General features: G+C 35.0%; 2 protein-coding genes across 2 annotated transcripts; both read left to right on the top strand.

The window, feature by feature from the left end:
- The first annotated feature begins 28,618 nt into the window (after window positions 1-28,618).
- LOC113359048 (tigger transposable element-derived protein 1-like) lies at window positions 28,619-29,089 on the top strand. Its single transcript, XM_026602744.1, has one exon. The coding sequence runs from the start codon at window positions 28,619-28,621 to the stop codon at window positions 29,087-29,089; it is 471 nt and encodes a 156-aa protein (XP_026458529.1).
- Window positions 29,090-30,629: 1,540 nt separating this feature from the next.
- Window positions 30,630-35,600, top strand: LOC113359047. The gene is made up of 2 exons (XM_026602743.1): window positions 30,630-31,379; window positions 35,203-35,600. The coding sequence occupies exons 1-2, from the start codon at window positions 30,630-30,632 to the stop codon at window positions 35,245-35,247; spliced, it is 795 nt and encodes a 264-aa protein (XP_026458528.1). The 3' UTR covers window positions 35,248-35,600.
- Window positions 35,601-72,089: the final 36,489 nt, after the last annotated feature.

Below are 72,089 nucleotides of genomic sequence, written 5' to 3'. Positions count from 1 at the left end.
ACAAAGTTCGAAAACTTCGGTTCAAGGAATACATGGTTATATAATCTAAACTCTCATTCCAATCATTGAAACATTCTCAGAGGGCGATATTCAGTCGTGAAGAACAAAAAACCTTTCTCGTCAGAGCAATTTTCAAAGTGATTGAAACTTTCATGACTTTCTTCACTAGGTGAAGATAAACCTGATCAAAGCGAAACGCTTTACCAACACATGATTTTGAGTAAAAGATAAGCAATAAATACTCAGCTCGAAGTATCAAGTGTATATGATCTAGTCTATATAGCATACGACTTTTGTATCATAAGAAGTAGGAGAAGAATAGATAGACTTTCGAGTGATAGATAAGTTCAAGTCTTCACATACCTTTTTATTGATGAAGTTCCACGGTTCCTTGGTGTAGATCTTCGTCGTTGTCGTTGAATCACCATGAAGTCCTTGAGCTCAACTACACTTTTCCTATCCTAGTTCGAGAATTAGCTAATAGGATAGAAATCGAAACTTTATAGTTTTGATCACTAACATTGACAAACATGCTTGATATAGCAACGCATGCGAGGTTGACCGAGCTATGCTCTAACAATCTCCCCATTTGTCAATTTTAGTGACAAAACTATTAATATATATGGAATACAAAAAGATAAACTTTAGTGGCTCCTATTCCATAGTCTAATCTTCAACGTTCCTTGAAATCTTCGTCCTTCCAAGTACTCCAATGATCCCAAAGGTTGTAAGTTTAGCATCACCATTGTTGAAGATTCGTAGCTATAACAATGAGAGAAATCGAGATTCTCGATCATTATTATACAGTGCCATAGTATTATTATGAACATCAAAGTCCAATTGTATCACGACTTTAACAATAATACTATGGTGATATGTATCATTCCCCCTTAGTCAATACTCCATCTCGATCATGGAAACCACTCCCCCTTACACAATGATCCGAAAACCATATGTATTTGTAGTGTGACCTACAATATTTCTCCCCCTTTTTGTCAATAAAATTGGCAAAGGTACAAGAATGGGTTCATAATGAAATTTCCACAAGAGACATTTCATGACCAAAAGAAAGACAGCATATCATCTTGATTTAGATGCAATCTTATAGCCGAAGCTAACAGCATTCATCAAGGGGTTTTAAGACGCGAGATAACCCCTTTAAAATTCCACAGCCGCACTCCCCGCAAGATATTACCATTAAGCACAAGTTCAAAAGAAATCTCCCCCATTTTATGTCATTCCAAAGGAACAACAAGAGCGACCTTAATTTCGAAAGAAAAGAAGGATTTTTATTTGGACACCAAAAACCATGTGAATGATTTTTTATATCCAAAACTCAACCAAAATACTCACAAGTAAACCCATGAATATTCTAATTGGAATATGCAATTAAATCAAAACCACAAAAATGATCAATTTAATTGAAAGTGCTCAACATAAGTAAACTCACGGAGCAACATGCTATGACTAAGTTAATCATATAGAGGTGACTAACTTAACCGTTCAAGTACTCAACATAAGGAAAACCTTACAGAATACGTGACTACATTAACCAATAGAACATGATAGTGTAGACGTTCATCTACTCAACACAAGAGCTTGTGGAATATATGAAATCACACTAGATTAATTACAAGAGAGCCTATAATTAATCTAATCGAAAAGAAAACAACCAAACTAATCACCGAAGTAATCAATTTAATTATTTTGGTCTCAACATAAAAAGATTACGGAACCCCGACTAAGATTATCATGGAACATGACCATCTTAACCGTACATGTACTCAACATAAGAAGTAAAACTTATGGAGTACAAACTAAATAACCAAGGATGATTAATTTAGTTCATAATGCTCAACATATAGCATCTTACAGAACAACCAACAGAGACAAGGTTAATCGACTTAGTTGTAAGGTGCTCAACATAAGACACACAATGGAGCCCTCACGGTAAAACATGAAAATGGATCAATGAAGATCAATACCGTGGATAACATACAAGGATCTATTCTATTTTCCATCATAATAACATAATAGACTTTATCCTTGTCACACAAAAGATTTAATCCTATTTTCCATCAATTACATGATTGCATATGTACAACTTTTGTATATGTCAAAAATCCATTCGTCCTTTCATCAATATGAATACCAATTCATGGACGACTTTACTTTTGACCGCAATATGGGACCTTCAAGTTCACGGACTCAAACATTACATATCCGATAAAAATATTGTAATATAACAAACCAAGAAAATACTGCAATAATAATCATCCTCCAAATATTTTTAGAATTTAAAACATAAACCTAAAAAATAAACACAAGAAGATGAAACCAAGTGTGTAGTCACAATCATCGCTATTCAAAGCACTAGTTATTCTTCCAACTAATCCAAAACGAAGACATACTAGGCAACTAGAACCACAAACAGACGAAAAGCTAAATCATGTCTGCAACCAGGGTTTGAACAAGAACGAGTTCCTCAGATGCCTTCCTTAGTTCGTCTTTTAGGTAGTCTTGATTCCGTGTTGCGATACCAAGTTGTTCGTGTACGACCTTAAAGTCTTCAAGAAGATTTCCTACCAGTTGTGAAGAAATCTGAACTGGCAGTTTGTCTTCGTTTTCATGGTCAAGAGCATGAAAGCATGAGATATCAATAGGACACAGCTCAACATCATCAGACTTGTTGCTTCCCTCCATTGTGCACTAAAAAGGACTTTAGAAAATCTTTTTGCACTTCTAAAATACATTATAAATAAATATAAGGTATTCCATCAAACCCTTGACGTTCGTGTGTGTTGGTGCACGAACTAGAGAGTAGGGCCTATGAAAGACCAAGGAAGCCCAAAGAAAATAAAGAAAAGATGTTGAGGAGCAAACGGAAATAACATCGAATGCAGTACAATCCTGACAGCTTTCTCAAGATGAAAATCCTGAGAACAATGAGCATCCCTTTTGAACAAGACACAAATTAAAAAGAGATGCAACATGAGCATGTCAGGGTGTAATAAGATGAGCATCTTGATCATCATTATTCACTTCTTCTTTTTTTCTTTTCATCGGTAATTAACAACTTACCTAGTTTAGTTGAAGAAGCATTATCAAGAGAAGATTTAGAAGTACCTGTGTTAACAATATTCCATGTTTTCTTGATATCTCGTCTCAGTTTTTTATGTGAATCTTCAGATCAGAGACTCGATTGTTGAATGTAAGAAATCTGAATTGGAAATCTTGGATTTACAGTCCTTTTCAAGAGACTTAGAGGAACTTAACTTGCTTTTCTTTCTCCTATTCCTTTTTCTCCTTCCAGACTGATTTACAGCATCTAACACACTTTTGTTGTTTTTCCTCCCACTATTGTAGGCATTCTTCGGTTTGAAGACATAATTAGGAACCGTCTTATCACAGTATATCCCTTGAGGTCGAACAGGGTTGATTCTAATCTGTGATATAGGTTTAACAACTTCTTTAGACATCCAATTAAGAATGTTGTGAAGTTTTTCATTCCTTATTCGAAGACGACACCTTCACTCAGGGTGTTCTTTGTTTCCGCAGTAATAGCAGTTAAAGGACTTACAATCAGTAATTCTCTTTTGAGCAGATTTAGAGGAGGAAGAATCCTTATTTTTGTAAGCTGACACGGGTTCTTCACATGGATAAGAGATAACAGCTTTAACAAACTTAGCCTTACCACTGTTAGGAGTGACTATTCCTTTATATCCCAAACCACGTTTATCATGAGGTTCTTTACAAGCTCCCAGCATAGAAGACAGTTTTGTAGAGATAGAACCGAACCTATTTATATTCTCTTCCAGTGATTTTACCTTATTAAGAGCAGCAGTGAGTTTGGTTTCCAAGGATTTTTCTTTGGTAAGAAGACTGCGTTCTTTGTCATTGAAACACTTCCGTTGAGATTCACATTTTTCTTCACTTTCGGAAAGCCTCTCTTTTAATATACAGAGGTTACGCAGAAGATTATCATATTCAGATTTTTTTGAGCGGACCTCTTCTTCATGGTCTTTGACGATAGATTGTAACAGTTTGTATCTGCCGTCATAACCTTTGAAGAGTTTTCTCAACTTTCTATTTTCTTGACAGAGAGGACTCATATACTTTCTCAAGCAAGCAGTTGTCTTTGTTTCCTTCAGTTCATAATTAAACAACTTGATGTATTGAGAAACTTCCTCATCAAGACTTTTTCTTCTTCATAATCACTATCATCTGAGAGATCATCCAACTGTTCATCAAGATATTTTCTCCAGTTGGATTTAGATTCGGTTGAAGGAGACGAGAAGGATATTTTCCCAGTGGTTTCAGATTTTTGAAACTTATCTGAGTAGTCTAGTACTGATGTTGCGTTTTCAGAGATAGTACCCTTGTCCATAGAGTCAGATCGCTACAAACACAAACTTATTAGGTCTTAAACGTGTTTGCCTGCTCTGATACCAATTGAAAAAGCGTGGGTCTAACAACACCACCCAATATTTCGATTAGCAATCTGTATGGACTAACTCCGAAATACTTTGCTAGAGAATAAAGACAGTCAGACTCAATCTAAATAAAAAGTATCTCAAGGAGCTATTATCTAAATCTCTCGATTTGATCTTTACTCAAGCAAATAGAAATCTGCGAGTCTTTATCAAAGAGAGATAACTTGGACGGTACCAAAGACCAATGTCCAAGGATCAATAAATATCAATCAACGACCAAAGATTGGATTTCCAATTGAAGATCACGAACGCACAACCTGTATTATTTCAATTGTATAAAATATAATGCGGAAAAAAATAACACAGACACCAGAAATTTTGTTAACGAGGAAACCGCAAATGCAGAAAAAACCCGGGACCTAGTCCAGGTTGAACACACACTGTATTAAGCCGCTACAGACACTAGCCTACTGCAAACTAACTTCGGACTGATCTATAGTTTAACCCCTACCAATCTCCCACTGATACAAGGTACATTTGTACTCCTACGCCTCTGATCCCAGTAGGACATTGCGTACTTGATTCCCTTAGTTGATCTCACCCACAACTAAGAGTTGCTTCAACCCAAAATCACATACTTGATAATAAACGAATCTATCTCACACAGAAAAGTATATCAAAAGGATAAATCTGTCTCCCACAGATAAACCCTGGGTTTTGTTCCGTCTTTAGATATAAAATCAAGGTAACAGGAACCAATTGATAATACGGTATTATATTCCCGAAGAACAACCTAGATTAATCAATCACCTCTCTACAATCCTTCCTGACTACATAAGCGGATTGTCGAGGAATCACAAACAGTGAGACGAAGATGTTTGTGACTTCTTTATCTTGCCTATCGGAGAACTCTCACGATCTCAAGCCAATCAATCGATTGTACTCATACGATTGAAGATGCAAGATCATATCACACTACTACGATAAAAGTATTATCGGTCTGGCTTCACAATCCCAATGAAGTCTTTAAGTCGTTAACCCGATTTTAGAGAAGAAAATCAAGGGTTAATAGAGATCGACTCTAGCGAGCGCACTAGTATCATACAGACGTGTGGGGATTGAGTTTTTCTCTAGATAGATGTCTCTTATATATAGCCTTTCAAATCATGGTTTTGCCTTAGTTACAAAGCAAACTCTAACCACCGTTAGATGAAAACCTGATTTAGATTCAAGCCAATATCTCTCAACCGTTAGATCGAAAGACATATCTTGTCACACACACTTGGGTACACGTTTACTGGGTTTGAGAAAACCATTCCTAAACGAGTACACGTATGTTGGTTCAACATGATAACCCAAAAGGTCAACCATATGAGCATCTCATATTAATCATGTTCTTCTTCACCATAACTAGTTTAATTGACTCAAATGAACTAGTTAAGAGTTGTTCAATTGCTATGAGATCTTATGTAACTACACAAGACACAATTGAAACAAAGATGATTCGATTCGATTAGAATCGTCTCATGAACATTATAGCCACAGTTTGCATAAAGCATTCCTTAATAATTAATGTTTCATGTTCAGAGCACATCTATAGATCATAACCTCTTAAGCTCACAAACAAGTTCACGGACTTAAGTTAATCGGTTGAGTTTTCCAAACTCAGCAGAAATTCTCGGGTTGAGAACTTCCGCCAGTTCGCGGATTGAGTTCGCGGACTTAGCACACAAACGAGTTTTAGAAATCCCAGCAGAAATTCTCGGTCGAGAACTTCCGTCATTTCGCGGACTGAGTATGCGGACTTGGCAATCCAATTCCACAATCCTACCGATTTTTCTTGATCAACAAAGTTCAAAAACTTAGGTTCAAGGAATACATGGTTATATAATCTAAACTCTCATTACAATCATTGAAACATTCTCAGAGGGCGATATTCAGTCGTGAAGAACAACAGACCTTTCTCGCCATAGCAATTTCCAAAGTGATTGAAACTTTCATGAATTTCGTGACTAGGTGAAGATAAACCTAATCAAAGCGAAACGCTTTACCAACACATGATTTCGAGTAAAATATAAGCAATGAATACTCAGATGGAAATATCAAGTGTATATGATCTAGTGTATATAGCATACGACTTTTGTCTCATAAGAAGTAGGAGAAGAATAGATAGACTTTCGAGTGATAGATAAGTTCAAGTCTTCACATACCTTTTTTTTTGATGAATAACCACGGTTCCTTGGTGTAGATCTTCGTCATTGTCATTGAATCACCATGAAGTCCTTGATCTCAAGTACACTTTTCGTATCCTAGTCCGAGACTTAGCTAATATGCTAGAAATCAAGACTTTATAGTTTCAATCACAAACATTGATAAACATGCTTGTTATATCAACGCATGCGAGGTTGACCGAGCTATGCTCTAACAAGTCTAAAATCGGTTATTCATGAACAAATACATTTATAGAATAAAGAATGCAATCTTTGCAAACCGTGGCTATAATGTTCATGAATTGATTCGAGTGAATCAAAATCGATTTTGCTTCAATTGTGTCTTGTATAATTCTATGAGAATATAAACAATTGAACAACTCTATAACTAGTTTCATTTGAGTCATTTGAATTAGTTGTGATTAAGATGAACAAGGTTGATATGAAAGTTTTCATATGGCTAACTTTGGTTAACTATTGTTGAGCAGAGTACACGTTTAGGTACGGTTACCCATATATAAATATAGGTACATTTCATTTGTGTGTAATAAGCTAATGGTTGAAAGATATCATCTTGAATCTAATCAGGTTTTCATCTAACTGTGAATATTGAATGCTCTGTTACCAAGGTAACATTGATTGCAACCCCTGATTTGAAGACTATATAAGGGAGAACTCTAACAACTTGGAAACCTAATCCTCACACCTCCTGTGTGATACTAGTTGCTGTTAGAGCATAGCTCGGTCGACCTCGCATGCGTTGCTATCTCAAACATGTTTGTCAATGTTAGTGATCGAAACTATGACTCTTAATTTCTATCATGCATAGCTAAGTCTCGGACTAGGATATAAAAGTGTAGTTGAGCTCAAGGACTTCATGGCGATTCATCATACAACGACGAAGATATACTCAAGGAACTGTGGAACTTCATCAACAAAAATGTATGTGGAGACTTGAACTTATCTATCACTCGAAAGTCTATCTCTTCTATCTCCTACTTCTTACGAGACAAAAAGTCGTATGTTATATAGACTAGATCATACACATTTGATATTTCGAGCCGAGTATATCTCGCCTATCTATATCTCGAAATCATGTGTTGGTAAAGAGTTTCGCTTTGATCAAGTTTATCTTCACCTAGTGACGAAAGTCATGAAAAGTTTCAATTACTTTGACAATTGCTCTAACGTGAAACGGTCTGTGAATGACAGCTATATAACGTCCTTTGAGAATGTCTCAATGATTGGAATGAGAGTTTAGAATACATAACCATGTATTCCTTAATCCGAAGTTTTCGAACTTTGTTGATTGAGAGAAACCGGAGGAATTGGCTTTTCCAAGTCCGCGAACCCAGTCTGCGAACTGACGGTACCGAGAATTTCTGCTGGGTTTTTCTAAAAACTCGTTTGCGTGTTAGTCCGCGAACTGGCGAAAGTCTCTTTGCTGATATTTTCTGCTGAGTTTGGAAAACTCTACCGGTTGTCTTAAGTCTGCGAACTTGTTTGTGAGCTTAAATGGTTATGATCTAAAGATGTGCTCTGAACATGAAACTTAAATTACTAAGGAATGCTTTATGAAAACCGTGGCTATAAAGTTCATGAGCCGATTCAGTCGAATCAAATCATCTTTGTTTCAATTGTGTCTTGTGTAGTTACATAAGATCTCATAGCAATTGAACAAATATTTAACTAGTTCATTTGAGTCAATTGAACTATTTATGGTGAAGAAGAACAAGGTTAATATGAAATGCTCATATGGTGAACCTTTTGGGTTACTATGTTGAACCAACATATACGTACACGTTTGGGAATGGTTTTCGCAAACCCAGTAAACGTCTACCCAAGTGTGTGTGACAAGCTAAGTTTTCGATCTAACGGTTGAGAAATATTAGCTTGAATCTAAATCAGGTTTTCATCTAACGGTGAATATGCATTGCTTTTTAACTAAGGCAAAACCCTGATTTGAAGGCTATATAAAGGAGACATCTAACATTGTTCAAAACTAATCCCCACATGTCTGTGTGATACTAGTACGCTTGATAGAGTCGATTCTCCTTTAACCTTTGGTTTTCTTCTCTAAAACTAGGTTAATGACTTAAAGACTTCATTGGGATTGTGAAGCCAGACCGATACTACTTTTATCGTAGTTGTGTGATCTGATCTTGCATCTTCTATCGTACGAATACAATCTATTGATTGGCTTGAGATCGTGAGAATTCTCCGATAGGCAATATAAAGAAGTTACAAACATATTCGTCTCACTGTTTGTGATTCCTCGAAAAACCGCATGTGTAGTCAGGAAGGATTGTAGAGAGGTGATTGATTAATCTAGGCTGTTCTTCGGGAATATAAGACCGGATTATCAATTGGTTCCTGTTCACCTTGATTTCATATCTTAAGACGGAACAAAACCTAGGGTTTTTCTGTGGGAGACAGATTTATCCTTTGATAGACTTTTCTGTGTGAGACAAATTTGTTTATTATCAAGTATGCGATTTTGGTTTGCAGCAACTCTTGGTTGTGGGTGAGATCATCTAAGGGAATCAAGTGCGCAGTATCCTGCTGGGATTAGAGGCGTAGGAGTACAACTGTACCTTGGATCGGTGGGAGACTGATTGGGGATCAACTATAGTCCAGTCCGAAGTTAGCTTGGAGTAGGCTAGTGTCTGTAGCGGCTTAATACAATGTGTATTCAATCTGTACTAGGTCCCGGGGTTTTTCTGCATTTGCGGTTTCCTCGTTAACAAAACTTTTGGTGTTTGTGTTATTTCTTTTCCGCATTATATTTGTTATATAATTGAAATAATACAGGTTGTGCGTTCGTGATCATCAATTGGAAATCCAACCTTTGGTTGTTGATTGATATTGATTGATCCCTGGACATTGGTCTTTGGTACCGTCCAAGTTATTCCTTGTATTTGATAAAGACTCTCTATTGTTTTTATCTTGAGTAAAAATCAAATCAAGAGAGAGATATTAACTCCTTGAGATACTTTTATCTAAATTGAGTCTAATTGTCTAGTTGATTCTCTAGAAAAGTATTTCGGAGTTAGTCCATATAGATTGCTAAGCGAAATATTGGGTGGTGTTGTTAGACCCCCGCTTTTTCAGTTGCGACTAGAGTCGATTCTCCTTTAGCTTAGGTTTTTCTAAAACCATTATAGGTTAACGACTTAAAAACTTCATTGGGATTCTGAAGACATGCCCAACTATTTTCTCTATAGTTGTGTGTTCTGATCTTACTTTGTTCTATCGTATTGGGTACTATCTTCTCTAAGATTTGCTCGAGATTCAATCTCCGATAGGTAAGATTAAAAGTAATCACAAAGCTCTTCGTCTCATTCTTTGTGATTCCACAATATCTTGTTCCACTACCATACGGTTAAGATTATTGTGAGGTGATTGATATTATAGGTTGTTCTTCGGAAATATAAGTCCGTTGTATCAATTGGTTCCTGTTCACCTTGATTTATCAAAAGACGGAACAAAAACTCGTAGGTATTTCTGTTCGAGACAGAGTTATTTATTCAATAGACTTTTCTATGTCAGACAAATTTGTTTATCAAGTCTTCGACTTTGGGTCATAGCAACTCTTAGTTGTGGGTGAGATCAGCTAAGGGAATCAAGTGCGTAGAGTCCTGCTGGGGTTCAAAGGCATAAGGAACGCGACTTCACTTTGATCAGTGTGAGATTGGTTAGGGCTCAACAACATTCCAGTCTGAAGTTAACTTGTAGTAGGCTAGAGTCCGTAGCGGCTTAATACAGTGTGGTGTTTAAATCTGGACTAGGTCCTGAGGTTTTTCTGCATTTGCAGTTTCCTCGTTAACAAAATTTCTGGTGTATGTGTTATTTCTTTTCCGCATTATATATGTTTATATAATTGAAATATCACAGGTTGTGCGTAGTTCAATCAATTAGATAATCCAATCTTTGGTTGTTTATATAAATTGATTAACACTTGAACATTGGTCTTTGGTGCAGTTCAAGTTGTTTATCATAATATTCAGGCTTGCGGATTTCTATCTGTTTGATTTGCTGATCACATTGAGAAACAGAGATATAACTCTTGGATGTATTTTCCTTGATTGAGTATGACCCTCGCTTTTTCAAGGGTGTGGTTGGACGAAATATTGGTGTGGTTGTTAGACCCACGCTTTTTCAAGGGTCTTCTTAATGTTTTGAGGAGAAAATTTGTGATGGGAGCAAAATCTGATGAGGGCATGGGGGACTAATAGGAAATCGACATTTGTCTTTCTTTTTTATACCATTTTTAGCTAATTAAACTCTTTAATTTCTACACCCAATTTACCCTTCACCAAATCTTATAAACCGAATTAAATAAGGAACTTTCGCCCCCTCCACGACCACCACCACCGCTGGAACCTTTGGCACTTTGACCGAGTGATATATGGTTTTGCTGTATCGGTTATTAGGGTTTTCAAAGTGATGATTATCATCATAAGCTGAAACCATGGCTGTATATGTTGGGACGTTAATGTGAGAATTAGATTGAATATGAAGAGGATGAGTGAAGAAAAAATAAGTTTTGCAACAAATGGATTCATGTTTAATTAGTTATTATTGAGAAAATCAACCAGCAGTTACCAATCAAAATAGAAATTGATCGGGAGATGATTTAATATCCAGCTCTACTAATCTAGCACTTGATCGGGTGGACAATTGTTGTATGTATAATTATAAAGTTCGCAGTGTTTTTCTGCCAACGGAGTTTGAAATTTGGAAATCTGACTTTTTGAACTTTAAAAGTTGAGAATAAAATTCATTTGTGCATGGATTGCTTGATAAAATGAAACTAAAAGAAATAAGATGGTTATCTAACGATTGGTGATGGTCATGAAAGCGAGTCAACAGAATAAAAAGAAACAAAGAATTAAGCTTAATGGAATCAATGGATCAATGATGTTCATCATAAATAAATAAATAAGTTAGGGTTTTATTTTGAACGCGCAATTGGGGGATTAAAAAACTAATTGGGGATAGAGGAAAAAGACAAAAACTAGATTTAAATATCAAATCAGGGTCACCCCTTATTTAAGTACTTTATCTAATTCCTAATCTACCCTTTACTAATCATGTTTAGCGGTTAAATATAATTAGTTAAGTTAATAAATTAGTTTGATAATCATTAGAATAAATCATTATCATTGAATTTGTTGATGCAACAACATCAAATCAAGATATTTATGATCATGAAGGTTTAGGTGAAGAACCAACCCAGGAAAGTAAACTAGCTGAACATATAAGTGCTCAAATTACTCATATATATGTATTAATGTATTGAAATTTGATTTTTTTCATTGAATTCGCCATTGTTGCGCCTGAAAAACTCAGTGCCGGCATGGTAAAAGTATGAATACCATGCCGACAGTGACCAAATCGGCATGGTATTCATACTTTCACCATGCCGGTACACAGTATCCCCCAATTTTGAAAATTGGAAGTACACTACCAGCATAGAAAGTTCATTATCGAGCATTCGGTAGTAGTGCCGGCATGGTTGATTCCCAAGTGGACCGTGCCGGTTTGAGGACAAAAACATACAAAAATCTTGTCTGAAATAACAAGTATCGGCATGGTATTCATCTTAAAAAACCATGCCGGAACTAGTAACGGCATGGTATTCATCCTAAAAAACCATGCCGGTACTAGTACCGGCATGGTACTCATCCTAAAAACTACACCGCAACAAAAAAATAGTAGGGTATTCGTCATAAACACAAGCCGGGAGCGGATTGAAAGTTTATGATTCTAACCCAAACAAAGTTTTAAAACAACAACAACACTTTAAATATGATTAGGTATCATGTACCTTCTCAATAAAACCATTTGTTCTTCTTCTTCTTCTTCTTTTTTCTCAAGAACAATTCAATTTAACCTATCTTTAAGAACTTGTTAGGGTTTAATTTTGATTTAGCTTTTTAGTTTTAAATTTTAATTTAGATATTAAGGGTATTAGTATTTCCGCCCCAAAAAACACCCCTTAACGGATATTATTGGATGGGGTTAGTAATTCATAACCCCCAATTAGTTTTTTTATATCCTAATTGCGCGTTCTTTATTTTCTCATAATCTTTGATTAATAATTTTCATCAAAAAAATCTTTGTTGATTTATGAATCTAGAATTAGCTTACTTTCCAAAAGAGTAATAAGAACATTTTAGCTTTTTTTTTAGGTTAGGCCGTAATTAAGGTTAGTTAATACTATATTATACTGATTAATAAGATTTGATTAGATTTGGTGAACGACAATTTTGGTGTAGAAAGTCAAAATATTAATTAGCTAAAAACGGTAAGAAAAACAGGAACAAATGTCGGATTCTTATTCGCCCCCCATGCCCCCATCGGTATTTGCTCCGATCAAAAAATTTCTCATGTTTTGAGAGTCTTATTGTATATTATTGACAAAATTAAGTATTTTGAGTCCTTTCGTGACTGTGATTTCTCAATTTAGTGCTCAATTTCGCGTCTATAAAAGTATAAGAACTGGCTAGATCCATGCCTAACTTTCGTAACCATGTCGGATAAGTAAAAATTGTTCGAAACAGTCCTAAAATCCGCTAGTTTTTTCTTACGACCTAGCCATTTTCTTCATGGATATTTGCGTTTTTTTTTTCCTATTTGGATCGTAATTCTTTTGTTTTGTATCAGAATGACATCATTCTTTCTCCACTGAAATTGTATTTTCATCCTCTACAACATAAAACTAGATTTTTGGCTCATCAACTTAACCGCATATATTCCTAGGATTTTCTCAGTCTTTACTTTATAATCGTCCAAGTTCTTGGCATCTCAACTTATCAAATTTTCTTCATGTGCATTAAATCTCAAAATACGTTCATCTCATCTACGTTCTCCATTTGAAGCCTGATTATTTCCCGATCTTATCTTTTTCAACACCCTTTCTATTTTGATTTATGATTATTCACCTAAAGAAAATAAAAATACAATATAAAATAAGAATAATACAAAATAAAATATAAGAAATTTTATTAAAACAAGTATAAATTTGATTAGAATTGAAACAAATAGTATTAAATTGAGTATTTACCAGATGTTTCAGACTTGGTTTGGTGGTCCCATCGAGAATGTTGGCAGAGGATCAACTTCATATAATATATACTACGTTTTTTTGTTTTTTTTTGACTCGTATCTTTTCTGATTAACACCGTTTAGGTGTAAACTGCAATGCACTGGATAACAGATAGATTTTGGATATCCTATATTTTTCGTAGTATTAACAATGAACTCGAGTCTAAGGAAAACCTTTCTAATCAAAATTTGGGAAATTTACTTTATCCAGTATAATTTTTGTTGATTTGTATTATAAAATAATCATATCTTTAAATTTACCTCAAACAAAAAATGATATTCTTACTTTGTTATATGCAAACTATTTATCTAATTTTCTTTCCCCTTTACGAGATGAAGATCAACAAGCGCATACACAAGAGTTTTTGAATTTAAATATTGATTCTCATAATTATAGTTAGACACCTTTCAAACCCATTTAAATTTGCACACATCTTTTCGGTGCCATGACATTTCCAATTTTCACCACTAGTATTCTAATTTATTTATAATAAAAAATAAAAATAAAAATGTGAAAGTAAAATTGTGTTGTGTATATTTATTTTGATATACGTTTCTTCCTATCCTATATATTATGGGGTAAGATCCATTAAAAAACAAAACATAAAAAAGAGATGGTTAAAACCAAAAAGTGATAGTGATTCATTCACTCACTCATTCACTATCTTATTCTTTTTTCAGTAGTCAGCATCGTTTAATTTAAAAGAAAATGTCCAAAATAACCCTGTCGTACGATTAAAAGAAAAAAACTGTTCATCACTGTTTGCGCTCTCTCCATCATGAGAACCCACTTCTTAGGTTTCTTCGTACAATCAAATCACAGAAACTTATCAGAAGCTTCATATTATCAAAAACTTTCCTGAAAATCCACTTCTTAGCTTTGTTCATATACTGAAATAAAAAAAAAACAAAAAAAAAACATCAGAGCATCATCATTAAACCATGTTCCTGAACTTACTTCCTGGATTTGTTTATACATTTAATGCACAAAAAACTCATTAGAATCATGAAACCCTCTTACTGTAAATCCACTTCTTAGCTTTGCTCACACAATAAAATCACAAAAAACTTATTAAGATTCGTATCATCAAATACTCCTGAAAATCCACTTCCTTACTTTGTTCAAAATTTAAATTGTAAAAAACTTATCAGAAAAATCATATCACCAAAACCTCTTCATCACTCTCTAGCACCACCATCGAACCCTCTTCCGTTGTTCATACATTCACTCTTTATTAGCATTTTCCCAGATTCTGAATACCCATTAGTATATGTCGAATATTGTATTACATCTTGGTTGCAATTAGTGAAACACCATCAAATTCATCATGCAAAATTAAATGGTTCAATTCATGTAGTCCATGGTGATCACGGTGGAATGATGGATTTATCAAATGAAATTTGTTGGGAATATATATTTTAAAAACATTAATTGATTTCTAAATATTACTATCTCATTAAATTGTTTTAATGTGACAATTATTCTCTCTATCAAAGAATAAATTTATTTTATATTAATCTTGAAACTGTTTTTTGTTGAATGGGTTAATGATGCTAATCAACATTTTAGTAATATCTTTCATTTAATCCCATATTCACTTATTCGGCATAATTCAGTAATTGTTCCCACGAAATTTGTTGTTGTGATTCAAAGTTGGCATTTACAGATTACCAGTTGCCTCATTCAATTATCAATGAAAAAAGAGGTTATGTATGTCGGATATTCCCACCTCCAAAAGGTTATATTATCAAGGTTACCTATGATGCTGATGTAGTCACAAGAGAAAGGACAAGATTGAGTATTTCTGTAAGAAACGTTGATTTACTTCCTACAATGACTATTTCAGGTGGATTGGATGATGACTACAAATCGAGAAATGATGATGAGAAATCTGTTTGGTTTCATGAATTACTGGCATTATATATTGCGAAATTTCCATTGTAATCACATATATACATTATAACATGATTTCCATGAAGTTGGGATGATTCATCCAGTCTAGGAGTCCTAAACATACTGGTTAGTGTGAAACGATAAATACCAGTAACCATTTAAAAAAAAAAAAACAAACCGCTAAATATGATACTTTCTCGCCCCACCCTAAGAGAAAGGGTTATAGAATGAGACCACTCATCCAAGTAAACTATCCCTAGTTACCTACTTTACTCAGTATCCCCGCACCTCTAACCAATCTGGCGAATGCACATGATTCCTAATATAGAGTCCACTATCTTAAGTTGCTCACAAGTATTGAAGACTTCTTGCACTCAACTCTTCTGGCTCGAATTTCTAAACAATAAAGGACTAATCTGTTTTCGGTAACTGCTCTATCAATCTCAAGAAGTAAATCAGAGATTTAGTTGAGTCAAACAAAGGATCTTTCATTTAATCTAATAACTTTTTTGTTCAGTTTAGATCTACCAAGATCTAGATTATCAAGATAATTAGATTTAATATACAAACTATCAAATTTCAGATACTAAAGAATACCATTAAATGATAGCTTGTTGATCTATACAACTAGCAATAAGATGTCTATCAAAAGATAAACAAAGTTGATTCCTATCCCAGCCGATCAAGTATGTGCACGAAGTAAATCATAAAGATATAAAACCATAATAAATCTTATTTTCTTCAAATTTTCAAAGTCTTCTATGTATATGCACAAATAAACTTGATTTCACTTATGATCAATCACGCACAAAACAAAGTCTGTTAACAATGGATGATCACAAGTCTATCGTCAGATCTAAACACATATCTCAACTACCGTCAAACCTTGATCTAGTTTGAGTGACCTTATGTCATAAGAGAAGTCTCCTAAGAATAATCAAAGTAGGTCCAATCAATATGTACCTACCGTTAGTCAATCAAATCAATACTCGAAAACTAAAAACAATGCAAATTCTATCTTCCCACAAACGATACTATCTAGATGCTTCTTGATCCTGCATAAATCTTTAAACTGCCAGATATAAGAGATTTCGCTTAATTAGGTTATTCTCCATTCCAAGATAGTATTATAAGTAATACTATTAGTCGGCTACCGCAACGACTACTAAAGAAAATGTTTGCGTCAGGATGAGTTTGTAAGAAGAAGAAAAATTACTATTTATAGAAGGTAGATTGGGCACTAAGGAATTTCCATAACCGAAAATATTCTCAAGATATGCAATAAACACCAATTTTTGGTTTTGTCTAATTCTAACTAATATACCGGAATCCCTCATGGATGACAACAAAATATTAGATAGCATACTAGTATACTTTACTAATACATCTTCAAGGTATATGTTTTACTTGCTGGAAAAATAAAACATATAAATTCGAAAATATTTAAAAAAAAAAATCTCAAACATTTCGGTTTGGGTTCTCACCTTGAGAATAAAGGAATATCTTTTCAACAATTAAACAATAGGATTTTACACATGTTCAAATTATTCACTATGTTGACATCTTCAGTTTTCCTAAACAGCAAACCCATATTCTGAAAATCATACAAACCCTAGAGAATACGTGAAACCGGAAATATAACTTTTCCATGGGGATCGGGCCTGCTAGAGATTCCCAATAGGGATCCGTCATGCTATAGATACCCAATAGGTAGGAATCGGTCCTGCTATAGATCCCCAGTAGAAATTGGACCACCAATCTCATTGATTCCTTTCAACTACGAAACAAGTTTTGAAATTCTATCTCCTTAAACCCTTGTAGTTAAACATAGTATTATGGAATCAATCATAAGTTCATTACACAATCTAGTAACAAGTTACAAATATAACGTCTTTGTCGCAATTATGAAGTTCAAAAGATAATTTGAAATGACGAGGGTACCAAGTACTCCACAATCTTTTTGATATCAACGTTTAAGTCTGATACCTTGTGTGATCGTCTATGGACAAATAAGTCGAGAAAATACAACACAAGATAATCATTTGATAAGCTTAATGGTACAAGACCGATTCAACTATAAGATAGATATCAAGTGCTTGGATTAAAGTACAATGTATTTACTTTATTATAACTAAACAATTATAATACGGAAGTAAAGTAAATAACACAACAAGATTTTGTTAACGACGAAAACCACAAATGCAGAAAAACCCCCGGGATCTAATTCAGTTTTGAGTAATCTCAGAATTAAGCCGCTATACAAAGACACTACCAACTTCGTATAATTGAGGCCAAGTAAACTACCCCTAGTTACCTAGTTTCCTCAGTACGTCTGTGCCTACAACCAATATGGCCACCACATGTCAATCCTAAGATAGTGTCCACTATCTTAAGTTGCTTTAGTCTGTCTGAAGACTTTAAGCACTTAACCTATTGGATCATCTTTCAAACAGTAAAGGACTAATATGTTTGGTAACCACTCTTCTATTTCAAGAAGTTAATCAGAGATACGTATGTTGAGTGTGGCAAAGGTCTTTCTATTTAAAATCATTTAAACTCCTTTGTCGGGTTTTAGATCTTTCAAGATATGGATTAAACAAGTTAACCAGATCAAGTCAAACAGAACTACCAGATTCTGATATCGAAGAGTACCACCAAATGATAACTTGTCGATCTAAATACGACTAATCAATAATCAGGCTATCGAAGATAAACCAGATCTAGTCGGATCCCGGACACTCAAGTTTGCGCACTAAGAAAATCACGAAGATACAAAACCAACAATAAAAAAATCTTCTTGTCTTGAATCTTCAATGGTCTTCTGTACCTGCATAATAACAAACTTGATTCCTGACTTATGATGGATCATGCACAAAACGAAGTCTGTTAACAGTAGATGATCACAAGTCAATGTTAAACTCTTGATCTAGTTTAAGTGACCTTATATCAGAAGAGAAGCCTCTCAAGAATAATCAAACTAGGTGCAAATCAAGAGATAACTACTGTTAGTTAATCAAATCAATAATCGAAAACTAAAATAACAATACGATTATTTTTTACACCAACAGTATTAGTAGACGCTTCTTGATCCCAAAAAAAGTCTTTAAACTAGCGGACGTAAGATATTTCTCCTAATTAGGTTAGTCTCCTCTCTAAGGTAGTACTACAAAAATACCATTAGTCAGCTACACCAGAAATAACAAAGATGAAGTTTCCTGTGTTAGAGCATAGCTCGGTTGAACCCACCAAGTGTTGCTATGTCAAGTTTGGTTGTAATATTTTAGTGAACCAAAACTCATTTAAAGAGTCGCTTGATCATTTACTAGAGCCAACTCCGTATAGGTTATCTAGAAATTTACTAGGATATGAGACTTAAAAGTATTACGTGAAGACTTGAAGAATGTGAAGAACTAAAGATCTACATCGACGACATCATCCTTCCTCTTGAGGTTAGTAATATTTGACTTGAATTGTTTCATTCCTAACATATTTTTCAAGTCGTGCATATTGAAAACATAACTGCGAAGCCGTGAATGATTATACTCTAGTTAGACATAGTATTAAGGAATTACAATACGAAGTATAACGTATATCTTTTGAACTTCGTATATAAGATATCGACATAATCGTGTGAATGATATTGTGATTATGTATGGGTATGGGTGAAGATTTCGTCCTAGGAAACAATGTTTTACATTTGTTTAAAGGAAGTACAATTCATAAACTTGTTTTGTGCATCAAAAGGGAAATCGCTAGGCTTATTGGTATTGTTATTCATCGTAAATATTTGGATTACCAATATGTGTGCTTAGTATAACCGCTCATAACTTGTTTATGTATCTTAGTAAAACTAGTAACAATGCCTGACTTTTGTATTGATATGACTTTTATTAGTGAAACCGATATTAAGTAATAACCTGAGATTGTATGATCGATATGTTGTAATTGGTATGACCAACTCTAGATATTGGGGAACCGATCCTAGTAAGAGGTGCAACAAGTCTTAGTAATTGGTAACCGGTCCTATGACTTGTGCAACAAATTACAAGTAAAATACCATAATTATGTGGTAACCGATCCTAGTACCTAGTCAACCAATTTTTTGAAAGCTAGTATGACCGATCCTAGTACCCACATGGAGGTAGAACTGAAGCTTTGCGTTTTGGTACAACCGTGAAACCCGCTAATGGTGATTTGATAGGATAATCAATCACGTAGTTCTTGGAAGTCAGATGAACCAATTCTAAACTTGTTTGGAAGTGTGGAAAATCGGTTCCAAGATTGTAAATATGAAAAAGGATTTACAAAGAAAAGATGCCGACATACTTTGAACATGTGCAGTAACTCTTATCTTTTATTGTTCAAAGATCGATATTCCTTAATAACTAAAGGAGAATCCCGGATCGAAATAAATTGAGAATCTTTTAATTAAGGTTTTTAGTTTTATATGATTTTAATTTCCATCAATTAAATGCATATCTTTAGAAAATAAAAATTAGTAATGTGCGTTTACTAATTGGAGATTTTCTACTGAGATTTCGGTCAATATTTGGACAATGTATTTCCAGGAATTATGAAAACCGTTTTTGGCTTTATTGCATATATTTGAGAATATTCGATTTTGGAAATTCCTTGGTGTCCAAACTTCCTTGGTATATAAATATTGAAGTTTGCATTTCAAGCAAACTAATCCTCAGAGCCAGCAAAACTACCGAGTTGTATTGTTATTGGTGGATCCGTCTATTCGCAGAAGAAAGTACCCTAATTAAGCGAAATCTCATACGATCGCTCGTTTTAAAGACTTCTTTGGGATTGGGAAGCTCTACGAGTACCGTTGGTGGGAAACTAGATAATTGCAGCTTATTATTCGTTTTCGATTGATTTGATTGACTAACGGTTGTTGAACTTTGATTGCACCTAGTTTGTTTATGCTTGAGAATCTTCTCTTCTGATATAAGATTCACTCAAACTAGATTGAAGTGTCGACGAGGATCTTTAGAACTGTTTGTAGATCTAAAGACGTCTTGTGATAATCCATCGTTAACAGACTCCGTTTTGTGTGTGATTGATCACAAGAGATTCAAGTTGTTTGTGTGCAGGTGTTTATTGAAGTTTTAAGAAGGTTTGAAGACAAAGAAGATTTCTTATTTGAGTTCATAATCTTTGGTGCGTAAAAAACTTGATCGGATGGGGATCCAACTATAATCAGTTTATCTTTATGATAACCTTGATCGATTAGTTGAGTAGATCAGCATCAATAAAATTCTTTGTGATTAAATATATTGATTGCATAGTCTACACAATTACTTTAGTTGTTGTTGAATAGATAAATCTAAGAACATGACAAAGGAGTTTATTGGGATAAACGGAAGAGCCTTTTGTCAAACTCATATCACGTTGTTTGAAAAGAGTTGTTACCGAACAAATTTGTTGTTCCTTTACTGTTTGGAATACGAACCAAAGGAATTGTTCCAAGTGTGTGATTTATTACAAGTTGGAGGTGCAGGGATGCTGAGGAAACTAGGTGAACTATAGGTTTAGTTGGTTGGTCTCAACTATACGAAGTTGGTTTAGATTTTGTATAGCGGCTTAATTATGAGAGGATTCAATTCTGGAAAGGTCCCGGGGTTTTTCTGCATTGGAGGTTTCCTCGTTAACAAAATCTTGTTGTGTTTTTTACTTTTCTATTTCCGCAATTATAATTGTTTTATTATAAGTAGAAGTAAAATACACAAACGTTAATTCTTAATTACTTGATAGTAATCCTATTGTGTTTTGTTAAGTCCAAACCTATTATAAAGTAATCATACTTCATTTTTTTATTGTCTCGATCTTGTCTTCATAGTCAATCACACAAGTTATGTTTTTGTCGTATTGTCTCGATCTCGTATCCATAGACGATCACACGAATTGTAAACCGATTAGTTGTATTGTCTCGACTCATTCCATAGACAATCACTTTCGGAGAAAGGACTAGTAGGTGGAAAATTTTTAGATTGAGGTATATTTGGGTACCCTCATCTTTTCATCCTGGCTCAGGATAAGTTTGTAAGAAGAACAAACTTCACTATCCATAGACCAAGGTAGTTTGGGAAACAAGGAATTTCCATAACTGAAGATATTCAAAAGATATGCAATAAAGCACATAATTTTTTATTTTTTAATGAATTCCAACCAATATCCAACTGTATGACCGAAATCTCAATGGAAAAACTCAATATTAGCTAGCAATTAACTAATATATATTTCCAGCGATATGTTTTGTTTGTTGGTAAAACAAAACATATTAATTTCAAAAGTATCAAAAGATTCTCTACTATTTCGGTCTTGTATCTCACCTTGAGTATCAAGGAATATCTTTGAAAAATTAAGAAAAAAGACTTCAACACATGTTCAAATTACTCACTATGTCAACATCTTGAACTTTCCTATTTTACAAACCCAATTTCCAAATCACACAAATCCTAAAGTATATGTGACTTATAGAATTGGTTTTGCCTATTGGGACTGGTTCTACCATAATACCTAAAGAAATTTAAGATCGGTTCTATTTTGACTCCAAATATAGGGAGGGATCAGTTCTACCTTGATTCCCAATATAAGCTAGGATGGGTTCTACTTTGATTCCATATATAGGTTAGGATCATTTTATACTTAAGATATTCAATGAGAACCGGGACCATAATCCTTTTGATTTTCTTCCGACTATGAAACAAGTTCATATGTCTACCTCCTTAAACTTATGTAATTCACAGTTTTGTAGGTATGAAATCAAATCTATGTTCACGATACAATCTAGTAACGAGTTACAAAGATAATGTCGCAATTATGAAGTCCAAAAGATAAGCATTGTACTTCATAAATCGACATACCAATATAAAGCACTTATCACTATTGATATATTGTTCCTTGACACTTTGATCACAATATGATGATCAAGTCAGGTGAATATACTAGAGTTTCACGTACATAACTTCGTATGTTATGTTTTCAGTCAGAAACGACTTGAAATCTAACGATATAGAGATAGAAACAAGTCAAGTCATGTATTACTAACCTCAACTGGAATTATGATGTTATCGTCGTTATAGATACGCCTTCGTAATATTTAGGTCTTCAGAGTAATATTTGTATGTCTCAATATTTCTAGACTTCTTAGTCCAACCTAGAGAAGTTGACTCTAGTAATCTAATCAAGCGACTTATGAGTTTTGATACTAAATACAATCAACCTTGACATACCAACGCTTGGTGGGTTTAACCAAGTAGTGCTCTTCGTAATTTAGTATACATAAGTTGTGATACAACTTGTATATTCGTTCTTGACACTTTGATAATAATAAGATGATCAAGCCTCTAATACTAGAGTTTCATATATACAACTTACCATGTTATGTTTCTAATCTAAACGACTTGAAAGTAATGTAGATAGAAATGGAAACAAGTCAAGTCTTGTATTATTAATCTAGAAGAGAAGGATGATGTATTCGTTGACGTGGATAGTCTTCAGAGTAATATTTATATGTCTCAACATTTTTTGACTTCATAGTCTAACCTAACGAAGTTGACTCTAGTAATCTAATCAAGCGACCTTGAGTTTTGAAACTAAAATATGACAACCAACCTTGACATACAAACACTTTGCTATTTCAACCGAGCAATGCTCTAACAATAATAAAGCATCAGGGAGTAGAAATCATCAAGGCCATTAGCAGCATTGGCAGCTTCAGCAGCACCACCATCATCATCATCAGCAACAACTTGTTTTAAAGCTTTATCATCTTGTTTATACAACTCCTCAAGCTCCAACTGATCTATAATTTCTTGTTTCCTTATTTCTGCAAAGCTTCCTAGCACCCCAAGTTCCTCATATGCAAGTTTATCTGCAAATTTCAAAGCCAACTCTAGTTTGGTCTCTCAACCAAATGCAACACTATATTTGGTCACAAAGATTTTTTCTGGCTCTAACTTAAGATAACTTTCTTGCATTCTCGGTTGTAAAATTTCAGATGGATGAAATCCATATCTACGAAAAAGTACAATCAAAACAAAAATCTAGTAAGACAGGTATGTAGAACAATACATGCAATCTGATTTTATATAGAAAACTCTACATAAAAATGAAACACTAGGAATCGGTGGATAAGACATATAATTATATACCGATTCTGAGATGGGAATCTGAAAAGGAAAGTGACTTAACCGGTAGATGAACCACATATATAAAATCCTATTGTATGAGCACAAAATTCAAAAATAAAATAGTATCTATAATCGGTCGATGATGATCATCTTAAATCGATCCTGGTTATGTTATTAAGAATTTCTGATTTCTATCCAGAATTGATTTTTGTAAATCCATCGTGTCCACCGATTATGGGTTATGTTCTTCTTTTCCAATGGGTCTATATAAATCAATTCTGGATAGAAATCAGAAATTGGATTTTCAAAAAAAGGTTTCTCACTGTGTAAATCAAAGAATAAATCTTATTAATAGAATGGGTTGATGCCAATTTAACTTACCTTAGATGAATCGGTGATAGTTAGACAAAAAGATGTTTTTTTTTTACTAGGCCAATGGCCAAACCCATTTTTTTGTTGAACCAGGTGGATGGCCAAACTGGCTTTTCCACTATGGTAAAGCATTGGGAAGTTGACCGTCAAGCGCGAGAACTAAGTACAAACGATGGAGTTTGAAGGAAAAACGCTAGTGCTCGTGTTTTTATGAGACACGCTGGCATTTGAACCAAGGTCGCCAACCGATGCTTTTAAACGATCACCGGAACGACTAGTTTCTGCTGGCTAGTTTATACCTCCATAAGCACGTCTCGAGTTTGATCTCATAAATTTACAACAATCTTTCATCCGATCAATTTTTTCTTAATTTCAATCTCTTTCAACTTTCAACCATGAATTTTGATTTTGATTCTTCTGAGGAAAATATGGAAATGGATGAAATGTTGTATGAAAAAGAGGAAGAAATGTGTATGGAGTTTTTGCATCAAATGGATGAAGATGCAAATCAAGATAGAAGAAGTCGAAATAAAATTTTATGTTGCAATTACAATCCGGGATCATATCAAAGCCTTTAGATCCATATTGAGTTGCGACTAGAAGATGGACGTGGTGAGATCAACATTTTTACCACGAAAAGATGATACATGATTATTTTAATCATGAATGTCTATTTCCATGAGGATTTTCAGCGACGATTCCGCATGGACCGCAACTTGACGCAAAGGATTATTGCCGAAGTTTGTTAGGTACAACGTTTATTTAATTATCAGTATGATGCACGACATGTACGAGGCTTTAGTCCCGAACAAAAGATCACTGCGGCCCTCCTAACTAGGTTACGGGGTACCAGCGGATTCCACAGATGATTACATATGTACTGGGAAAACAACCGCCTTTAGGTATCTCAAATTGTTTTGCGAAACAATTGTCGAGCATTTTGGTCCAACCTTTTTAAGAAAGCCTACTCAGGAAGATGTTCAAAGAATATATGAAGAAAATACCGCGAGGGGTTTTCCAGGAATGCTAGGTAGTCTTGACTGCATGCACTAGACGTGGCATGCATGTCCGGTTGAATGGGCAGGCCAATATAAGGGTTATTATCCAAAACAACTGTAATTTTGGAAGCTTCATCCAGCTATGATTGTTGGTTTTGGCATGCCCAATAACGATCTCAACGTTTTGTATAAGTCACCATTGTTTGAAGATATTAAGAATGGGATCACGCTGCACTATAATTTCACCATCAACGGTAATCACTACACTCAGGGTTATTATCTAGCAGACGAAATCTATATCCAGAATGGTCAACTATGGTTCAAGCTTATAAACATGTAGGTTTTTGACCGACGTCTTCGAAGGATATGAAGTACTTTAACACCTAAAAAATGAAATGAAGAAAGGATGTTGAACGCGCTTTTGGCATACTGAAAAGGAAGTTTGCCATCATAGCTGGGCCGACACGCTTTTTTGATCTTCAAGAAATGAACAAAATTATGCTGACTTGTATCATTCTGCATAACATGGTCATTGAACAAACCAGGCATGACCCAACCTGGACGAGCTTTTCAGATGAAGATTTGGTGCTGGATCTTGTGGTGGAGCACGGACGGCCAGAAAGAGAATATAGACTTGCCACTGACAGACTCCAAAATTGGGGAATCTATGGAAAATTAAGACAAGATCTAACTAAGCACATTTGGGCTTCAAAAAGAGAAAGAGACGATGCGCGGGGGCGAGGCAGATAGATGTTATTTCAATTTAGTGTTGTTGTTTATTTTGATTAGTACGTTTTTTAATTTAAATTTATTTTTTTAAACGACTATACTTAAAATTAAAACTGAGGCAATTAGATTAAAAGTAATTTTATATAAACGAGTATAATTAAATTAAACTTAACTAAACAAGAATTAAAATCAGTTAGAAAGACTGCATTCATCTTCGTTTTCTTCCGAGGCATCATCTTCGTCTTCTTCCGCATTTACATACTGGCCAGTTTGTTGACGGGGGTCTTGTTGTTGTTCGGCCGCGACTTGTTGTTGTTCGACCGCGGCTTGTTGATCTTCAGCCGCATCCATTCCCTTAGTCCATGCAGCAAATTGTCATTTACTCATTATTGAAATGTTCAAGGAAAGTAACTTTTTTAGCTTAGGATCCCTGTAGTATTTTTCTCGCGAAAGATGACTTTTTTGTTGATTATTTAAAGCAACGTCACGGTCCCTGGCTCTATCTGCTTCTGTCTGCATCTCGAATTCCTTGTGATCAACATACATTGTACTCGCTTGAACCTCCTTACAATTATCGTTGGGCTGCGTTTCTCGCTACTTTTGCATCTTTCTGTCCCCATCCTCTTATTCTCTTGACGTTGGTGTTAACGTCTAGATTATTGTTGTGTTATTCCTGACTACTTGGAGTTCCATCAGGTGAGGAAGCATACCCTCAATTCTGAAAATCCTGCGAGATTGGACCATGTGGTGATCTTGCAGGCACTTGATTACCTTCTAGCAAGTATGGATTAAACTTGTTAAGCACCCTCAAAATGGTGAAACAAGTTTCATGTTGGAAGCTTAATTTATGGTATCTTTGCCACTCTTTCGACATCTTCGTTCCACATCTGGTTCGCCTTCACCACTTCTTCTGTTGTGCCAAATTTGAGTGATCAAAGCTACATATTCACTAACGGCTGCTGAAATCGCGTGAAAACGATAAGACAACCCATCAGCATCACGTCTATGGTTACCTGTTTCTTCACAAATTTTTTGTCAAATATTATCATAAAAGGTTTTTTTTTCTTGATAAACACCATTGATTTCATCCAATGTATATAATACATAATTTCTACAAAGTAACTCGTCTTCATCCATCGTATACTTGACACCACGAATTCTTGTGTTTCTTGGTTGTGATTGCGGTGTATTTTGTTGTGTTTCTTATTGTGATTGTTGTTGTGTTTGTTCTGGTATTCGTTGTGGTGTTTGTTGGTGTGATCGTTGTTGTGAGGATGCCATGTTTGTTAGAAATGAAATTTATAAAGATGGGATTTTTTCTAGTAGATTGAGTTGATATGAATAGTTTTGTTTGAAAAAAAAGAAAAAGAAAAATTAGAGATGGTATGAAATTGTGTAATTTTGAGGTAGTGATGAAGAAGGTGTGAGTTTTAAGTCTGGAGATGAACTGAATTTATAGGGAAACAAAAAGGAGCAACAAATGGAAGGAGCCGTTGGCGCTCATATGAAGAACGCAGCGCTTTAAGGAAGGACGCTGACGCATGAAATAAGAACGGGCGATGCAAGGACAAGCGCCAGCGTTTTTGGCTCAAGCGCCAGCGTTGGTTCCAAGCTCGCCCGACCTTCCATCAAGCGCGCGCTACATGTTCCATATCACTCAACAAACCAACAAATTTGTTGGTTTGTACATCCATTTTTCATATTTGTTGAGTCCATAGTGGGAGAAAAATCAACAAACTTGAAGTTTGTTCAGTCCATAAGAACTGATCTTAGGGTTTATAGGATTTGGAAAGATTGGATGGATATATAAAGTGTTTTTCTTTTTTATGTTTTAAAAGGTTAGTTTAGTGTTTCTTTTTGATTTGTATTTGCAATAGAAATGATTTATGTTTATATGAGTTAAGACTAGGATCAACATGAAATCTCTTCCACCAAATCAAACATAGGACAAAGATAAAAACTCGATAAAAACTCGGAGTTGACTCGCTCTCTTTCATCTTCCAAATTCATCACCCTCAACCTTTTGATATTTGATTCCTTTACCTTTTTCATCACTATCCATCTCTATCTTTTATCTATTATTAGTTTTCTTTACATGCAATAGCTTTTGATCTAATGAATTGTATTTTTATTTACGTGTAGGTACTGATCAGCAGACTGGGATTTGTCGGAGACTCCTAAAGCAGTTTTGCCTATTTGTCCCTTCCTTTTTATTCCTCTTTAATCCTTGATACTATCAATGACTATTACAAAACAAATTACATTAGAAACTCTATAAATTAATGTTGTCGGGACCATCAAAATTTATTAATTAAGCGAGATATTAACTGGGAAAAATGGGAAAGATGTTTGTATGGATGTCACATGTGTCTCTCCATTCACTGGTGAGGGTGTCCGTTCCTTTTCCCCTAGGAAGGCCATTTCGAGTGATGTTTCTCGTAAACGGGCCAATTATTTGGACAAGTGTGCTGCACATGGGTATGGTTTGGGTATTCTGGATTTCTCTACTTTAGGGGAACTTGGGGAAGATACTCTTGTTTTTTTCAAACGTCTACGGAATTGTTTGATGAGCAATGACGCTAGTAGTGGCTTAGGAAGTTTTATTTTTTATAGATTAGGCGTTGCTATTCAAAGAGGAGTTGGTGCCCAGCTTGTTGCTAGGTTACCAACCAAAAGCTCTGTATGAGATATTAATTGACCGATAAATTAATAATTATTAATTTATATATTGATGGCTGCAAGAAAAGTTCTCCTGATTGTGGAAAATTACCCTTCTCATCCAAAAACTATTGAAGGACTGCAAAATGTTGATTTTTTTTTGCCACCAAAGACAACTTTAGAAATTCAACCCTGTGACGCAGGGATTATACGAGCTTTTAAAACGCATTATCATCGTCAATTTTATAGAGGTCTTTTGGAAGGCTATGAATTAGGGTCGTCAAATCCAGAAAAAATAAATGTGTTAGATGCAATGAATCTTGCAATTTCAGCATGGATTATCGACGTTCGTACAAGTACACTTGCAAACTTCTTTCGTCATTATAACCTTCGATCAACATATAACACAAGTGTAGACAATTTAGATGAACATACAGACAGTGAAATCACTGGAGACTTGCAAATTTTGATCAAGAAGTTGGGCTATCGCAATTCAATGAATGTCGAAGATGTCCAAAAATATCCGGAAGAACACAATTGTTGACTGATGAAGAAATAGTCGAGAGCATTATAGGAACTGATAAAGATGTGGAATAAGAAGATGAAAGTTATACAGTAGATCCCCTTTCACGAAACGAGGCTATTAAAGCGACAATCATTGAATAATTTCTTGATAAGCTATGAGAAAACAACACCAAAATTCTTACAATGATAAGATAATTGAGAGATGATATTCAATGCAATATTGAGATTTTAGCAAAAAATTGAAGACAATTAAATCATTTTTCAAAAAGTCTTCGTAAATCATTAATGTATTGAGTATATATAATGTATTATTAATTTATATTTAAGATGGGGTCTACATAGATAATCAAAAATGTATTATCTTATAATTTTAACGAATTATTAATTTAGCACGTTGTCCCCAACTCGGGACCGACCAGAAATATTATTTAAGAGAGTTTATCAAATAATCCAGTATTAATTAAAAGAGTTTCTACTGTATCCCTTTTCTTCCGTATTTTTCTTGCAGAATCCAAAAGATTTTCCTCTTTTTTAGTCTCCTTAAAAGATCAACTGCTGCAAGCTTTCTAGCCGCCTACTTGTTACCCTCTTAACTTCTTTCTTCAACCAGTCTCTTTTCTGAAAAATCCCTACATGTGTCACACATTCAAAGAACAGAAAAGAAGTTGTCCTGAACTGTCAAGCATGCACATGCTATTACTTCTCCTCTTATACTATATCTTCCTATTTTACTCTTACTCTTCATTCACTATGGACAATCAACTCAGTGAAGTACAACAAAAAATGGAGACCACGTTCATATCTAAAAGGCTTAGAGCTCTAAAACAACCAGATATCTCAGCAGAAGTTTTGTTAGAAGGAGCTAAACAATGGAAGTTTTGTTTTTTATCTAAAATTTACTTAGACAAACAATATTCAGTGAGTGAGTTAGATAGAGATCTGAAGAATCTATGGACGAGGATTAAGGATATCTTCATAAAAAAGGAAGAAGATGACAGTCTAATGATCAAGTTTTATATAGAAGAGGAGTATGAATTGGTTTTGAAGTTAAGACCTTGGTATATTGAAGGTGACCTCTTAGTCACGGAGCCATGGAATCCAAACATACCAAGATCTCACGCAGATTTGACTAAGCAACTCTTATGGATGCGTCTATATAACATGCAACCAGAATTTTCCAATCAACCCATCGTAGAAAGTATAGCGGCATCTATGAGAGAAGTCAAGGATTTAGACCCTCGAGATTGCATAATACCAAAGGGAAAGTTTAAAAAGTACAAGTCTTGATCGATGTTCGTGATCCATTGCGTAGAGGTTTCTGGATGAAAAACACAGTAGGAGAAGAGGTGTGGATTAGGTTATTTTACGAGAAGCAACCTTTTAACTTGTGTAACTACTGTTACACAATAGACCACAAGTAACAAGAATGCGAAGCCATTGAAAAAAAAATTCTTCAACAACAAAGAGGGTATCTCTCATCTAAATCTATTCTTGATCCCCCGTCATGGAATAATCCAGATACAAGAGGTTCAAAGAGTAGTGGCTCTCAAGTTTCAACCATGCAAACCGATCAGGAAAACCAACATGCAATAGTTATTGAGGAAAATCAGGTTGTTGTCTTAAATGCAAGTCAACAGGAGGAGGCAAATGAGGTCGCTGAGGGTGAAGGAAAAAATGTTGAGCAAGATTTATTGGGGAATCGGCTGGCTGACACAACGACTCAAATGGAATCCCAAATCTCAATTGGGTGTAATAACCAAGGTATGCTTCAAGTTAATATTTCCAGAGGAAGGGATAAAGATAACTCATATCTTAGGCATGGAAAGAGACTAAGAATGGATCAAGGGGAGTCTAGCAATAGGGGTAAATCATCTTCTCAACCCTTAGAAAATTTCACCCAGTACCCAACTAATATTCTGAAATATACTGCAATTCATAACATTAGAGAGGAAAATCAAAGTGGGGAAATTTTAGGTGAAAAAATTGATAGGAATTTGCTTAGAAACTATCTTGATATGAGTGGATTTGATGTTTCTTTTGATGATTACAATGCCCAAAACATAGATCCAGCGAATTTTCATCAATCAGGAGCTTTTAAAGGTCATATTGAAGCCCTAATTTCTCAGTATGAGCAAAATCAAACCATCCAAAACTCTTCTAATCAACATGAAATATATACTTCAAACACTCATGTAATAATTGATGATCCAAATTGCACACCTAACTTGTATCCTCCTTATCAAGGGACAATCTCAGAGCAAAACTACGCTCGAAGGTTCAAAGAAAAAGCCCCATCTGCTGCTGATCAGGTATTCCATTATAATTTCTTTTAATCCAATTGTAGTTTCAGTAACTCGTGTTTTAAAAATTGCATATTTCAGTTCAATTCTCTTAGTTGTTATCTTTGTTTCTCTCAATCTTCTGCATTAATCTTAAAAAAATGAAAATTCTAACCTAGAATGTTCAAGGTTTTGGTTCCAAGGATTCTAGGGATTATCTGCTAGAGATTATAAGAATTCATAGTCAGGATATTATCTTTTTAGTGGAAACAAAAATTAGTGAGGACAAAGATAAAGCTTTCATACAACCGTACTGCTACCCAAACTCTTTGCTCATTAGTTCTATTGGAATATCTGGAGGTTTAATTCTCTTGTGGAAACATGGATTCCCTTGTGATATAGTCTGCTCAAAAGATAACATGATCCATTTGTTAATAACATCTAATCCCGCCAAAGAAGAATGGCTTCTTACCTGTATGTATGGATCAACTTATAATGAGTTGAAACAACAACAATGGAGTTTTATTAAAGAACTAGTTGAGAATGTCTTCCATCCTTGGGTAGTTATGGGTGATTTAAATGTTCATCTCAGTAAAGGGGAGAGTTCTTATAGTACCTAAATAAATCAATGGGTTTGTAATAATATTGATGTTGCTGGTCTAATGGATGTGGGATTTGTGGGTAGTAACTACACATGGACAAATAAAACAAATGGAAAGGGTTATAAAAGAGCTAGAATTGATCTAGCGCTGAACAATGCTCAGTGGAAAATTCAATTTCCAGACTCAAAGGTATATCACCTCCCATTCATTAGTTCAGATCATTGCCAAGTTCTCTTAGTCACAGAAGTTGATTGCATCAAACAAAAAAATGCTTGGAAGTTTTATAGATGCTGGCTAAAGGATCCTACGTGTGCTCAGACTATCACAAATTCTTGGGATAGCTCTACTGCTAGAGGAAATTCTAATAATCTTGGAAGTAAACTATCCATCGCTAGAAGACATCTAGCATAATGGAATATAAATCATTTTGGCCATATACAACAACATATATCTGCTCTAAAAACTCAGCTCCAATATGTCCAATCTAAGCCCCATAGTGATCAAAATAGTACTCAAAATCAAAATATCATTGATCAGATCAATCACTGGAAGAAGATAGAAGCAGATTACTGGCAGTAAAAATCAGGTTATCAATGGATTCTTGATGCTGACAATAATACAGCTTATTTCCATGCCCTAGCAAATCCTAGAAGGTCAAGGAATAACATTACAACTCTGAGAGATTTGAATGGAAAGTGGTACCAAACTAGATAAGAGCTAGCAGGTTTAATCAAAGACCATTTTTCTAAAATAACTACCTCTACCAAGCCAATTATCAATGATTCTTCTTTTGATCATATTCAGCCAGTCATTACTCCAATGGAAAATGATATCTTACTGAGTATGCCAACAAAAGATGAAATCTATAATGTGGTTAAAGGGTTGAAAAGTTGGAATTCTCCGGGACCAGATGGATTCCTAGATGGTTTCTTCCAAACTCAATGGGCTACAGTTGGAGATGACATTACTTCAATGGTGCAAGAGTTATTTTCATCCAAGAAGATGCCTCAAAGTATCAATAAAACTTCCATCTCTTTAATTCCTAAAACCAAACATCCTCAAACCTCATTGAACTTCAGGCAATCAGTCTCTGTAATATTTCTTATAAGATCTTTTCCAAGTTATTGGTTCTCATAATGAAACCTCTCATGCACAAAATAATTTCCCCTACCCAAGCTTCTTATGTCCCAAAAAGATTCATTAACGACAACCTTATAATAGCTCATGAAATAATCCACTAAATGAAGAAGTGTAAGAAGAAATCAGCTCAGATAGCTCTTAAGCTAAACATGTCAAAGGCATTCGATAAATTGGAATGAAAATTTATAGACAAAATGTGGAACTGCCTGGGTTTTTCTGAAGATTGGAAACTACTTATACAACAATGTGTAAGTACTACTTATATCTCTATTAAGCTAAATGGTGGATGTTGTAATGAGTACATTCCTACTAGAGAATTAAGACAAGGGGACCCCCTGTCCCCTTATCTTTTCATCATTGCAATGGAGTTTCTCACTAAAAGTCTTAACAGAGCAGAGCAAAACCAACAAATTCAAGGCATTAAGGTAGTTAAAAATGTTCATTCAATCAATCATTTGTTATTCGCAGATGATTGCTTGTTGTTTTTTCAAGCAGATCAAAGAAGTTTTGAACACATCTTGCATATTCTTCAAAATTTTGGAGAACTTTCAGGACAGTCTATAAACTTCACAAAGTCTGCAGCTTTCATTATAGGAGATATCTCTAGCAGAAAAGCAAAATATTGTCAATACTTTAGGTGTCAAGCAATTATGTTCTCCAGACAAGTATTTGGGAGTCCCAATATTATTGGGGAGGAACAAAGTTAATGATTTTCATTATATCAATGATGTCTTCGAAAATAGACTCCAAGGATGGAATTCTAAACTGCTAAACATGGCAGCCGGATCCACCATGGTTAAATCAGTCTTGAACACAATTCCAGTACACTACATGGGCAACTTCAAACTCCCTAAGCACTTAATAAACAAATTGAATGTTACTCAAAGGAAGTTTTGTTGGGGACATAAAAGTTATAGGGGAATCAATTTTATTGCTTGGAATTCCCTTTCTTTCTCTAAATGTGATGAGGTCTAGTATTCAGAGATCTAGAACAATACAATATGACACTAATTACAAAATTAGTTTGAAGACTTTGTATGGAGTCAGATCAGTTGTGGGTTAAAATACTTAAGTCGAAATATTCTCCACATTGTGAATTCCTCCACCTACAAAAAGAACAACAAAACTCTTATTGGATTTGAAAAGGAGTTGAGGAAGGTCTTCAACAAGTTAGGAAATTTCACAGATGGAATGTGAAATGTGGAACAAAAACCTTGATTTGGTATGATAAGTGGGTAGTAGGCTTAGGTCATCCACCAATACCGAAAGAAAATTTCAGGGAACCAATTAGAGTAGTTTATGTTTCTGATTTAATGCTGCAAAATCCAAGAAGATGGAATATCCCACTTATAAATGTAATATTCCCAAAAGACACAACAACTCTCGTTAGAAATATGTATCTCAGTCAGCAGGGAAGTGATACTCTAGTCTGGAAACCTAATCACACAGGAAAATTTTCAGTCAAATCGGCTTACAAGGTCTTAACTTCTCTGGCTTATAGACAACTTCAACAACAGAAACCAGTTCAAAAACAAACTTGGAAGCGCTCGTGGAAAGTTAGAGCTCCTCATAAAATGAAGCTTTTCATTTGGAAATATCTAAAAGACATTGTTCCGACAAGAGCTAAATTTAGTAGATATAAACATGACATAGAAATCACTTGCCCACACTGTTCTTCACACCAGGAGGATTTAACGCATCTAATCCTCAACTGTGACTATGCAAGATCAATTTGGTTTCTACTGAATATCAACACTCACAATGTGCAAGCAAGTCACACTTCACTACTGTCATGGATCATCAGTTGGTTCTCTCAACAGTCGGTTTCGGAGGACTATACCTTACTTCTCATGATAACAACTTGGTTTTTATGGAAGAATAGGTGTGGCAAAAAATTTAGAAACAAAAAACCAAGTAACCTTGAAACTTTCAAGAGGATTCGCAGTATGGTTCAGTCCCTTAGCACAACAATGCCTCAAAATAATACTATTCCTAGTAGTAGTATTAATACTAAATGGATACCCCCACCAGAAATTACATCAAAATCAATATCGATGCTTCTTTTGATGATAAGCAATTTGGGGTTGGTCTAATAGCTCGTGATTGTGCAGGAAGGATCCAAGGCATCAAGGGAAGATTCATCTATGGAGGGCTAGATGCGGAACAAGTAGAGTGCTTGGACTTCAAAGAAGCAGTGTTATGGGCTAACTCTCTGAATCTAAAATATGTAATGTTCGAGCCGGATTGTCTTAATCTAGTTAAAACTATCATAGATGCTACCCCTTATGTAAATTGGTGGAGTCAGGGGATTGTAGAAGAAATAAAGCATCTCTTGTCTAGTAGTAATGTATGTCAGGTCAGTCATGTTAAGAGAACAGGCAACATCACAACTCATAATCTGGCTAACAAAGCTAGAAAAAAAAAAAGCTTCTTTTGATTTTTGGAATACCATCCCAGTTTGGTTAGCCGATATTGTAAGGGATGAAGAAGAAAGCCTGATGTTATGTAATATAATCTAAAAAATACTTTTCCTTTTGTTTAAAAAAAAAGAAAAGACTAGGATCAATTTGAGGCTAAACTAGTCTTTTGTTCAATCTAGACACTCCATAACCAATTACAGTCCTCAACCAACACCTCCCTGGGCCTAATGGTACAGGTACATGGTTTCCTTTCATACTCCATAACCGAGGGTAGGGGTGAGCATTTGGACCGTAATCCACGGATTTAACCGGGACCAACCGTTCATTTGCGGATGGATGTCCAAACCGTTTGTTAATGGGTTGGATGTGGATGAAGTTTTTGAAATCCAACGGACAATGGATCGGGCCCGGATACAACCTTGAAAATCCGTTGGACATCCATATCCGTTAAATTAAAGGAATTTATATAGCTCTAAAAAATATTATGGATCATTTAGGAATTTTTAAGATGTTTGCTTGGGGTGTTGTACATGACATATTTATATTTGTATACATATATAGGATATGTAGGTTTTATAAGGAGTCATTTGTGTTGGCTTATTTCCTTTACTATAAATTTTAACTAAAACAAATCCATTAGATTATCCGCATCCAATCCGTCCATCCGTGCATCCATTAGATGCAAAATCCGTTGGATATGAATTGGATGCGGATGCCAAATTTAAAATCCGTAGTTCAATGGATTGCATGGAAATGAGGCGAGAACCGGTCCATACCGAGGGTCATGGATTCAAGGCTTGGTATCAACAAGAAAAAATAGTAGGCCTCTAATAATTTACCTAGGCTACAAACTACTCAGGTAAAATATATACGGTGGGTCAGAAAATTTCTCTCCAAATTTATCCAAATTTATTACTCTAAATTTGATAATGTTACCATCACAAACAAAGAAAAAACAAACAAAAAAAAATACTGAGATGGCCAGAATCAATCCCCAGATCGCAGATCAAGTGTTAAATTTCGATTGAAAAATGCACAAAGTAATGAGACGAACTTTACACAAAATCGGTGGTTCTTCTTCTCTCTACTCGTGTCGCCAACATTTACCCATGTTGATCCGGTCCCCAGATCAAACCCTAGTTTATTACTCCCTCACTCATCTTCTTCTTCTGCTCTATTCAACAAAGTTTTCTATCTCCCAACGCATGTTCCCGGAAGTTACTTTTATTGCGATACCGAGGATTTTAAAGAGATGATAAATGATTACAAGAGTGGTAACAAAAAGATGTATCCATATATATTGGAAGCTCAGGTAGCTAGGCGAAGTGAACATAGAGAAGATGACAGAAAGCTTATGAAAGAGCTCCTTGCTCATGATTATCGAGACCTCAAGGATATGGACCCTGAGGTATTGATGAATAAATATTTTTGCGACAGTGAAACCGGTGAGTAATTTTAACTTCAATTTTTGTTGATATGATTTAATGTTGATTAAGTTTTCAATTTGTTAAATTTGGATGTTAAATCAGTTGTTTTTTAAAGTTGCAACTCCTAAAAACATGATACACAAGGCGCCTAGGCGCGCCTGATTAAGGAGCCCAAGGCAACCACAAAAAGTTATTACAGGTAGTGGCTCCCGCCTTTTGCGCCTTGGGTGCATTATTGGTGAGGCACCCCTTTTGTGACTGGGCGCCTTGCTCGCCTTTCACAACATAAGATACAATATCAATTAATAAGCAGCTGGTTTTAGATTTAATGAATATCATTCCAATACTCTATTTTTCTTATAGCATTTCGAAAATCACTTTGTACTAATTGCTCCTAAGCTGGGAAGACAATCAAGTGCACCTGGAAATGGACCCGTGCGCAACTGAATTCGATCTAATGATGAATCAATCACAAGGTAGCTAAGTGATTTATTGGCTCTTCCAATCCGCTCCACTGAATATGATTTTCAATCAATGGCCAGCTCTACAACTGCGGCGCACTAATTCTTCTATGGTAAATGATGAATACAGTCAAAGAAATTCACAACAAGTGCCGAGATCATGGCAGGTTGGTTGGTTTTTCAATGTGTTGTATTTATTTCTTTTATTTAACATACACGCATACGGTAAATGAGAGGTTGTGCACTTGCTGTCGATGTTGTTGTACTGTGCTTGCAAGTTATGATTTCTTAAACTCGGGCATGGATAATTCATCAATGTAAATATCTGGTATAAAACGACTTAATAAAGACAAGGTGAAAACGTACAATCGACACAAAATTCTAGTAGGACAATCGGTATATAGAACAATACAATATGTAATTTGATTATGTCTGGAAAACTCTGGGGAAAAATGAAATCTTAGGAATCGATCATAAGACATATAAATATATACCGATTCTAGAATCCAATTTTGTTCCCCTTAAAAATTGGGGTGCAGATTCCTGCTCTTGCTATTGGTTTAGTAAATCATAAAAAACCACTATTTTTCCGTCTTTAGTTTTTTCGTTATTATTTTTCTGTTTCCCTTAAATTACGTCGAAAACATAAAAAAAATATTAAAAATTATCCATAAAAAAAACCAGATCTTTTTCTCTTCTTTGTAACACCTCTCTCTCCTCCTCTTCTTCTTCCTCTGAAATTTAAAGCTTTACGCTCTGCATTTTTTTTTTCCTTTGATATCAGGAATTTTTTTTTCTCTACATAATCTAGGTTTAGGTAATTGTATTGCTTTCTCGCGATGCATTCTTTTCTATTGTCACTGATTTTGATACCCCTTAGGCACCGGTATCGCTCATGGACCTCTTTCTTCCATACAAATAATTTTGTTAACTGAAATTGCGGAGATTTGTTACGTTTTGAGATCGAGTTGGTAATGTTAAGGATCGAGCAAGAGAGAGGAGAGCATAAACGCGGAAGCATAAAAGACTACATTGATAATAATTCGCTATATTTCTCATTAGATCTTCAATCTATTTATACAATCACAAGACTTGGTTCTCAAGACACAAGACTTGGTTCTCAAGATATTCAATTCCTAATATAACTCAAAATAACCTAAATTATATCTCCTAATTATAGTCTCCTATTATTTCCTAATACTCTCCCTCAAGATGGAGCATGTAGATCACGAATGCCCATCTTGGACAAAAGAAATTTAACTTCGGTTTTCTTCTTTCTTCTTCTTTTTTCTTTTTTTTTCAACGCTTTTGCGAAAAAAAATCTTCTGACCATAGTTTAAGGACGTTTCGGTCCCCTTCATAGTTTAAGAACATTACGGTCCCATTTTCGGAAATTTAAGGACATTACAGTCCCATATTTTTAGTTTAAGGACATTACGGTCCCATCTTCGGAAGTTTAAGGACATTACGGTCCCATCTTTGTAGTTTTAGGACATTACGGTCCCATCTTCTGAAGAATACTTCTTGTACTCTTGTTTTCTTGGTTTCTTCGATAGAATACTTTTTGTACTCTCTCGACAACTCATAGGATTTAAACCTATTATTGTTGTTCTTTTTCTCATCACCTCTTGGTGATTGTTTTCTTCTCTCTTTTTTTTTTCTTTCTTCACAACATGAATGTTGTTTCTTCTTCTCTTGTTCCAGTCACGCTATTTTTGCGAAACCTTCACACTTCTTTGTTCTTCAAGATTCTGTCACAATCTTGTCGTCTTTACAAAGTCTGCCACACTTTGTAGGATCTCTAAGTTTCTGCCACAAACTCTTCAACCACACTTCACTTCTTCTAACATGTTGAACAACTTTCTGCAACACCTCTAACAGAAACTATCACACTTCTTACTATTATATCACCATTGTGACACTTACTCACAATCTGTAACACTTCTCATGTAACACATCTGTAACAGTTCGACAGCAACAGTTCTTCTGCAACTGTAACACTAATCTTTGTAATTGTAACAATCACATATATTGTTACAATTTTCAATAACACCTTTTTTTTTCTTTTTTTTTTGTCGAACTTGGAGTACCAATTCCATTTTCACCTCTGTTTACAGCTAACACATCTTCACTGTCTTCTCAAGTCTTCACCCCACTGACCAACTCCATTAACTGCCAATGTCGACAGCATTGAACTTCCTCGCTGGCATTAAAGCAAAACTCGACTTCAGTTAGCACTTTCTTTCTCCCATCTTGCAAAAGGCCCATTCCAATAACACTGGTTTCCGAACTGAGGTACAAACCACCTTTATCTTCTGGCCGTTTAAGAACTTTCCCTCACCGACAACACACAGCTTAACCACGGCACCAAGTCCCGCTCCTTGTCATCTTTATTTCACACGCACAACATCCTTCCAAATTAAGACACATCAAACTTTTCTCCATCCTGTCCGTGTAAGCACAGCCTTACTTTCTCCATGCAATTTTTTTTTTCAAGATGCAATTAAATCCGAACCCACTAACAATTCCAGCTCAGAACTCTCTTAACCATTCGCCTTTGAAATCAGTTGACTCCCTTCATGTCTTCTGGTTCTCACATCCACAGCCACCAGTTCATCTCGGCTCCTTCTTCTTGAGCTCATACCCTTCTTATGCCGCCTGTTTTCTTCAATACTGGATAAGAGACATGGAAGCAACAATCATCATCATCTCGGAAATCATCTAGGGCAGCAACTAGTAACCATTACTCCGTTTCACCACAGTAAACCAAACAACATCAGTTCTTCTTCACGGTTTCAACTTCCAAACCAAGCCATAAACCTTTTGTATATGACAGCAGCAGCAACTTACCTATATGTTTCTTCTCAGCAAATAAACGCAGCTTTTTTTTTTTTTTTTTTTTAACCTAAACCCTAAACGGAAAAACTCTTCTAACTTCTTTAAACCTTTCTTCATCTCCTCTCTCTTCCTCTCACCTCTCTCTGATACCATGTTAAGGATCGAACAAGAGAGAGGAGAGCATAAACGCGGAAGCATAAAAGACTACATTGATAATAATTCGGTATATTTCTCATTAGATCTTCAATCTATTTATACAATCACAAGACTTGGTTCTCAAGACACAAGACTTGGTTCTCAAGATATTCAATTCCTAATATAACTCAAAATAACCTAAATTATATCTCCTAATTATAGTCTCCTATTATTTCCTAATAATTATTTCATATTTGGTTTGTCATAGTTGTCTCGATTTCTTCCGGTAACTAATGAACTTACTGTGATTTTTATTTTGAATCCAATCCTGATTCAAAACTTAATAAGGTGAAACTCAGATTTTGAACAATTCTACTTTTAATATAAATCAGTAATTATTATGAAACAATTAGATGTATTTGATTTTGTGTTTCTGATCTTAAATTACTTTTGTTATAAATCAGTAATTATTATGAAACAATTAGATGTATTTGATTTTGTGTTTCTGATCTTAAATTACTTTTGTTAGTAATTATTATAAATCAGTAATTATTATGAAACAATTAGATGTATTTGATTTTGTGTTTCTGATCTCAAATTACTTTTGTTAGTGGTGATGAGAAAAAAATCCATTAAGGATAGAAAAGAAAAAAAATCCATGCCTCAAATTAACTTCCCTCTTTGTAATCAGAATTCTATTCCTCCCAAAACTCTTAACATTAAATCACAAACTCGGACATATGGATGAGGATGATTTTCTTCCAAACAAGCTTTGGGAGAGACCACCGAAATATTCATGGCCTAGAAAGTCGTGAAATAATGATATTAATTTCCAAACAAGAAAAAAAAAAACAAAAAAAAAAAAAAAAAACAAAAAAAAAAAAGCAAAGCGGTATAGAAGAACAGGTAAGTTCATACGTATATAACTGTATAATATAAAAATAATATACGTAGAGGGGGTACGAACTACCGTTCCCATGGTCACAAGCTTGAGCTGATTCCATTGAGCTACAGGCCGATTTTGCGTTTAAGTATGACGTCCAGATATATTTATTCAATATAAACCTAATTACTACAAATATGTTTACATTTCCTTATTTAAAAGGAATTTGTGTCAACGTATTATTTAAAAGAAATCTTATTTAAAAGGAATTTACGTTAATATGGTAACGTATTTGTTACCATTGTTTTAATTTTAATTCCTTGTATATATATATATATATATATTAATTATTACTAATAGATTTCTATATATATAATTTTAATTACTAAAAGATTTCTCTATATAAATTATATAATGTAATTATTTTTGAGGTTTCTATATATTCATTTTAATTGATTACAATTTTTTTGTTGTAATATATGGTACTCACAAGCTATTTGTAGAAAAAAATAAATGTTATTAGAAAGAAATGAAACCAAAAAGCGTGCTAGCTCAGTTGGTTTCCCCATTCGCGAAGGATTTAGTGGTCTCGACGTCAAGTCTCCTAGGTCGTAACCATAATTTTTGACATTAAATTCGATATGAATAACACAGGCTAGCCTGGGCCTCGTCCGATTCAAGCAGGGTCAGGCTCAGTCTGGATTGGTAACAGGCCAGGACAGCCTGGACTGTCAAATAGGCAGGCCGATGCAGGTCAGGCTGGACTGACCAAAAGCCAGGCCAGGCCGGCTGTTTGACACCTCTAATCCTTGGTTGGGTTATCACCAAAATAACCGTTAAAACATGTTTGTCTTCTTACACCTCTAATTCTTGGTTGGGTTATCACCAAAATAACCGTTAAAACATGTTTGTCTTCTTTTTATTCTAAGTTTGGATAGGGATAGCATAACTCTCCTTAGTTTTAGTAGGCTAAAAAAGCAAGGTCTCACTATTCCCTCAAATATCTAGGATACCAAAATCCTCACCTGGAATAGTCAGTTATTTTGTCTTTAAAATTGGTAATTATCCTAATTTTTTTCACTGACCTATTTTCACATTTATTTTTTAATTTCTATATATTTTCTCTTTATATAAACTTATTTTATAATAAAATTAATAATAGGTAAATCAACTGTTTTATAATAACATCAATTATTAGACAAACAAAATATAACATACACCCATAAGAGATTTGATGGAAAACAAACAACATCTTTATTAAACTGTGTTATGATAATCCTAATTAAGTAACCGAGTAAAGTTTTATGTTGTCAAAGATGCCAAACAGGTTTTGGAGAATTTTTCGCCCAATAAGTGAAGCCGGAATGTGCACCCGGGTTTTTAGGGGGTGCACAAAGTTGGACTCTCAATTCTGAGATGGGAACCTGAAAAGGCAAGTGACTTAATCGGTAGATGAACCACATATATAAAATCCGATTGTAGAAGCACAAAATTCAAAAAACAAAAAAAAAAGTATCCAGAATCGGTCGATGATGATCAACTTAGAAATCGATACTGGTTATGTTATTAAGAATTTCTGATTTCTATCCAGAATCGATTTTTGTAAATCCATCGTATCTACCGATTATGGGTTATGTTCTTCTTTTCTGATGGGTCTATATAAATCGATTCTTGTTAGAAATCAGAAATTTTGATTTTTAAAAAAATTCTTTCAATGTGTAAATCAAAGAATAAATCTTATTAATAGAATGGGTTGATGCGAATTTAACTTACCTTAGATGAATCGGTGATAGTTGGACATAAAGATGATTTTTATAGGGTTTATAGGATTTGGAAAAGATTAAATAAATATATAAAGTTTTTCTTTTTTTCCTGTTTCAAAAGGTTAGTTTAGTGTTTCTTTTTAGTTAGTAGCTATAATATAAATTATTTCTATTTAATAAACTCAGGCGAAAACTCGGTGAAACCGATTCATAATTTTTTTTGATTAATTTTTCTTTCTCGATCTCCTGCACATACATGATTTAGCTTCTCTTCAAACTCTCCGTTTTCTGTGTTGTTCTTACATCATTTTTTTCTCAATTATTCTCGATTTAATCTCCTCTTATCATGCCTCTCTGAAAAGCCTATAAACCCTAAATTTTTTAATTGATTGCTTATTCACTGCAAAAGCCTATCAATCTATTCTATTGTTTTATGATTATCTCTGCTTAATTTAATTGAAAATTATTCTTTATTCTCTTGCAGATTTTATCCCTTCACTCTTTCCCAAACCTGATTGGGAGGACTAGGGTTTATGCGGAAGCAGTTGAGGCATTTGCGGCGGGTTTTTCCTTGTGATTGGGTCTTTTTGATTCTTTCAGTTATCAAGAAGATTTGGGTTTGATTAATTTAAGATATTTGGAGCTCCTCAATTTTAATCATCTTATATTCGTTTAGTTCGCCTGGACGTGCAAGTAAATACAACTCAACACCCTTTCTAGCAATCATTACTATGTTTTGCTTCTCTAATTGTCTCATCACAAAGCACTATAATTCAGCTTTTTCTCCAAGACTCTTGACTAAAATTACTTTAGTCCCAAGTCTGCAGCATGATGAACACTTGGAAATTAGCTAATTTTCTATTCTTCATTCAGTTTATATCTCCTAAACACTACAACTTTATACTTTCCTCCACAAAGTTTAACCTTCCAGAGATATTCAGAAAGACAAAAAAAATTATACTTCAAACTTTATACACAAAAGTTATTATCATCCTCCTAAAGCCGATATTCCTATTTGTTGAACCCAATCCAATGGTTTCTTCATCCTCAAATATCAACAAGCTACCTAATAATCTGCAAAGAAGTTGTAACATTCCAAGCAAGACCACTAGGCATGTTAATCTACAAGGAAAATGAAGATTCATTGAGTCTTTTGTTCTCATTAGATATGTTTGTAGAGAAGCAATTGTAACCAGAACTTCCATTAGCTTTGCTGTCAGACAAAGGTGGGGAGCTCAGAGGGAAGTTGTCATTATTTCCACAAATAGATGAAATGTTTTTATTTTTCGCATTCAATCAAGAGAAGTCTTCCAAAGGGTTCTTAAAGGAAGGCCTCATTCAGTTGGAGGTAACTTACTTGTCCTACTACCTTGGAAATTTCATATGAATATTCAGAATTCCATAATTCAATTTGAGGTTTTCTTCATCGAATTCAGATTAAGAGCTGACATGGATACAGATAACATATCACAGCTGATTGCTTCTCAAGCTGGAGAACCTATTACCATCTACAACAGAGATGCTACTGGTGTTGTGAAGGCCAAGGTAAGGGTTAATGTCAACTTTCCCCTAGTTAGAAAAGTTCAAATTACTCTAGAAGATGGATAAAGGGTCAAGGTTTTCTATCTGGGTTTTCCATCTGCTACTTATAGGAGATGCTATGTGTTTAATCATAATGAGAATTATTGTGGTCTAATTGAAAATATGGCATGGATAGTTGTTCCTGTTTTAAACCTTCAAAGTGTTGACCCTTTTGATGAACAAGTGAACAATGAGGATCTAGAAGAAAACAATGGTGGTCAAAACCAGCAAGATAATGATATTGAAATCCCTAGAGAGGAAAATGGTGATGCTGAGATTATGAAGCTGGAGTTGCTGAAAATGTTGGAGATGATAGGCAGGAAAATGTAGAGAAATATGCTGAAGGATTGGAAGAAGTGGATAGTCATCCTAATCATCAAGGTTTGGTTCCAGCTGTGTTTTCTTCAGAGTTAAATTTGAATGATCAGAGAGCAAATAAGAGAAGAAGAGGTGAACATGTGATTTCTGACAATATGGACATGGACAACTATTCAAGAGAAATCAATATGGTCCTATATGGTTTCACAGATGAGGTTTCAAAAGACAAAGCTAAGATTATGATGGAAATAATGGAATCTTCTAATGGAGCTATGGTTGATGGAGCTTCTACTTTATCTAGACAAGGAAATACTCAAGTTGTTGTTGCTTCTTCTTTGGATGCAGAGACTCAAGTTCTACATGCTAATCAGGTTCTTTTCGAAACTACAATATTCTTCTCAATTTTCGCTTTCTATGTTTATAATTTATACAATCCTAGTTTGAACTCTGCTTTGCTTTTTGTGATTATTTTTAAATTTATATTCATCTTGATCTTGAACTTTGTTTTGCTTCCTGTGAATTTCCTTAGAATTAGTCACCAGTTTTTTCTTTTACTCTACTTTATCAAAATGGAATTACTATCATGGAATGTGTAGGGGATTGGAAAACCCCTTACAAAAAACCATCTAAAATACATGCTAAAGAAACACAATCCTGAATTCATTTTCCTAGCCGAAACCAAAGCTCTCAAAGATCGTATGAATGTTCTTGCTAGAAACTTGAATTTCATGGCTGGTTTGTAGTCCCTAGAATAGGACTGTCTGGTGGTTTGCTTATTGCATGACATAATAATGTTAAAGTGAAATGCATTACTGAATTCTTTGACATCTGTTTTTTGAAATTCATGATTGTTTCAACAATGTTTGGAATGTTGTTTGTATGCATGGTTCGCTAAATGCTCAAGGAAAACAATCCCAGTGGGATAAAATTAACCATTTTTGTAGGATTAATTATAACTTCCCCTGGATTATCATAGGTGATCTAAACTTTATTCTTCATATAAATGAAAAACAAGGGGGAAATAACCAAACTAGTGTTAATAAATATATCCATGACAATATTCAGAACCTAGGTTTGATGGACCTTAGATATCAAGGAATTCCTTTCACTTGGTCTAATAATAGGGAAGGTCAAGAAAATATTAAAGAACTAATAAATAGAGTTCTTTCTTCTTCTTGTTGGTCCAATATGTATCCTAATGTTATTTTTAGCCACTTGACTAGAGTTGGTTCTGATCACACGCCTATTCTTTTAACTTGTAAGCATGTAGTTAATATTGGTCACAAGCCTTTTAAAATTATTAGAACTTGGCTTAGCCATGAAAGCTTTAGAAACCTGATTTCTACAAACTGGGACTATAACATAAATGGTTCTTATGCTTATAAAACTCAAAGAAAACTTAAAAATCTTTCTTTTATTCTTACGAAGTGGAATAAAACTGTTTTTGGAAATATTTTTCATAATATTGTTAAACTTAATAAGAAAATGGAATACCTGCATTTTATAAGTCCTTTACCAATCTTAGAGATAAAAGACACACCAAAACAATCTCAATACATGGTATGATAGAGAGACTGATTATTGGAATCATCTCTCTAAAGATAAATTCATAAAAAACTTTGACAAAAATACTGCGTTTTTTCACCAATATGCTAACAACAGAAGGAGGATTAATCATATTCATTCTCTCAGAGATGAAACTGGACTTTGGATTGACAATAATACTCAAATTCATAATATGCTAATAAAACACTCCAAAAGTATTAGTACTTCCACTAGGTTTCAGCACCTTGACATTCTTGACAGCCTCATTGAACCCTGCATTAATGATGATGATAACAACAATATGCTAACAAAAATTCTCGATGAATTCGAAATAAAAAACACCCTCTTTGATATGAATCAATGGGACTCTCCTGGTCCAGATGGTTACCCACCTGGCTTTTTTAAAAATCATTGGGATATTGTTAAATGCGACATTATTAATCTGGTTCAGGATTTTTTTAAGAAAAATTATCTTCTCAAGGAAATGAACTACACCTATATTACGCTAATTCCTAAAGTTCATAACCCTTCTACTCCTGGTGACTTTCGCCCTATTAGTCTAAGTAATGCTACTTATAAAATTATTTTGAAGATTTTAACAAACAGATTAAAACCCCTCCTTAATAAACTTATTTCTCAAAACCAGTCCGCTTTTATTCTTGGGTGCCAAATTACGGATAATATCATTGTGGCTCATGAAATTCTTCATTCCATGAAAATCTCTAAAAATAAAAATGGAAGCATGGCTCTAAAAATTGATTTATCCAACGCTTTCGATAGAATATAATGGGAATTTCTCAATAAAACTCTTTTGGACTTTGGTTTCTGCAATGATTTATGTCATCTTATAATGCAATGTATAACCACTACCTCCTTCTTTGTTATCTTAAATGGGATTCCTGGTGAAAAATTCTTTGTGCCGAGGAGTCTCAGGCAAGGAGACCCGCTCTTCCCGTATCTGTTTATTATTTGCATGGAGGTTCTCTCCAAAATTCTTTTTAAAGATGAAAAGGATAAGCGGATTTCTGGGATCAAAGTTAATAAAACTGCTTCTTCAGTCTCCCATTTATTTTTCGCTTACGATTGTTTTATTTTTTCTAAAGCTAGCCTTTTTGAAGCTAAAAACCTAGTTAACATTCTCAATTTTTTTGGTGAAATGACTGGACAAGTCATCAACTTTCAGAAATCTGAGATCTATTTTACTCCAATTATTTATAATAAACATTGCAAAATCATTTCCAAAATTCTTAAAGTTAGAAAAATTAGTAAAAACGATAAGTATCTAGGAACCCCCCCCCCCCTTCTTTGATATAAAATAAAGTTAATAACTTTGAACCTTTACTTAATAAATATTATGCTTCTCTTCAGGGCTGGATTCGTAAGATGTTTAACCATACTGGGCGTACAGTCTTAATCAAAACTGTTCTTAGCGCTTATCATAATCATCAAATGCAATGTCTTGCATTCCCTAAGCAACCTTTAGATAATTTAGACAAAATTCAGAGGGATTTCTGGTGGCAAAAGAAAAATAAGAAGCAATGTTACTATCCTAAGGCCTGGCCCAGTATTACAAAAGAAAGTAGGGAAGGGGGTTTAGGAACTAGAATTCCACATAAGCATAACCTTACGTCAATAAATAGATTGGCTTGGTATTGATTCATAACCAAGGCCAGCTTTGGGATAAAATCCTAAAGCATAAATATTTCAATAAGGATAACCCGTTAAGAAAGCGCATAAAGTGTAGAATCTCTTGGATTTGGTCTAGTATAATGAAAGTCTTAGAGATTATTAAGACAAATACTGTCTGGCAGGTTGATAACAACATTTATATTAACATTTGGACTGATTTATGGCTTCCTAATCAATCTGCTCCTCTAACTCCTATCACCATTGACCATAATCTACATATCTCTGTTAGTAATCTGATTAATAGAGATGGAAGTTGGAATATGAATATAATTACTAAATACATAAACCCTTCTTTTCACAATGCTATCAATTCTATTACTATGGACATTAACAAGTCTGACAGAATCAGGTGGAAATCTACTAAGTCAGGTGAATTTACTACTAAATATGCTTATAACTACCTCACCAATCTTAACATATATAAGAATGAAGCCTTGTTTTGGAAACAGATTTGGAGCCTAAACATTATGCCTAAAGTTAATATGTTCTGTTGGAAAATTGTTTCAGGAGCTCTCTCTTTGGGTCATAAGATGTCGAAATACGTAAAGGATTCAAACCCATTCTGTTTACTTTGTGATAATCGTATTATAGAAGATGAAATGCATTTGTTTGTTGGTTGTCCTTTTACTAGAAAAGTCTGGGATTATTTTTGTTTTAACAATATTTACAACTCTAGATTTCATAAGGATATTCAGCATTGGTTTAATTTATGGATGAACAACAAAGATTTTAAAAATAGTCATGATATTTTTTTTCCATTGTTTGGTCGATTTGGAAATTCAGAAATAGCGTTAACTATGACAAGGTTATGACAGTGCATCAAAAGCTGATTGAGTCCATTAATACTACTTACCAGAATTATGCTAGCACTATGAACACTCCTGTTAGAAGCACAAAAAAGAAGAATGAAACCTTGAGCAAGACTTCTTGTATTGAAGGAGACAAATCTTATGATTGGTTTATTTACTTTGATGCTTCATATATGGAAGCTGACTTCACTATGGGTTATGCTATTTCAATAATGGACAATACAGGAAACAGGAAATACTGCAGAGCAGGCAGCAGCTGGGCTTCCTGCCCCTTAGATACAGAAGCAAAAGCAGGAGTTGAGGCTCTTAGATGGACTAAGGAATTAAATATCAGCAATGTCTGTTTTATTAATGATTGTCAAACCTTGGTGAAAACGACAACTGGAGAATTAAGCCCTGAAGACCAGCATCGGAGATCTCAAATCAGCATCAATAGATGATGATTTTCTTTCAAAACTTGTAATTCGGCATATTTTCTGTATAAAGCTAGGAAGTTTGTAGACTTTGAAGATAGACTTGCAATGGAAGTAAGATCTAGGAAAATTATCTCCTTCTCTGTGGAGAACTTGAACAATTATGAAAAATCTAAATTCCTAGAAAGCGCTAATCTCAGATTAGATCCCATCTCGTGTAATGTTAACTTCCTTTTATAAATATAAATAAATAAAAGTCTTCTTATAAAAAAAAATGATTTCTATTTATATGAGTTACGACTAAGATTAATTTGAGGTTAAATTAGTTTTTTTTTTGTCCAATTTAAACACTACACATAACCATTTACACAAATTGGGATAAGAAAATAGTAGGCCTCAACTAGCACCTCCCTGGCCCTAGTGGTACAGGTATATGGTTTACTTTCATACTCCATAAGAACCATTTTTTGGGACCATGGTTTTTTTTGGGGATCATGATTCTATTTTAGGCAAGGCATTATAAGTAATACTAAGTCACCCCTTATCTAAATGTTTTTCTTAATACCAAACTTACCCTCTTTAATTAAATATGTTACTTTAATGATTAATTAGTTATAAGTTAATGATTAGTGATTAGTATGATTAGTAATTATTAGTTACCATTAAGAAGTTTTACAAAAAATTGAAAATTCTCTTTGCCAGAAATTTTAAATATTTTTGCGATTAAGTTCGGTTACCCAAATTTATGACCAAAAACGAACTTAATGATTATTGATTAGTATGATTAGTAATGCTTTGTTACCAGTAAGAAGTTCGGTTACAAAATATTGAAATTTTTCCTTGCGATCAAACCGAACTCTATATTTGGTGTGACCATTAAATAGTTCGGTTATAAAAAAATTTAAAACTTTTTACGATCAAACCGAACTTAAAGTTCGGTTAAAACATTTTTTGCGACGTAACCGAATTAAAGTTCGGTTGGGAAATGTTTTTTGCGACATAACCTAACTATGGTTCGGTTGGGAAATATTTTGCGAAATAACCTAACTAAGGTTCGGTTGGGAAATGTTTCTTGCAACTAACCGAACTATTAGGGTTCGGTTGAGAAATGTTTTTTGCTACTAACCGAACTAAGGTTCGGTTGGGAAATGTTTTTGCAAATAACCGAACTATTAGGGTCCGGTTGGGAAATGTTTTTTGCTACTAACCGAACTATTAAGTTGGGTTGGGAAATGTTTTTTTGTGACATAACCGAACTAAGGTTCGGTTGGGATTTTTTTTTGCGAAACAGCCAAACTGTTTTTCATGTTCATCATTTCCATTAGGTTCAGTTAGTTCGACAAAGTTTTTCACATAATTCCTAGCCGAACTTCTCTCTACAACTTCCATTTTCAACTCATTTTGATGGTTAATACTCATTTTTCAATCGAACGAGGAACGTCAAGCAAAGAGAGAATAAGAAGAGGATAATTTTTTTTTTCAAAACTAAAAAATTTCGATTCCACCCTATTTTTGTTTTTGATTTTGATTTTGATTAATAGACTCATTTAGATTAGATATATGATTAGATTTATATAATTATTAGGTTAGTTTTAATCTAAATTAAAATAAAGCATAAATGTGTACTTACCTAACTTTAGGACACCCCATATAAATATAGGGAGGTTGGCCTAATAAGATCTTGCACCCACAAAAAGACCATGCTCCCTGAAAAATGGCTCCTCCATGACCAAGGGTCATGGATTCAACTGTTCAAGGCTTGGGTATCAAAAAGAAAAACAGTAAGCCTCCAATAATTCACCTACGCTCCAAACTATCCTGGTAAAATATAGGAGTATACACAGTGGGACAGAAAATTTCTCTCCAAATTTATTACCCAAATCGCAGAATAAATCTTAAATTTCGATTGGAAAATGCACAAAGCAAGGAGACGAACTTTACGAAAAAATCGGTAGTTCTTCTTCTCTCAACTCGTGTCACCAACATTTCCCTCCAGTTAATCCGATCCCAAAACCAAACCCTAGTTTATCACTCCCTCACTCATCTTCTTCTTCTGCTCTATTCATCAGAGTTTTCTATCCCCCAACGCATGTTCCGGGAAGTTACTTTTATTGCGACACCGTGGATTTTAAAGAGATGATAAATGATTACAAGAATGGTAACAAGAAAATGTATCCATATATAATGGAAGCTCAGCTAGCTAGGGCCAGGCTAAGTGAACATAGAAAAGATGACAGCGAGCTTATGAAAGAGCTCCTTGATTATGATTATCGAGACATTAAGGATATGGACCCTGAGGAAATGATAAATAAATATTTTCGCGACAGTGAAACCGGTGAGTAATTTTCACTTCAATGTTTGTTGATATGATTTATTGTTGGTTAATTTGTTAAATTTGGATGTTAATCAGTTTTTTTGTTACATTACTAAGTAAACTGAATTCAAACATTTTTGGTACCCATAAACTTAGATGCAACACCTAAAATTAAGATGCAACACCTAAAAACATGATACGCTGTAGGTTGTGTGATGCATGAGGCGCCTAGGCGCGCCTAAGGAGCCCAAGGCAACCACAAAAAGTTATTACAGGTAGATGCTCCTGCCTTTTGCCCCGTGGGTGCATTACTGGCGAGGCACCCCCTTTGCGACTTGTGTTTCACAAAATAAGATACACTTATAGCTTGAAAGCAGCAGCTTTTACATGATGACTTATTGTATGGCATCAAAATGGCTGAAGTTTGAGACATGTATCAGTTTAAGTAGAAGAGGAGGGAATTTACAAAGAAAGAAAATGGAAGATGCATCAAAAGACACATCTCCCCTCTTCCATTTTTTATAGACTTTTGCATCATGTTATACAGTGCCATAAAGTTTCCTCCCATTACCAATAGTTGGTGTATAAATACAAGTTGCAACGCTTACTAGCTAGTTAAGTGTTTTGAGTTGAAGTGGTGATTCAGTTTGACTTCACACAAGGGATGTGTGTGCCAAGTGAATGTAATTGTTGTTAGAAATCCCCGGGCTTAACTAATCTCGAAAATCGGCTTGCAAGGTTAGGGTTGCCCATGGCTTATTAAGCATGGATCCTAGGTTGCCCTAGGCGATGTGGTACTATTTAACAACCCCCCTCAACGACTAGGGCTACACTGAACTGATGGGTATGACAGCGCTGACTGAGCTACACTGACGGGTATGATACGAAAGCTGCTGACTGGGCTACACTGATGGGTGATACGGAAACCACGGACACACGGATGGACATGGGTGGGTTGAGAGGGGTCTGGCTCTGATACCATGTTAGAAATTCCCGGGCCTAACTAACCTCGAAAACCGACTTGTAAGATTAGGGTTGCCCGTGGTTTATTAAGCATGGATCCTAGATTGCCCTAGGCGATGTGGTACTATTTAACAATTGTTACCGTTAGAGAATAGAGAAAAGTACACAGGCATTTAATATCTGTAGCCTAGCAAACTTAAGCAACAAGGGTTTGTTTCTACTTAAATTTTCTTACTAAATCCATAAATTTTTTAAAATACTTCTATGGGATCAGTAAGAGTTGGAGAATAATACTTCAATCCTCTACTGGACCTGGAAAATTTTAAAAGGTAGATGCTAGCTTTTGGCTACTTTGACACCCCAGGCACGTCGTATATAAAAAGGCTTACTAGATCTGCTCTCCTAGTTTTAGACGAAGAGAAAGAAATGATCATTTTGATTGATTTTTTTCTTTTCTTTCTATCATCTGTTTTATGCTTTGTTGGATATTTTATTATATTTTAATTCTTATTGGTTTTATCCTCTCTTTTTATTTTGAAGCATGATTCGGTTTTTATCATGATCAACTGCAGGAGAATGGAAAGAAGATGTTGGCACACCTACGGGGTAATTTCTACTGCATACCTTGCTAATTGTATATTGTTATGGTGTCTTTATGTTTGCCTAGCTACCATGAAAAAATTTCTCATGATGTGCATTATCTCTACTTCAGTGATGTCAATCGACAAGAATTAAGTTATATGCTTTTGTAGGAATCTTGTGGGTGAGTTTCCTCCTAATCCGTATGGGATCAGGTATTGTCTTACTTACTACTCAACTATTGTATCTTTATTTATTATGACTAAGAGTTTAGTTCGAGTAGAATCCGTTGACCCAATTATTCTCACTATCTCATAGTGTCGACGTTAATTTTTTCTAATAAAATCCAATTGCTAATACATATGTTCCTTTAACAGCGTTTTACATTCTTATAAATTTTTTTTAGTGCATTCTAAAATACTAAACCTCATCATCCACCCATTTTAATGTTACATGTTAATTCTAAGCGACTAATTTTCTAAGTGGTAGATGTTGATGTTATATGTCTCAGATTGTGCTTATTTTTGGTGGAAATGTAAGCACTATACGAACATAAGAATACCAAAATAGTAACTTCATACTTGTTATCATTTGAGCATTTATAAAACAATTGGTGCCGAAATTATAAGATAGCGTGAGAATAACCATGCCAACTGATCCTCCACTCTTAGTTTATAATGATTATCGCAAACGGAAAATTTTCCTTATTTGTAGTGGTTCGGACTTCCAACTCTTCGGCAAGAAAGGCGGTAATATTAAGTATCCACTCGATAAACCAAAGGATTATACAAGATAGTGGTCCATTGTTATCCCTTTTTGGCCTGGTGATTGAAGGGGACTAAGATGAAGCAGAATTTGATTGTAGTTGGTGTCTTGATGATCTTAATTAATGTCTGTCTTTTTGCATGTAAGATAATGGATGGGAAGTGTTGATAATATCTATTAGAGTCCCAAAACATTTCCGATGAGATCTTTAGTACCTGTTATTGCACGGGGCTACTCTGGTTGATGGATTTTCTTAATGTGCAGTGGTTATATATCAGAAGGGTATGTTTATTTGCATGAATATTCTGGTCTATTTACTGTAGTTAATTCATGCTCACTTTTCCAATAAGCTGGCCTCTTTTGGTAGGATCCGGAAAATAAGCAAGTTGGTGACTATTGCCTCGTACTAAAAATCACATGTGTGTAAGAGTGTACTCTCTTTCATGATGCTCATACTGCATGCCCAACTACCTTGAAAGTATTCTTGTTAGGCCTATTCCTATGCACATGCCAATACATGATATTTGGCATATATGCACTCACTATGGGTATGCCAAAGTGCCAAACTCATATGCCTATATGACAGTGCTGGCATATAGACATACGCAACTGAGTTTCCATCAAGCGATAAAGATTCCATCGCTCGATGGTCTTTCCTGCGCTCGCTGGTCAGGCAATCGCTAGCGTTAGTCAAGTTGTCGCTCGTTTGTTTGATTATCGCTGATTAATTCATCATCTAACGGCTGCAATTTTTCACAATTATAATTTATGAAAATATTATGATAAGCACCGGAATTCAACACACAATTTAAGAAAATAATTCTGTAATTCGATGTTTGCTTTCAGTTGCAAGGGATACAGATTTGAGATATTATGTTGAAATGTAAAACTAGTTTTTAATTAAAAGATAGTTTTCATTAATTAAAATAAAAAGATTACATTTGAAATATTTAAACTAAATTATGCAACTAAACTACTGATTTCCTTTACTGTTTCTTTCTTGACCAAAGACCCAATTACCCACGTTTACTGGATCAAGGGTACTGTTCAACATTTCAGTTATCAAGCCTTGTTCGGTTTGAGACTCACTTGGTGGTTGAGTCTCATCAGAATCAGCATAACCTTGGTAATTAATAGGATGCAAGGGAACATGATACAAATCTTGAAATGCGTGTTGTTGATATGATGGAGGAGTTTGCTGATATAACTGAAATGCTGATGAGCTTGAGGCGATTGGGGGGTTGAGGCAATTGGGGTAAACAAATTCGTTTGCCTAATCCCAATAATTAATTCAAAGTTCACACCACCACCAGGAGTCATTATGTCCATCTGTCCAAACGGACGTGCCGGAGTGGTATTTATGTTAACGTTTTCATCAGCTACACGTTCTACTTGAGTATCTAACACTATGTTTGGAGTAGAACTTTCTGGTACCTCCTGCATACGACGTCTCAATCTTCTTTCACTTCCACGACTTTGGTGACTTCCAGTTGGACTCATTCCTCCACCACTTGGACTCAAATGAGTCATTCCTCTACTACTGGGACTCAAATGAGTCATTCCTATACCACCTCTACCACTGGGACTCATTCCTCTAACACTGGGAATCATTCCCCTACTACTACCTGAACCATCATTACCCTCAAATCCTTGACTCATGTCAAACATCATATTGTCCCTCTGTTTTTGCAACTCCTCCAAGTGGAATCTCTGAAATCCCTGAAGTAGAGCTTCATAATTGTTACACCGAGTATGATACTCCGCCGGTGTGGCATTGACCCCCCAGTATGGATAAGTACGATCAGGTGCACTAGAAGTAATTGGATAAGTAACAATCTCTCCAGATGATACGTAATCGATCAGTGGTACCTAGAGTCAGTACTGCTTTGAACAAAGATTGAAAGAATCACAAGAATAGAATAATAACAAAAGAATACGATTGTTTCTGCTAACTTCTTCTTCTATTAACTGTGAAATAAAATACTCTTTTACAAACCTTAAACTGGTCGTTCTCTCGGAGATTTTCTCTCATCTCTTAACCTAACTTTCTCCTCCTTTTATAGGAGTGTAAACTTGCCGGAAAAAGAAATAAAACTATGAGTTTTAAACTCATCTAAACTAAGAGTCTTTCCTAAGTTAGGAAAACTCAAAACTTGTTGATCAAACAACAATTGTCGACCAACTTCTAGTATCTTCTAGACACTCTCTAGCCTTTACACGACTCAATTGCTGCTACGATACACCTGTATCATGACTCCCCATTTTTAGGAAGCTGAAGCTCCTGTGGAAGCTTTGAATTGGAGGAGAGGAAACTCGGCCTCTCCCTGTTCCTTGTTATACTATTTTCCTTTGCTTGGTACTTGTCCTGTACGTCCCACACGAAACATAACACGATTACCTCTCCTGGTAGGTGTTATTTTCGTTTTAACAATACAATCCTGTTTGAGAATTTCCTCTCTATCCATCCACAAGTCTTCTACTGGTGGCAGCTTTAACTCTTGATCATCTTCTTCTTCATTAAGTAGTGGAGGTTCAAAGAGTTTCAAGTACTCCGCATTGATAACAAAATACATCTACATGTAAGGTGGTAAATCCAACTGAAAAACATTATCTCCAAATTGCTTCAGTATATTCAAAGGTCCGTATCGTATGGGTTTAAGCTTCTTTCCTTCACCTTTAAGCCGCTCTTTCCCTATACGTAGCCAGACCAAATATCCTTTAGAAAAATTACAAGGAACACGATGTTTATCATGTTTAGCCTTATATTTAGCTTGCGACTTTTGTAACTGAGCTTCTACTAAAGTATGTATCTTGTTTATTTTTTCAATAAACTTTTGAGCTTTATTGTATTCTCCTTCTGTTGATACTATACCTTGTGAAGTAGAAAACCCCATATCAAATGGACTCTGAGGTAAATAACCTAGACACACTTCAAACGGAGACTTCAGAGTAGATCCATGAAAAGCTGTATTAAAAGGGAACTGTATATAAGGTAAACTATCATCCCAAGTCTTAGGATGCTTAGAGTGATACCCTCGTAAAAGATGAACTAAAATTCTATTTACTACCTCTGTTTTTCCGTCCGTCTGAGGATGAAAATCAGTGCTATGCTTGAGTCTTGTGTCCATCAGATTCCATAACTTGGTCCAAAATTGACCTAGAAAACGACTATCTCTATCAGAGATGATAGAAGCTGGTAATCCAAAATGTTTCCAAACATGGTGAAAAAATAACTTGGCTTCACCTTCCCCTGTCACTATCTTCTTACAAGGAATTAAATTGATCATCTTGATGAACCTATCAACGACAACAAAGATGTAATAATTCCCTGTTTTAGTCATTGGTAAACCTCCTAGAAAATCCAATGAAATGCTTTCACATGGTCTGGTAGGAACTGGTAATGACATATACAATCCTCTCTTCCTATTAGCTGGTTTTGAAGTATTGCATAGAACACACCCTCGAATATACTTGGAGACATCGAGATGCATTTTTGTCCAGTACATATACCGCTTCAAGTTAAGCAACGTCTTCTCCATACCAAAATGACCAGCTATACGAGAAGTATGTGATTCTCTTATCCAATGTATTTTATCTTCACCTTGAGGTATACACAAGGCTGTACCTTTGTACATCAAACCATCCACTAAGCGGAACTCACTTGAATGTCCTTGACTTAATTTCTGGTATGCTTCTTTGAAATCTTCATCTCCTTAATAACCTTGTATGTAGTCACTTGGAAATAATGGCTGAGACTTCATTACTACAAGTAAAGCCATATTAGGAGGTGGTCTTGACAACATGTCTGCTAGCTTATTTGTTACCCCTTTCTTATACTTGACGTGAATACCGAACTGCTCCAAGTAGGAGGCCCATTTCATATGACGAGCTTGTTGCAACTTAGATTGAGCCTGTAGATATTGTAAAGGTTTGTGATTAGTATGAACCACGACTTTGTTTTCCCAGCAGATATGGTCTCCAATGCTTCATAGCCTGATGCATAACATACAACTATTTGTCATACGTAGGATAGTATTGAACTGGTCCGGTGAACATTTATGAGTGATATGAGACTGGTTTTCCATCTTGCAACTATACTGCCCCTAAAGCATAATTCGAAGCATCTGTCTCTACCTAAAAAGGTCTCTGCAAATTAGGTAATGTTAAAACTGGTGCTTCTAAAATCTTTCTCTTCAACAACTGAAAGGTAGCTTCATGTTTAGGCTCCCACTTGAATATGACATTGGCCTTAGTTAAGCCATGTAATGGAGCTGCTATTTGGGAGAAATGTCGTATGAACTTTCGTAAATATTGACAAGCCCCCAAAAAAATTCGAACCTCAGTAATATTTCTAGGTGCTGGCCATGCAGAGATAACATCAACTTTGCCTAGGTCGACCTTAATCTTTCCTTTTCCAGTCACAAAACCAAGAAAAACTAACTCTTGTCTAGCAAACTCACATTTCTTCTCATTTAATCTTAAGGAATTCTCCCTCAACACATACAATACCTTGGGTATATGTATCAAATGCTCCTCCCACGTCTTGCTGAAAATCAAGATATCATCTAAATATACCATGACAAAATCATCAATAAAAGCTCGTAATACCTCATTCATGAGTCGCATGAAGGTAGCTGGTGCATTACATAGTCCAAAGGGCATAACGAGCCACTCAAACAATCCTTGTCGAGTCTTAAATGTTGTTTTCCACGTGTCTTCTTCTCTGATACGTACCTGATGATATCCCAACTTGAGATCAAGTTCAGTAAAGAATATGACATCTCCTAGTTGATCAAGAAGATCGTCAATCCTTGGTAACGGGTATCTGTTTTTGATGGTGATCTTGTTTAGAGCCCGGTAATCCACACACATTATCCATCCTCCATCCTTCTTCGGTACAAGTAAAGTTGGAGAGCCACAGGGAGAGCAACTGGGAACTATTACCCTTTGCTCAACTAATTCATGTACTTGTTTCTTAATTTCCTCAGACTCAATTATAGAAGTCCTATACAATCCTAAATTTAGTAGAGAGGCATCTGCAACTAGCGTAATTTCATGTTCAACACTCCTTTTAGGTGGTATGGTGACTTCTTCTTGAAATAGATCAATGAAATTCTTCTTCAATAAATTTACTTCACTTTCTTGTCTGGTGGATAGTGTTGTCTGTAATACTACCTTCTTTTCGTCTGCGACTAATAAAATAAACTTTCCACAAGTGTTTATCAATCTTTTTACTTGATTCGTGGTGACCAGCTTCATGGGCAAATGGGGTTTGCTAGCTAGAATTCGAAATTCCTTTCCATCTTTCTTGAACAAATAAACACGCTCTCTGTGATAGAGAACAACATCCGGTTTCCATAAATATGGATTTCCAAAAATAACTTGTGCTACATCTAATGGCACAACGTCACAAACAACCTCATCAAAACTTATCAGTGATATCAAATTTAAACCGACACTGCATTGTTACTTGAAGTTCAGTATCCTTCTGTATCCACTCCAACGGGTAGGGTTTTGGATGAGGAGTTGTGGTTAAACCCATTTGTTCTACCAATTTCTCTGAAATTAAGTTCTTTTGACTACCAGAGTCGATGATGGCCTCGACGATACTTTTTTTTACCTGAATCTTGACATGAAATAATTCTTCATGGAGATTCATTTGTTCTTTGTATGTCATCGTTGTCATCAACATGAGCTTTGGATCTGGTTGGTCTATTTCAAAGATTGTCTTAGCATCATTAGCCTCTGCTATCATGGTATTTTTCTTAAAGCTTCTTTGACTTTTAGAATCACGCAATTTCTTCGGTTTAAGATGTAGATATAAAATCCAGCAAGTGTCTTTTATATGTCCTTTCTCCTTGCAATGTTCACACACTATTTCTTCTCGTTCAGCTAGCTGAGACTTGTTCTTACTTGTCTCAACGTTTCTTTGAGTCATATCTTCTACTTTCACAATAATTCTCTTGTTGTCTGATCCTGTTGCACCTCTAGTCTTCTGTTCGATAGCCACAGCCTTAGTTATGGCATCTTCAATGTCTTGTACACTGAAAAGCTTCAACTCTCTTCATATGTAATCGGCAAGTCCTCCTTTGTACTTTCGGAAAGTCTCATCACTAGTAATATCCACATCCAACGCCAGAGCTTGATTGTAGAATTTTGTAGTGCAATCTTGGACACTTTATAGATATCGTTGTCGGAGATGCTGCCACTTGAACCATCTTTCATCTAAATAGCCCACAAGATAAAATTGTTCCCTCATGAGAATCTTAAATTGTGACCAAGTCATGTGTTTGGTATCATTCCTCTTTTTGTAAGCTTTCCACCACGTTGAGGCATGGTTAGATAATTTCAGACATGCAAAACAGATCTTTTGTGACTCAACAAGTTGATATACTGTGAATTATGTTTCCAACTTATCCAACCAACTATGAAGTTTCTCAGCTTCCATGACTCCATCATAATCATATATCTCGAGTTTAAACTCAACTTTCAGACCCCCATATGGGTTTTTGTTAAGGACTTCGTCTTCTTCTTCTTCTTCTGAGGAACTTTCTTTTTCACCTTCCTTTGTACCCCTTCTTTCCCTTCTTGGATTTAATAGCACTTGCTTTTATGAACTCTGCGAAGGTGTCTGTTAAAGTTTGTATCTGAAGTTCAAGTTTTGAAAATTTATCTTCGTTTGATAGCTTAGGATTCTTTTCATCTTCACTTCCCATCTTAACTTTAGTACTTCCTTTAGGTTTTTTTGTGTCTGGAAGAACGACAATATCTTCTCCTGATCGCGTATACTGATTTCGTGTTGAGACCATTCACCACAACTAACCCTAGAAGTCAGAACGTGGCTCTGATACCACTTGATACGTAATCGATCAATGGTATCTAGAGTCAGTACTGCTTTGAACAAAGATTGAAAAATCACAAGAATATAATAATAAAAAAGGAATACGATTGTTGCTGCTAACTTCTTCTTCTATTAACTGTGAAATAAAATACTCTTTTACAAACTTTAAACTCGTCGTTCTCTCGGAGATTTTCTCTCATCTCTTAACCTAACTTTCTCCTCCTTTTATTGGAGTATAAACTTGTCGGAAAAAGAAATAAAACTATGAGTTTTAAACTCATCTAAACTAAGAGTCTTTCCTAAGTTAGGAAAACTCAAAACTTGTTCATCAAACAACAATTGTCGACCAAATTCTAGTATCTTCTAGACACTCTCTAGCATTTACACGACTCAACTGCTGCTACGATACACCTGTATCACCAGATGTGGCAGATTAAGTCTGCACCTCCCAGGAAAATGGTGGCATAGTTGACGATGAACTTTGAGAAGGATATGAAAATGCGTCGCCCGTCTCTCGTGGAGGTTGGGAAGGAAGATATTCATCAACAAGTGGCATCCTACCTAAAGCTGGGAAATCAACTCGACCCAAACTTTGCGGTTGCATAACAATATTGGTTTTAAAATAGTGTCAAACCAAAATAGGTACTCATTTCTATCCGTTGGCCCCTGGATCAATTGATCAGCTTCTTGCCAATGACCTTCCCTTAACAATTTGAAGTAGTCATCTTCAGAAACCTCAGAACTTTTGTATGGGTTGATGGATATAATTTATCTTCTTTGCAACTAAAGAAGTTGTCTTTCACCATAATACCAAACACCCTTTTGAGAAATAGGGTTGTATAACACGATCCTTGTAAGGCTTAGCTGTAACATTCTTTGAGCTTGTTCTTCTTCGAACTCAGGTATTTCATCATACGGCTGGGAGATAAAGTTATGGCTTGTTCTGCTCAACTGCTGAATCTTATGAACAATAGCAATATGTTGACCATCTTCAATCTGTACAGGTTGCCAATTCTCGGAATCGTACTTCCTTATGATCGGAAAAACATTGGTATGATTCTTAAGAGAAGGTTCCGCAACACGAAACCATGTATACCACCAATACTGCAAATAATAACATTATTGGTTAATAAATTTTCCATGTGAAAACAACAAACAAATATTTGGAAAAATATTGGTTCTTACCTCCAGAACTCCCCAAAAAGCATTAAAACTATCTTTGACACACGTCGAGTTATCACCAAGTTCCATGTATATCTCTGATAAAATAGCATACCCCCAATCATATGTTGGTGCTTGCTCTAAATCTTCTAATGCTTCGAGAAAACCAATTAAGACCACTGAGCTAGCATTTGGAAATAGACATTGGCCTAGTGTCCACAAGACAAACACCCTTTCGAGCTCCTCGTAATGGTTAGGGAACAAATATTGATTACCAGCTTGCCTGTTCTCCTCCATATTCCTAGCATAACGTTGTAAAAAAAATTTCAACCCATCCACTTTTACCCATGCGCTTTTATTTGTCTATGTGCTGGATTTCCTTCTAATTCATTAGAGTATAAAGGAAGTATTTTTTCCATTTGTCTTCTGTCAACCAATTTAGTGTGTTAAATGGAAGTAAGATTCCCTCACATGGAATTCCAGTTAACATGTACAAATCTAGCGGGGAAACTCCTATTAACAATAATTATTCATAATTAGCGTTTGTTGAATTTTATAAAACAAAATACATAATTTAAAAAAGAAATTACTAGAAAAAACTAACTTACCGCATTCAAATTCCTTGAAAAAGAACGTGTTTGTAGTATTCCACCATATTTCAAATATAACTTGAACTCCTTGAATCTTGTGGTTTCTGGGTTGAGTATAATATAGATGTCTCCAAGGATATCTTCTAACTCTCTCTTGAACAACAGGGGGAAGTAATTCATAAATTGTATTTAACTCAGTCCATCCACCTCTTAGAGTTACCGAATTAACTCGCTCCTCATGGTCAGATAGGTGATTAGACAAGATACCTTCACTGGATACTTGTCTAACATTATTAAATTCATAATTTGTATCCACAACAAAACTTATTCCAATGGCTGGGGTACTAGTACATCCTTTGGCTCTTCAGTTTCTTTTTTTTCTCTCCATTTTTGTTTAAGAAGTGATTGTGTGTAAGAAGGAAATAATAGTTGAGAAGGGAAAAGAAGAGTTGAGAAGGGAATCGTGAAGGGTGGAATGGTGTTGGTGCGATATTTATAGGCGTTAGAATATCAAACGCTGGCGATTTTTTTATAACGCCAGCGACCTAGTTACTATCGAGCGATATTATTTATATCGCTGGCGATAAAGACTTTATCGCTGGCGTTGTAGTTAATATCGCTCGATAGAAAGTCTAGCGTTAATCGGTTTTCCCATAGTGGCGCAAACGGTTTTCCATGCCACCTGGTATGACAAACACCATTTTTTTGGCATGTGTATAGGAATAGACCTTACAATTCAAACAGGAAAATATCATCTTAACAACCCGGCTGGAAACATGAAGGCTTGTTATTCCAATAATTCAATTCAAAGGAAAGGGTTCCATACTCGAGAATTTAGTATCAACTTAGTGTATGATACTCTGGTTTAGCTAACACAAATGCAGGTAATCTGATTCTTTAGATGACATAAACACACAAGAATTCCTCTATTAAGTCACCTTAATATCCTCGAATCTTCAGAAATTCCTATTCATAAAACCTAGTTAGTTACAAAATTTTTTAAGGCGGAAAAATTAACCTCACTATAAACCCAGATTGCGTGCATTGCTCGTAAGGATTCAGTACCGATCATGACAAATGGGAAGCCGCAAAAACAATTTTAAAGAACCAGCTTTCCTTGATATGTTCTTTATATTCCGATGTCATGTCATTTATGAATTAGATTTATTGGCTCTTCCATACCACTCCACTGAATTTGATTTTCGATCTATGGCCAGCTCTACGATATATGATGAGCTTTCTTAAAGGATACTAGTTTGTACCATATACTCTGGCATATGGGCCCAAGTGCCTCAGCACAATAATTTTACCCAAGATAAGTATTGGTCTCTTGGGTAAAGATTACATAAGGATAATTATAGCCCTATAAGTAATTATCTTTATACCCCAGAAGACCAGGTATGTATTCAACCATAGAGGTTAAAGATCCCTAAAGAAAGGAGCGAATCATTTTACTGGCATGACAAGGTACATAGTTAAACCTGGAGGTCAGAGACTCCTAGAAAATGGAGAATCAGTTTACTGGTAAGATCAGGTACATAGTCAAACCTGGAGGTCAGAGATTTCTAGAAAATGGGGAATCAGTTTACTGGTAAGACCGGATACATAGTTAAACCTGGAGGTTAGAAATTCCTAGACATCGGGGAAACTAGTTTACTGGTAAGACCAGGCAGATTCTCAAACCTGAAGGTTAGAGATCCCTAAAAAAAGGTAAATTGGTTTGGACCATGATGAACCTAAAGAACATTTGGTCCAGATACGTAGACGAAATGTGTCCAAACGAATATTGGACTCGATACAATTTCTCTGCACCCTATAAATAGAGATGGAATTTGATGTAACAGAAGCATATGATTTAGATCAAAGATCCAATAAAACATAAAAACTAGTGTGAGAACAATAGATTCAAAAGTAATAACAAAATAAAGATAATAATAAGAAAATAAGTTTGATATTAATCAAATAATAATATTGATTGTAGAATTGTATTTCTCTATAATATTTAGACCTTCTTATATAAGCTTCAATAATTATAAAAATAACCAAGACTAGAAAAGGAAATCAAACTTAACTAGGAAACACACTAGAACTAGGAAAGAAATAGTAAATTAAGAAATTAAGAAATAGAATAAAACTAGGAAAATGAAACCCTAATAAGAATTATAATAGGAAATAGAGAACTTATGAGTAGGACGTCCTACATAAGGATTCCAACTGGAAAGGTACACATTTCTAATCCTTCTCCCCCATAAAAAATTACTGCCACTCATACTCATTGAGGCATCGGAGTGGCCTTGCAGGTACCCCTACTTTCATTTACCAACAATTCTTAGAGAGGCAAAGTCAATGAAGAGATGGTTCATCAATAGTTGGAATTTCTTCATCTATCGGGAATGCAACACAATGAATACTACTAAATCATCCAAATGTTCATATTTTATCATCATGTACGAATCTCAAAGAATTTTCTTGAACCATCTAATGGCTAGAATTTTATCTTTAAATACGAATATCGAGGAGTGTTGTAGGAATATTTTTGCTATAACATCTTTTGGCGCCCACAGCGGAGCAGAGAAAGAATATTCAGGAAAACAAATCAAGATCCACTGCTACATCCCAAGCAAGTAGTAGCGATATGAACGGAAATACATATGCGAGAATGCGATAAACTCGAAGCGATGTTGATCACCCATTTTGGAGAACTTATCGAGATCTCCCTCTAGGAGAACTTATCCACATGGGGGTAAGTATAAGAAAACATTGGGAACGTATTGCAACTCTCTCATTAAGTAAAGGTAACAATCTGAACAAATCCCTAAGAGATTTATATCATCATCAAACAAACATGTTAAACACGCATACTCCCCTGCCATAGAGGCTTTCTTGTAGCTTCACGTATTGTGCAAGTGGACCGGATGGGAATAACACCTGTAGATCTGAGTCTGCGCGAAAGATTGCAAGAGTTAGAGAAGGGAAAAAATATATTGAAAGCTACATTGGATAAGAGACCGCAAAGGAGAAATAAAAGTGTCATTCTACATCAGTGTGCACGATCTTCACATGAGGGTTAGCGAGCGTGACAGATATGAAGCAATCACGATAGGATACATGAATCATCCAAAAACAGATCTCCTGAAGCAAGTAATGTACCAAAGGAAAATGACCGCTATAAAAGACATTATGTCGTTGTAGAATCGAAACGAAAACCAGTATCTAGTCATTGGCAGAACAATGGGATCGAGCGAGACAAATACCATGACAATCTTACAGAGTCGAGGGGAATAACTCGACAAGCAGAAGGAGTATTAAAAAAAAGGGAAAGTTTTGCCTTCAAATAGGAGAAAATTTACATAGATGTCGTTTATGGGAGTAGTCTCCGATGTATCTCGTTATGGATGCAATCTTCCATTGCCAGATAAAAAGAAGACATGTATGCACGGGCACATGTAAAAATGTTATTCATCAACATTTTATGTGACATGAACGTCAATGGTCGACCTCAGTTGTACCACAATCAACATATTCAATTCGCACACGCTATTAACCTAGCCTCGTAAACATCAGCGATTTCAACAGATCAGTGGAAAACATCTTCATTATATCTCTACTCCTATTCTAGTGTTACTTGCTCGCACATGCGTCCTTAGTCCGTCAATAAAACTTAACACTTCCTCAACAATCTAACTCGCTAGACCTAGCATTCCAGGTCGTCGGTTCAATCAGAAATTTAGCTCGTTGATCCAACGAGTGGTCCAGCTCGCCTATCCAATCAAAGATCTGTTCTTTTGGATGGATCAAAATTAAAACTTGCACGAGTTTAAAATAGTTATACACTGTTGTGAGTTTTACTCATAATATTCGAACAACTGGGGGCGTCTGGTGAAGATCGTACATAATAGATAAGTTAGTAAGAAGAAAATTTTATCGAGTGACGAGCAGCAAAGTGGAGCCCAAAACTTGGAACTTCAGAAACTTGGAAATAATTCGCATTTGACTACGAGATGCATATTTGCGACGTTGGATCCATTCACGCCTCATAAGGTAAGTCTAAACGATTGCTCAATTTTTTTACAATATTCGTATTTTATAGTCCTACGATAAGTCCATAATTCACATATAAGTGCATAATTCATAAGCAAATTAGGCTTAGGCTTAGGTTGTAAGTCATCACTAAGCATATTATTGGAAACTTGTAAGTCTCCATTGTTAGACTTTATGTTGGTTTAGTAACAAATTAGGCTTAGGTTAAGCTAATATGTGTTTAGTTATAATCTAAGATGGATTAAGTATATACCAGATTAAGAATAGATTAGAGTTAAATATAAGGATTATATTAGCTTAATATTAGTTGAAGTGTCATTTTTACTAAGCATGACTCACCTAGTGAGGAGTCATCCAACTAATGATGGACAGGTTGGATGACACATAGCTATCATGTGATGACTAAGACCCCTTCTAACCTCCTGTATATATATATCCAGAATTTGTGTTATGCCATTAATTAAGCAAGAGGAAATAGAAGTATAAGCTAAGTCATTGAACCCTTAATTAGTTGATAATTTATGTTTTATTTTTCTTATACTTATAGAATTATGTATCATGCTTCTATTCTGCTCTTACTGATGTTAATCAATTCAAAAATAACTAAGTGTTGAATGTGTTGTTATTAGTGATTATGTTCAGATAATCACAGAAATTATGGTTGATTTCATAACCATTTCAGTTATTGTAGAGCATGTACATACTAGGGTTAATTTTTGATTTCAGCATACGAAATCTATATAATAATGTTTAAGAATAAAATATATTGATTATGAAGATGAAATTCCAACATTCTACTTCTATTTCCCCTAGTTATTACATGTTCTTCAACTAGGGTGTATACAGAATGGTGTTTTGGTTTTGTTTAGTTTCGTTTGAGATCATACTTATTAGCGGTGTATTAGTTTCACTGTATAAGACATTGAGTAGTTTAATACATGAGCTGTAAAGGTGACTAAGCAATAGAATGATCAATGATGACTGCAAAGTGCTTCTAGAACTCATGGGCTTGCCTGTAGTTAAGTTTGCATTTGAAGCTGGGGTAGAGTGTGTTACACTATAAAAGGCATTGTGGAATATGGCATATAGAAGATATTGACAGAACCAATCCTCTTAATGGACTAGTTTGTTGATTTATGGATCCTTGTTTATTGCAATTACTTTACGAGGTGTTGAGGAAAAGACTGTCTTAAAGCTTATATGTCAGCATGGTTTTATAGAAAATATGTTGGAAAACATACTAGTCAGAAGTATCATATACCTGAGAATTGGATGTAAGAAGAAGCTCACCGGTATATGAATTCGACGAATTGAGGGTGAGGCCATTTTTCAGAAGCTTATGCCTCAGTATATGAAGCTCATCAAAGTCGGGGATTCATGAGTCAGAATCCCTGTGAAAAAATAGTCTTGTTGTTCTTGACTTCAACGTACAATTCAGAGTTGAGGCTATTCTACAATATGGAAGCGGGTGTAGATGTCCTTGACACAGATGGGGACCCTCTAATTATATTTGTTTTAGTAGCTGGATCTCTAGAATATGTTTACAATCTCATAAGAAGAGTTGTTAAATTCAGTTTTATATTATGGGAATTTTTCGGTCCAACAATTGCTAATTCCATGTTACGGTGTCCAGACCTAAGGCAAGAAGGGTTCACACAGTTCAATAGTGGTACTTATACAGAACAAAAGGCTGGTTTGTTGCGGATGAATACACCATTTTATTAAGTGTTAGGATCAAATTGCATAGATGGCTTAGATGGTCATTTATTTTGGATACAGTCAGTTTTAAGCTCGTCATTGTTTGCTCAATGGTAGGAGTTGGAGACTGCAATTCTTGTGTGGGTTATGTGTTGAAGCTATTTGGACAGGACTCAGCAGATTGGGATCACATGAGAGTCTCAGCTCTACTGTTTTGACTCTTGGTATCACCGGAATATCATTCCCTTGGTACTGATATTGGAGGAACCGTGGCTCTGTTTTGTGGAATACAAACAGATGAAATTGGAAAAGATTGATTATCTAGAGCAGCTCGCAGATTTCCAAGGAAGAAGCACAAATACAGAATCCTCAAAACAGATCAAAGATAGCAATGAAGTTGTTGGACTTGTTCTGTTCCAGGATGTTGTCTTGTAAGTGATGCGCTCTACTAAATAACAAGTACTTTGGGTTGGCAGTGGAAGAGTTTGTCAGAGTTTATCAACCTCCATGCTTCCATAAGTTCTTGTGGTACCTCTGCCGAAAATATTTCTCAGATCATTGAGACACAACAGCTTAGAATGTTCCTGGGTTTGAGAGTCTGCTAATTATCAATCAATACCGACCGCTGATTCCTGAATGCATTTGACGTGAATACTTCCCTGGTTAAGTGGGAGCAAAAGATTTTTCCTCTGTTCAGGAGTTCCATGGGTTTACGACAGTCATCGAATCTGGATGATAATGAAGGTATGTTCAACATCAAGCTCATGTATGTTCTCTTTTATGGGGCAGATTTGAACTTCATATTATACTAGTTTGTTGTATCTATGTCGTTTGATTTTCGGTTTTTTTAAAATCGTAATTGTATGTAGTATGTACCTTTTCATTACTCAACTAAGCGTCTCCAAATTGATGCTTTGAGAGTGATGAAAAAATTTAATGAGAATAAGTAATGATTGTAGTAGTCTTGATGTAACTTTTATCGTTTCCATGTGTCTCCACAGTGATACACTTGGAGCTGAGCGCTACATATTTCCTTATGAAAGGACTATGTAAATTGCGTTTCAGATGTTGTTCATATGGCGATACCCAAAGGTTAATCATACTTTTAACGTCTGTAGTGGAGCAAGGTAATCTATTTATACATAGTAAATGATAGGTTTTTTCGACCCAAAGGTTTAAAAGGTCTGTTGAGTGTTATATATAGGCTGATTAGTCTTGTTTTTTGTTTGGACTTTAGTATATCATAAGTTTACCCAAAGGTGAAGTTGTGGTTTATAGTGTCGAAAATCAGAGTTTGTCATGAAGTTTCAATGACAATTATTAGTTCTGATTTATAGTTGTATGAAGCTTCATATTCTAGTATTGCTAATATCATTCATATGGAATACATATTATTTGCTTCGTACGTATGTACAGTTGTTTGACTGATAATAAGCATGTATGTTGTGGTTTGATGGTGTAACATTTTAAATATTTAGTAATAACATTTGAAATGAATCATATCTTATACATTGTTTGCTATTATGTAAACGTTTCTACTCAGCAATTTGAGATTCTTATATCATGGGTTTACCCAAAGGTGACTTGCGATGGTATTGAATCTATTTTAATGTTTAATTTGAATAGCATTATAATCCGAAAGTTGTAACAGGGGTTGTGCTATATGCCTCAAAAGATGATTGCTACTTTAACAAAGTAGTTCATGTCATTTGAATAGAGATAGTTGTTGTTGTAAGAAATTTATACTATTTGAACATAAATAGAATGATGTAGTATGAACAGAATTGTGTAGTGGCAGAATTATAAAAAGCAGTGGGAGCATGATAAATTTTGTTCTCTTATCATTTACAGTTGTTCTTGTTGTTTATATTTTATTGACAACGGTACAAAAAAGGTCTCTTCGGAGGTAAATTTTAAATGAGTGCAGAAAAGTCTTTTCAAAGACTATGTCATAATGACAACAAAAAATACTTAAAGAGACAGCTCATGATGAGCACATAAAATCTATTTGGAAATTAGAAATAACTCTCGTATTGAGTACCGAAAGTCGACATAGCTCATATTGAGTACAAGAAGTCGACATAGCTCATATTGAGCACAGGAAGTCTCTGCGGAGATAACTCATATAGAGTAAAGAAAGTCTCATCGGAGACATCTCATAACGAATTTAAGCTTGTTGTAGTCTCTCAAATGAGACATTAGCATATCTCAGTTGAGATCATAAAGAATCTCAGTGTCGTCTCTTAAGTGAGACATTAGCATATCTGAGGTGAAATCATAAAGAGTTCACTATAGTTTCTTAATTGAGACATAAGTAGATCTCTTTTGAGATCATACAAAATTTATGTTTGACGTAATCTCTTAATCGAGATATTGGTGTGGATTTGTTTTGAGATCAAAAAGAGATATCTCATATTGAGAGTTGGTCTTCTTTGAAATCATAAAGAATTTGTATTTAAAGAAGTCCAATAATTGAGATATTGGTGAAGATTTTAGTTGGGATCATAAAGAATCCTCTTAACAAAGTCTCTAGAGTGAGATACAATCTCGGCTGAGATTACAAAGAAGTCGTGATCAGTGTCGTAGGCGTCAAAAATAATTACACTTTCTTACTACTCAAAATATATAATGAAGCAAGGGCAAGAAAGGATCGTTCCCCCAGAGAGGTCTTAGGTTGTCAATATGTTTCGGTATCTTATAAGTAACAAGGGGGTTTTCTGATTTTTATAAACTAAATAAAAGCAAACAAAGAAATAAAAAAAGCAAATCAAATAAGATGAGAATATTGGTTAAGGATTTCGTTTTCATTCACTGACATATTCTTGTCATGATAATTAGAATTGATATTTAATCTCTCATTATCAAAATCCCTAGAATACCTTGTCGAAAGGATATCCTGCTAATTTCCTCTTGTCATCAACAAACACATTAAAAGATGCGAATATGAATTCTACCAAAAGAATAACCTGACGCCTTGCGCTAATCAAGTTCAATTCCCATGGAGCATTAAGATTCATGAAACAAGGATAATCAAAGCAATCGAAATACATTGCGCAAACAATTTAACAAAGGCCACGATTCACATATGATTACGAGGATGTATCACTACAAGCTATAACCATATTTATGCTACTTGTGTTCAAGGATTATCGTTCGATGATTAATTCTAAACTAGCTATAGATATGAATATGAGTTCTACCAATTTGCAACTTGACAAAACAAACAATCAAATCATGTTGTAATACGTCAATCATACAACTATATTTTCAGAGAATCATGAACGATAAATATGAGACAAAACTAATATATTGAATCAAAGAATCATGTTATGTGAAATCCAATTAATCCATAACCAAAAGAAAATTAAGTACTCATGCTCATGGAGTTCATAACAAGAATAAAGAGAAGAGTTTCCATGTCTAAAACCCTAGAACAAAAGTAGAGGCAAAGATAAGATCTTTTATAGGAATTGAGAGAGGTTCCTTTTATATCTTTTTTCTTTCTCCACCGATCTGTTGTATTTAGGTCATGCCCAAAAATCAGTCTCTGGCACACCCCATGAGTGAAGCCCAATCAAAATAGGTCTAAGTCCTTTTCTAGATCGAACCGGGTCAGGTGAGTCGAATCGGATCACCGAGTTAACTCGTTGTAGTGAAAAATCCAGCAGAGTTTCCTCTGCTTTATAGAACAATCTCCAGGCTGCATTCAGGCCTTTCAATAATTCATCCCTGCAGTTTCCTACACATGCATCTATCAGCTGCAA

The sequence above is a fragment of the Papaver somniferum genome, chromosome 3 (genome assembly GCF_003573695.1).
Source record: "Papaver somniferum cultivar HN1 chromosome 3, ASM357369v1, whole genome shotgun sequence".
Classification (NCBI taxonomy): domain Eukaryota; kingdom Viridiplantae; phylum Streptophyta; class Magnoliopsida; order Ranunculales; family Papaveraceae; genus Papaver; species Papaver somniferum.
Note: the sequence above shows the minus strand (reverse complement) of the source record. Positions and strands in the feature narration are given on the sequence as shown.

Coding starts and splice junctions, on each gene's coding strand:
- LOC113359047 (XM_026602743.1), top strand. CDS start 30,630: ATGCAAACCGATCAGGAAAACCAACATGCAATAGTTATTGAGGAAAAT. Junction 31,380..35,202: donor CCCCATCTGCTGCTGATCAG/GTATTCCATTAT, acceptor GTGATTGTGCAG/GAAGGATCCAAGGCATCAAG.
- LOC113359048 (XM_026602744.1), top strand. CDS start 28,619: ATGGCTGCAAGAAAAGTTCTCCTGATTGTGGAAAATTACCCTTCTCAT.